We start from the raw sequence: 72089 nt of genomic DNA, 5'->3' as shown, positions 1-72089 counted from the left end.
AGGGGATGCATTTTGGAAGATCCAATTCAAGAGTGAACTATACAGTAAATGGAAAAGTCCTGGGTAAAATTGTTGGACAGAGAGATTTGGGTGTTCAGGTCCATTGTTCCCTGAAGGTGGCAACGCAGGTCAATAGAGTGGTCAAGAAGGCATACTGCATGCTTTCCTTCATCGGACGGGGTATTGAGTACAAGAGTTGGCAGGTCATGTTACAGTTGTATAGGATTTTGGTTCGGCCACATTTGGAATGCTGCATGCAGTTCTGGTCGCCACATTACCAAAAGGATGTAGATGCTTTGGAGAGGGTGCAGAGGAGGTTCACCAGGATGTTGCCTGGAATGGAGAGCGCTAGCTATGAAGAGAGGTTGAGTTGATTAGGATTATTTTCATTCGAAAGACGGAGGTTGAGGGGGGACCTGATTGAGGTGTACAAAATCATGAGAGGTATAGACAGGTTGGCTAGCAAGAAGCTTTTTCCCAGAGTGGGGGATTCAATTACTAGGGGTCACGAGTTCAAAGTGAAAGGGGAAAAGTTTAGGGGAGATATGCGTGGAAAGTTCTTAACGCAGACGGTGGTGGGTGCCTGGAACGCGTTGCCAGCGGAGCTGGTAGACGCGGGCACGACAGCATACACAGATAAGTGAATGGGCAGGAAGTAAAGAGATACAGACCCTTAGAAAATAGTCGTCATGTTTAGATAGAGGCTCTGGATCGGCACAGGCTTGGAGGGCCGAAGGGCCTGTTCCTGTGCTGTAATTGTCTTTGTTCGTTTTGTTATTATTAAATTAGCTTTCCATTTCAACTTTATTCTGTGAAATCAAATTCCACTTCCTGCTGAGGGGAGATTTGAACCTACGTTCCCAAAGCAGCATCCTGGGTGCATAGGTTACTAGTTTATCGACAATAGCACTATACCATCACCTGCCCTACGCTGTGGTGCTGTCTCTATATTGGGTGACCGAATGGAGATTGGTTGATTGCTTTGTGGAACACTTCCACTCAGTCCAAAAGCATGATCCCGAGGTTCTTTTCGCTTGCCATTTCAGCACCCCACACCGGCTCCCATGCCCACTTTCGGTCCTTGGCCTGCTGCAGTGTTCCAGTGCACATCAATGCAAGCTCGATGGAGCAGCGCCTCATCTTTTAATTAGGCACTCTCCAGCCTTGCTGGCTGAACACTGAGTTCAATAATTTCAGAGCATGACTGGCCTCTTTTGTCTTTATATTTTTAAATATTTTGATTGTATTGTATTTTTAACCATGTGCCTGTTCTTCGTGCAGATAGAGTTGCTCATAACTTTGCTATTAACACTCTCTCTGGACTAATACTTTGTCTTTCAATGGAAGCATTAATACCCTCTTTGCTGTTGCCTCAGGACAGCTTTTTATTTTATCTCTCCTGACCACTGCTCTATCACACACATTCCCTTTTTATCTCTTCCGCACCAAGCCACCCCTGCTCCTTCACTTGCTTAAAACTTTATTCCTTTCCAAGGCTTGCCAATTCTCTTGAAGGGTAACAGACGTGAAACGTTAACTCTGTTTCTCTCTCTACAGATGCTGCCTGACCTGTTGAGTATTTCCCAACACTTTCTGATTTTATTTCACATTAATTGAAATTCTGTCTGTTGTAACTTTGAAGTTCAGGGTTAGTCTGTGGGCTTGGTCAATAAAAAAAAACGCAACAACGCTGCGTTTTATAATCTGCAAATAACGAGAGGGGCTCTGGCTTCCAACAAATACAATGCACAACAGAAAATGAACATTTAACGATTAAATTGAAGTCAAATGAAGTACATAAATTCATCCGCAGTGAATCAGAGAATGAGATACCAAGGTGTCAGCAGCAAACTCAGTTCAGCTGCCAGAACTTTAAGCATTAAGTTGACACAAGGAAATAATACAACAGCAATGATGACCAATAGAAATACTGAAATCCGAGTGAAACTGAGACATGATGTTGGGGAAGGAAAAAAACTACTTCCTCCTTGTAACACTGAGACTGCGAACTGTGTTATTATAAATCACCAAAATTATGTTCATGAAGTAATATTCCAAGACAGGTTTGTTCTGCAAAGTGAAACTTTTAGCAACTCCTGATGGTCTGGTAATTGTTCTTAAAAGTTGCCTGGACCACATCTAGATTATTGTGTATAGTTTTGGTCTCCTTAAGGAGAGTATGCATGCATTGAGGGCAATTCAGAGAAGGATCACGATTCGACTCCTGAGGTCAAGGGGCTGTCTTGTGGGGAAAGGTTGAACAGGTTGGGCCGATGCTCCTTTGAGTTCAGAAGTATGAGAGAAGTATTTAAACATGCTAAAGTGTGAGGGAGCTTGACCGGGGGATGATGAGAGGAAGTTTTCCCTCGAGGGGGAATCCAGAACTAGGCGGCATCAGTTGAGCATTTCAGAAGGAGATTAGGAGGAATTTGTTTTCTAAAAGGGTGATGAATTGTTGGAATTCTCGAGCCCAGAGAGCTGTGGAGGCTGAGCCATTGATTATATTCAGTCTATGATGGAGAGAATTTTGAACTCTCGTGGATTCTGTGGTGATGACGAAGAAGCAGGAAAGGGAATTTGAGGCCAAGATCAGATCAGGAATGATCATATAGAATGGCGAAGAAACTCGAGGGGCCGAATGGCGTACGCCTTCTCCTATTGCTTATATTCCTGCATGCATAATCCTTGCACCTGATTCCAGTATGATTAGTTCTGACTTTAACCAAATAAAACTATTGGGCTTGATTAACAAAATCATGACAGACATAAAGAAACTCATACAAGCCCGAACATCTAAAATATGAGGATATTCCATCATCCAACAACACATCCAGTAAAGAGAATAAACCAGTAATAATGCAAGGAATTGACTAACAGTGATCAAAGTTATTATGCAGCTGCTACAGGTCCAAATGAGCAGTGACTTATGACAATCCGTCATTCAAATGATCAAAGTGAACAGACGGCTGTGTAAAACATCCAGTGAGTAAAGCACTTTCAGGTACAGCAGTCAAATAATGCTAATTTCCGCCATTAACAACTGGAGAAAAAGTGGCTTACCGGAAACTCCAAAGGCTGAAAAAATTGGATAGTAAATACGTCCCATCATATGGATTACTGGATATTTAGCTTCTTTGTGAAACATTGACCTGTGTTGGTCTGAGAATCAGAGCTCTGGCAGTCACTATGAACTGATCCATTATAACAGATAGTAATTTATTCAGTGGATAAGTCTGCAATGACATGGACTATACCCCTGATCATTGCTATTAGAGGCAGTCAATTGAACAAACATATTACATCAGCAACTTTGACTACATTGCAAATAAAATGGTGCATACAAAACAAACATCTCAAAATCCAGCAAATTATCTTCATCAGACCTCTGCCGGGGATAAGACTGAAAACGGTAATCATACAAGATTGATTCCACAATAATGCACAGCAGAGTTTACTGGTTTAAAATAATTGCAATGATAATATTCATTCGAAGCGATTCATTTATAAATGTCACCGATTTCTCCTCAGTATACACTGAATCCAAGGACATAAGCAGTTAAAATGAGAAACTTTACAAGAAAACAGTGTAATCCATGTGTGAGATTGCAGCTGATAACTTAGTGCACGTATCATTGGGAGAATTATACTCCTCTCTCTGTTATTTTTATTGCACATGTTTAGCGGTTTATTCTACTGTGGCTTCTGTAAAAATAGACCTGTGGCACTGACGGACAATATCCCTCTGGTTCACTCCTGACTGGCAACAGGATCTCAACCGTCCTTCCATCCAACACTGTGCTGTACAAAGCCATCCCTCAACAAGTCCAGCTCACCCAACACTGCCGCATTCACTCACCCTGATTAGATCTCAATCCGCCCAACAACTTACATTTAAAATTATCATTCCGAGGTGAGATCCGGTCATAACCTAAGCTATCATCATCTCTACACTCCTGTAAAACTGCATCAAAACTCACCCGTGATCGCTCCATACCTCCAACATTGGCCGCTTATGGAAGGAATGCCCTTGCTTGGTTCTTAACTCACTGATCTGACCATAGCTAAAGAATCTCCAGCAATGGCTATTCCTCCCACTACCAAAACTGTTCAATCACCAGCCCCTGAACTTACGATTTTTGCATCCTCCTCTTCCACTTCTGCATTCTTCCCAACGGCAACAACAACGACAGACATGGGGTCATGTTGTACATGTGTGTTGACAACACACAGCTCCAGCTCTCCACCATCATTCTCGACTCTCCACTGCCCTTGTGTGATCAGACAACAACTGTCAGTTTTGTGTGAGCTGCAGTTTTCTCCAGTTCAACGTACAGAACACCAAAGCAATCATATTTTGCCCTACCACAAACACCCCCGACCTCATTCCCCTTCGTAGTTGTTGTATCAGGCAGAACACTATGTTTTGTAACCTTTACCCTATTCGTCCTTCCGATCTGAGCTTCCAACCTCACATCCTTTCCAAAATAAAGGATGACTACATCTGCCTCCCTAAATTGACGGTCTGGAGCCCTGTCTCAGCCCATCAGCCACTGATAAAACATATATTCGTCAACTCGACTTCCTCTCGGACAATCTGCCACCTCCTCATGCCTCTGACGCTTGCTTCTCGGTGAGACTTCCTTCCTTGTTTTCACAGTTATCCATCTGATCAGATACAGAATCTCCAGGAATGGAATCTCCCCTCACCCCACATCAGCATTACCTTTGATGTTTCTCTTCATCCTCAATGGTAAATTTCCATTGGACCTTTCACCGGCCGGTGTGGGCCATAATTTTACTTGTACACCGATGACATCCATATTCCCTCTGCCTGTCAAAGCTGCCCCTACTGTCTCTGTGTTATCAGACTATTTATGCAACATTCTGTTTTGGATGGTCACAATTTTCTCCTATCAAACAGCGACAGGACTAAATCCACCACCTTTCGTTCCCACAAACTGTCTATCCCATCCACCAATTCCAACACACATGATGGCTTCTGGCTCCGAGTTCCACTCGAATTGTCGCCAAATTATGCTCCATACACATGTGTTACTCCGTAAAAGAGATGACCTCCTTCCACCTCAGCAGCACCTGCGACTCCACTCTTGCTCAGCCCAGCAGATATTGAAACACTCCTCTATGTCTTTGTCACATTCAGACTCGACTTTGCGAATGAACGCCAGACTGACCTCCCATGCTCCACCTTTCATCCACGTATTGATCCAAAACATTGTTGCCTTTATCCTATGCCATACTAGGTTTCAGATCACTGCGAGACAACAATAGTAATATCCTGACAATTTCAGCACATTGCCTTTGACACGAATCTGTCGCCTTGCTGCTGGCCAATTCCCCAGCCCAGCCGACAGGCTGCCTCACCAATCATTGCTCTCTTTACTGATCTACATTGAATGGAGGACCCAGAAGCCTTGAGTTTATTTTTCTTTACCATGCATTTCAAAACCCTCACGACCTCCTCTATCCCTACAAATACAATTGACTGTCGTGTTACTGCAATGCTTAATACACTTGTCTCACAAATATCTGTCGAACAGTTATGAGATTTCAATATTATCCTTCGTGATTTATGTACTTGGACATGCAAATCTCTCTGCTCCTCCACAGCTCCCAGCTTCTCACAATGAGGATAGCACTCTGATCTATCTTTCTTTGGTACAAAATTGAAGACCTTGCACCTCCCCGTATTGCACTCAATCTCCCCCAGTTTTACCAATGACTTAAACAATCAAGTCTCTTTGCACCTTTGTTTCTATCATTTCCACCATTTACTGTGGCAATTAAGTTGCACTCTTCAGCAAACTTAGATAAATGAGCCTCCATTCCCTCATCCTATTCATTTGGACATTTAGTAAAAAGGTACCACCCGAGTCGAGATCACTGGGAGACAGCTTTTTCGGGAGCAGCGTGTGAGCGAGTGAGCAGCTGGGAAAGTCCGTTTGAAAGTAAATTTAATTTCCTTTTGTTTTTCGGCGGAGGCCAGGGGGCTGCTGGGGGGCTGCTGGGTAAGTAAAACACTATATATTTGGGCGGTTTCTGAACCCGAGACACCACACTTGTAGTGTCTCCCACCCGCCCTCCTCCTCTAACCAAAAAAAAGGACTCGGTGGGGTGTTTATAAGGTAAGGCTTTTTCGATTTCTCTGGTTTTATTGTGATTGGTAAAAACTTTTCGTTCCTTTTTCATTTAGCTAAGTTTAAACTTAAGATTAAAAATGGCAGGAGATCTCAGACCCATATCTTGCTCCTCTTGCTCAATGTGGGAGCTCAGGGACATGGCTGATGACCCTGACTCCTTCACGTGCAGGAAGTGTGTCCAGCTGCAGCTCTTGTTAGACCGCATGATGGCTCTCGAGCTGCGGATAGACTCACTTTGGAGCATGCGCGATGCTGAGGAGGTCGTGGATAGCACGTTTAGTGAACTGGTCACACCGCAGATTAGGATTGCTGAGGGAGAAAGGGAATGGGTGACCAAAAGGCAGAGAAAGAGCAGGAAGGCAGCGCAGGAGTCCCGTGCGGTCATCTCCCTCCAAAACAAGTATACCGTTTTGGATACTGTTGAGGGAGATGGCTCACCAGGGGAAGGCAGCAGTAGCCAGGTCCATGGCACCGTGGCTGGCTCTGCTGTTCCGAAGGGCGGGAAAAAGAGTGGAAGGGCTATAGTCGTAGGGGATTCGATTGTAAGGGGAGTAGATAGGCGGTTCTGTGGTCGAAAACGAGGCTCCCGAATGGTATGTTGCCTCCCAGGTGCACGGGTCAGGGACGTCTCAGATCGGCTGCAGTACATTCTAAAGGGGGAGGGTGAACAGCCAGTTGTCATTGTGCACATAGGCACTAATGATATAGGTAAAAAACGGGATGAGGTCCTACATGCAGAGTTTAGGGAGTTAGGAGCCAAGTTAAAAAGTAGGACCTCAAAGGTAGTAATCTCAGGATTACTACCAGTGCCACGTGATAGTCAGAGTAAAAATGAAAGAATAGTCAGGATGAATGCGTGGCTTGAGAGATGGTGCAGGAAGGAGGGGTTCAGATTTTTGGGACATTGGGACCGGTTCTGGGGGAGGTGGAACTATTACAAATTGGACGGTCTACACCTGGGCCGGACTGGAACCAATGTCCTTGGAGGTGCTTTTGCTAACGCTGTTGGGGAGGGTTTAAACTAATGTGGCAGGGGGATGGGAACCAATTGAGGTCAGTTGACAGTAAGGAGGTAGTAACAAAAGCCTGTAAGGAACTAGATAATGAAGTCAGTGTGACTAAGGGGAAGAGCAGGCAGGGAGCAGATGATGAATATAAAGGGACTGGTGGTCTGAGGTGTATTTGTTTTAATGCAAGAAGTGTAGTCGGTAAGGCAGATGAACTTAGGGCTTGGATTAGTACCTGGGAGTATGATGTTATTGCTATTACTGAGACTTGGTTGAGGGAAGGGCATGATTGGCAACTAAATATCCCAGGATATCGATGCTTCAGGCGGGATAGAGAGGGAGGTAAAAGGGGTGGAGGAGTTGCATTACTGGTCAAAGAGGATATCACAGCTGTGCTGAAGGAGGGCACTATGGAGGACTCGAGCAGTGAGGCAATATGGACAGAACTCAGAAATAGGAAGGGTGCGGTAACAATGTTGGGGCTGTACTACAGGCCTCCCAACAGCGAGCGTGAGATAGAGGTACAAATATGTAAACAGATTATGGAAAGATGTAGGAGCAACAGGGTGGTGGTGATAGGAGATTTTAATTTTCCCAACATTGACTGGGATTCGCTTCGTGTTAGAGGTCCAGATGGAGCAGAATTTGTAAGGAGCATCCAGGAGGGTTTTCTAGAGCAGTATGTAAATAGTCCAACTCGGGAAGGGGCCATACTAGAACTGGTGTTGGGGAATGAGCCCGGCCAGGTTGTTGAAGTTTCAGTAGGGGACTACTTTGGGAATAGTGATCACAATTCCGTAAGCTTTAAAATACTCATGGACAAAGACGAGAGTGGTCCAAAAGGGAGAGTGCTAAATTGGGGGAAGGCCAACTACACCAAAATTCGGCAGGAGCTGGGAAATGTAGATTGGGAGCAGCTGTTTGAAGGTAAATCCACATGTGATATGTGGGAGGCTTTTAAAGAGAGGTTGATTAGCGTGCAGGAGAGACATGTTCCTGTGAAAATGAGGGATAGAAATGGCAAGATTAGGGAACCATGGATGACAGGTGAAATTGTGAGACTAGCTAAGAGGAAAAAGGAAGCATACATAAGGTCTTGGCGGCTGATGAAAGACGAAGCTTTGAAAGAATATCGGGAATGTAGGACCAATCTGAAACGAGGAATTAAGAGGGCTAAAAGGGGTCATGAAATATCTTTAGCAAACAGGGTTAAGGAAAATCCCAAAGCCTTTTATTCATATATAAGGAGAAAGAGGGTAACTAGAGAAAGGATTGGCCCACTAAAGGACAAAGGAGGAATGTTATGCTTGGACTCAGAGAAAATGGGTGAGATTCTAAACGAGTACTTTGCATCGGTATTCACCGAGGAGAGGGACATGACGGATGTTGAGGTTAGGAACAGATGTTTGATTACTCTAGGTCAAGTCGGCATAAGGAGGGAGGAAGTGTTGGGTATTCTAAAGGGCATTAAGGTGGACAAGTCCCCAGGTCCGGATGGGATCTATCCCAGGTTACTGAGGGAAGCGAGAGAGGAAATAGCTGGGGCCTTAACAGATATCTTTGCAGCATCCTTAAACACGGGTGAGGTCCCGGAGGACTGGAGAATTGCTAATGTTGTCCCCTTGTTTAAGAAGGGTAGCAGGGATAATCCAGGTAATTATAGACCGGTGAGCCTGACGTCAGTGGTAAAAAAGCTGCTGGAGAAGATACTGAGGGATAGGATCTATTCCCATTTGGAAGAAAATGGGCTCATCAGTGATAGGCAACATGGTTTTGTGCAGGGAAGGTCATGTCTTACCAACTTAATAGAATTCTTTGAGGAAGTGACAAAGTTGATTGATGAGGGAAGGGCTGTCGATGTCATATACATGGACTTCAGTAAGGCGTTTGATAAGGTTCCCCATGGCAGGCTGATGGAGAAAGTGAAGGCGCTTGGGGTCCAAGGTGTACTAGCTGGATGGATAAAGAACTGGCTGGGCAACAGGAGACAGAGAGTAGCAGTAGAAGGGAGTTTCTCAAAATGGAGACGTGTGACCAGTGGTGTTCCACAGGGATCCGTGCTGGGACCACTGTTGTTTGTGATATACATTAATGATTTGGAGGAAAGTATAGATGGACTGATTAGCAAATTTGCAGACGACACTAAGATTGGTGGAGTAGCAGATAGTGAAGGGGACTGTCAGAGAATACAGCAGAATATAGATAGATTGGAGAGTTGGGCAGAGAAATGGCAGATGGAGTTCAATCAGGGCAAATGCGAGGTGATGCATTTTGGAAGATCCAATTCAAGAGTGAACTATACAGTAAATGGAAAAGTCCTGGGGAAAATTGATGTCCAGAGAGATTTGGGTGTTCAGGTCCACTGTTCCCTGAAGGTGGCAACGCAGGTAAATAGAGTGGTCAAGAAGGCATACGGCATTGAGTACAAGAGTTGGCAGGTCATGTTACAGTTGTATAGGACTTTGGTTCGGCCACATTTGGAATACTGCGTGCAGTTCTGGTCGCCACATTATCAAAAGGATGTGGATGCTTTGGAGAGGGTGCAGAGGAGGTTCACCAAGATGTTGCCTGGTATGGAGGGCGCTAGCTATGAAGAGAGGTTGAGCAGATTAGGATTATTTTCATTAGAAAGACGGAGGTTGAGGGGGGACCTGATTGAGGTGTACAAAATCATGAGAGGTATAGACAGGGTGGATAGCAAGAGGCTTTTTCCCAGAGTGGGGGTTTCAATTACTAGAGGACACGAGTTCAAAGTGAAAGGGGAAAAGTTTAGGGGGGATACTCGTGGAAAGTTCTTTACGCAGAGGGTGGTGGGCACCTGGAACGCATTGCCAGCGGAGGTGGTAGATGCGGGCACGATGGAGTCTTTTAAGATGTATCTAGACAGATACATGAATGGGCAGGAAGAAAAGAGATACAGAACCTTAGAAAATAGGCGACATGTTTAGAGAGAGGATCTGGATCGGCGCAGGCTTGGAGGGCCGAAGGGCCTGTTCCTGTGCTGTAATTATCTTTGTTCTTTTGTTCTAACAATAAGAATAACCTGACAATTTCAGCACATAGCCTTTGACGCTAACCTGTCGCCACCCGTTTGTCCAATTCCCCAGCCCAGCCAATAGGTTGCCTCCAAGTAGAAGCGCGTTATTTTTAGGCGGTTCTGATGTGGCTTCTTGTCGGATGCCTTCTGGAAGGTCCTATAAATAAAACACACCACATTTACCACATTCAGCTTTTAGTTTTTTACCGGCCACATTCTTGCTGTTATCAGACCTATGCTGCAGAATTCGCTACTGAATCCTCTCTACCGTCATATAAGTGCTAACAATAATGCACTCGTCTGGTTATGGTTACCTCCCTAATACCTTTATTGGGCAGGGTCGAAATGCCCATGAATAAATTTATGTGACTTATCCTTCAACGTTTTTCCAGTTTAAATGCGCAAAATAAATTCAAGATGTTATTGTTTGGTTGTATTATCCTCCAGTCTTGCCCTCTCACAATCCATGCCCATGTTTAGAGATACAGCACTGAAACAGGCCCTTCGGCCCACCGAGTCTGTCCCGACCATCAACCACCCATTTATACTAATCCTACACTAATCCCATATTCCTACCACATCCCCACCTGTCCCTATATATTCCACTACCACCTGACTATACTAGGGGCAATTTATAATGGCCAATTAGCCTATCAACCTGCAAGTCTTTGGCATGTGGGAGGAAACCGGAGCACCCGGAGGAAAACCACACAGACGCAGGGAGAACTTGCAAACTCCGCTCAGGCAGTACCCAGAATCGAACCCGGGTCTCTGGAGCTGTGAGGCTGCGGTGCTAACCACTTCGTCACTGTGCCGCCCTGTGTTTTAGTTTATTAAATATAAATCTTGGAACACTTGCCTGGTCCTACCATCTCTTCAGCTCCCACACTTCCTTTGATATCCTCATTGAAATTCGTTACCAAACTTTTGGTCATTTCTTATGTTTCCTTATTTAATTGTGTCTGTCTTTCCTCGGAGCACTCTGAATAACCTTGTGAAAGATTAGAGATATAGAGATATTGATTCTTGCACAGCAAAGACGGAGGCCATTCGGCCCATGCTGACTCACTTTAGAGCAATCAAGTCAACCCTACTCTTCCGCTCGCCTTAGACTGGCAAGATATTTTTTTTCAGTGCTCATCCAATTTTCTGTTGAAATTATTGATTGCCTTTCTTTCCAGCACCCTCATGGGCATCTATTTCCAGATCAGTGCCATTCGCTCATTCCCCCTGTATCTTTTGCACCTTCAATCTCACCATCAGTTGATAGGAACAGTTTTGCTTGTCTAACCAATGTAAGCCTGTCATAATCATGTACAACTTCATGAATTCTCCCCGAATCTCCTTTGCTCCAGTGAGAATACCACTAGCTTTTCTAACCTTACATCGTGACCAAAACCCCTAAAACCTGGAAGCATTCTGGTAAATGTCCTGTGAACCCTCTCAAGGGCATTGAATCCTTCCTGGACTGTGATATCAGAGCTAGTTGCAGTAACTTATTTGGGGTCGAACCAGAGCTTTATGAAGGTCCAGCAAATCTTCCTTGCTTTTGTACTTGTGCTTCTATTTGTGATGCCCAAGATCCCATATGCATTTCTAATCGCTTGCTCAAAATGCCCTGTCACATTCAATGATCGATTCAGATGACCACCAAGTCCCTCTGCTCCTGCATACTCTTTAGAAGTGCGCCATTGCCTGACCTATACCTTCTGTCAAAATGTATTATCACAAATTTGTCTGTATTTAATACCATTTCGCCCGTGTCTTCCTAAACTTCTCACCAATCTATGGCCCTTTGAAGGCAGTTAGTATCATCCTCACCGTTTGGTACTGTCCTCAATTTTTTAAATTTTACTCTATTCCAAGATTCAACTGATTTAAATATAAGGAACAAGAAAAAAAAATTCCAAGCACTGACCGTTGGGAACACCACTGTCGAACATGCTGCAGTTTGAAAAAACAACTGTTTAACTAATTAATTTTTGCAGTTGAGCCATTGTTGCATTAAATTGGACACTGAGCCTCCCATTATGTGAGTCTCAACTTTGTCAACCAGAATTTTCAGAGAACAACAAAGAACAATGAACAGTACAGCACAGCAACAGGCCATTCGGCCTCCTAAGCCTGCGCCGATCTTGATGCCTGCCTAAACGAAAACCTTCTGAAATTCCAGGGACCTTATCCCTCTATTCCCATCCTATTCATGTATTTTTCGAGATGCCTCTTAAACGTCGCTATCGTACCTGCTTCCATCACCTCCCTGGCAGCAAGTTCCAGGCACTCACCACCCTCTGTGTAAAGAACTTGCCTCGCACATCCCCTCTAAACTTTGCCCTTCTCACCTTAAACCTATGTCCTCTAATAACTGACTCTTCCACCCTGGGACAAAGCTTCTGACTATCCACTCTGTCCAATGCGGCTCATAACTTTGTAAACCTCTGTCATGTCGCCCCTCCACCTCCGTCGTTCCAGTGAAAACAATCCGAGTTTATCCAATAATAATAAAAGCAAGAAATGATGGAACCACTCAGCAGGTCTGGCAGCATCTGTGGAAAGAGAAGCAGAGTTAACGTTTCGGGTCAGTGACCCTTCATCGGAACTGACAAATATTAGAAAAGTCACAGGTGATAAGCAAGTGAGGTGGGAATGGGCAAGAGATAACAAAGGAGGTCTAGATTGGACCAGGCCACATAGCTGACCAAAAGATCACGGAGCAAAGGCAAACAATATGTTAATGGTGTGTTGAAAGACAAAGCATTAGTACAGATTAGGTGTAAATACATTGAATAATGAACAGCAGCACGTGCAAACCTTCCGGTCACTGGCCCGAAACGTTAACTCTGCTTCTCTTTCCACAGATGCTGCCAGACCTGCTGAGTGGTTCCAGCATTTCGTGTTTTTATTTCAGATTTCCAGCATCCACAGTATTTTGCTTTTTTTCCGAGTTTATCCAACCTCTCCTCATAGCTAATGCCCTCCAGAACAGGCTACATCATGGAAAACCTTTTCTGTACCCTCTCCAAAGCCTCCACGTCCTTCTGGCAGTGTGGCGACCAGAATTGCACTCAATATTCTAAGTGTGGCCTAACGAAAGTTCCGTACAGCCAATTTTTATATTCTATGCCCCTACCGATGAAGGCAAGCATGCTGTATGCCTTCTTGACTACCTTATCCACCTGCGTTGTCATTTTCAATAACCGGTGGACCTGTACACCCAGATCTCTCTGCTTGTCAATACTCCTAAGGATTCTGCCATTTACTGTATCCTTCCCACCTGCATTGGACCTTCCAAAATGCGTAACCTCACATTTGTCCGGATTAAGCTCCATTTGCCAGTTCTCCACCCACGTCTCCAACTGATCTATATCCTGCGGTATCCTCTGACAATCCTCATCACTATCTGCAACTCCACCAACCTTTGTGTCATCCGCAAACTTACTTATCAGACCACCTACATTTTCCTCCAAATCATTTATATATACTACAAAGAGCAAAGGTCCCAGCACTGATCCCTGCTGAACACCACTAGTCACATCCCTCCATTCAGAAGAGCACACTTCCACTGCTACCCTCTGTCTTCTATGACCGAGCCAGCCTGTATCCATCTTGCCAGCTCACCTCTGATCCGGTGTGACTTCAGCTTTTGTACCAGTCTGCCATGCGGGACTTTGTCAAAGGCTTTACTGAAGTCCATACAGGTAACATCCACTACCCTTCCTTCATCAATCATTTTCGTCACTTCCTCAAAATCTCAATCAAATTAGTGAGGCACGACCTCCCCTTCACAAAACCATGCTGCCTCTCGCTAATAAGTTCGTTTGTTTCCAAATGGGAGTAAATCCTGACCCGAAGAATCCTCTCTAATAATTTCCCTACCACTGACGTAAGGCTCACCAGCCTATAATTTCCTGGATTATCCATGCTACCCTTCTGAAACAAAGGAACAACATTGGCTATTCTCCAGCCCTCTGGGACCTCACCAGTAGCCAATAAGGATGTAAAGATTTCTGTCAAGGCCCCAGAAATTTCTTCCCTTGCCTCCCTCAGTATTCTGGTGTAGATCCCATCAGGCTTTGGGGACTTATCTACCTTAATGCTTTGCAATACAACCAACACCTCCTCCTTTTCGATAATGAGATGACTGAGACTGTCTACACTCCATTCTCCACGCTCATCATCCACCAAGTCCTTCTCTTTGGTGAATGCTGATGCAAAGTGCTCATTTGGTACTTCGCCCATTTCCTCTTGCTCCACACTTAGATTCCCTTCTCTGTCCTTGAGTGGGCCAACCCTTTCCCTCGCTACCCTCTTGCTCTTTATATACGTATAAAAATACTTGGGATTTTCCTTAATCATGTTTGTCAATGACTTTTCATGACTCCTTTTAGCCCTCCTGATTCTTTGCTTACGTTCCTTCCTACTGTCTTTATATTCCTCAAGGGATTCGTCTGTTTCTAGCCTTCCAGCCCTTATGAATGCCTCCTTTTTCTTTTAGACTAGACTCACAATATCCCGCGTTATCCAAGGTTCCCGAAACTTGCCAAACTTATCCTTCTTCCTCACTGGAACATGCTGGTCCTGAGTTCTAATCAATTGACATTTGAAAGTCTCCCACATGTCAGATGTTGATTTACCCTCAAACAGCCGTTGGCACCCTGTTAAACTAGAGTTGCTGTGACAAGGGCTCCCTCGGATCCATGGTGCGCAGCAGACATCTCAAAACCCTGGAGATGCAGGCTGCGTTTGCAGAAAACGTAACCACTAGGTGGCGCAGCACTTGCACATGGGCAAATTCAGGCTCTTGAGCTGGAACATATGTATCTGAGACGTTCAGGCAGCTGCCCGGATTAAAGATGGTGCTGCTCAATTTTTCACAGAAAATGCTGATAGCGAGGTAGTTCTAACAAACTAACCTTACATTAAGTTGGATGGAAGCTCAGTAATATGTTACTACGTAGTTATAGGATACTCAGTGTAAACCTCAGATCCATATAATATTCCAGTAACCCTATTAAGCTAAAAAAATCATGATTGAATTTCCATGTTCCGATACTTTTGACAGATAATGAATTGGCACCCCGATCGATGGAGAAGAAAATCGGGCAGAGTATAAACTCTGCTGCCAATTCGTTATTGTGATTCGTTTATATGACTGACCAGGATTTGATTTCACCTGATTGCAGCGAATAAGTAGCCGCTTTCCTCCTCTGCAAATCGCTTTCTCCTCTCCTGCATAGAGGCCGCTTCCATCCCCCATGCCCTCAGCCGTACGCTACTGACCTCGCTGCTCCACTTCACTCCCCTGCCCGATTTCTCCTCGCTTCTCGCCACCCCGCTTCCCATGTCCCCCGTTGCTGCCGCTAGCTGTAGGCCACACAATTTCTTTCTTCTCGGCCACTAGGCCTCAGGTTTGCTGGTTCACCACACGCCGCTCGAAGAAGAAATGCAGGCCACGAGGTGTGACGGGGTAAATTAGGAGCGAGCGGCCGAGAGGAGGGAAATGGCGTGGCCGGGACCTAAAGCCTGAATCGCCGGGGGGTTTGAGGGAGAGGTAACGGGGAGCAATCAGCCTGAGAGCGGGGTGGCGCGAAGCCAGGAGTGTGAACAATCGGCCAGGGATGTGTGTGTGTGTGTTGGGGGGTGGGGAAGGTCGTCGGTACGTAGCGAGTCTGGACCGAGCGGCTGTGAGGAGGAAGCGTTCAGGCCAGAAACGAGTTGCCGGGGAGGGAGGACAGCGGCTCGTGGGGTTGGAACGAGTGACGGGGATCGACGTCCAGCATCAAAGTCTCCCATTCAGCCGCTCCCTCCAGCCGAATTGGGGATGCTGGAGAACAATGACGCTTTACTACGCATGCGCGAAGGCCAGGCACATGCTCAAGAATAGCCCAGGTGCCGATATCTGATGATAATACATTAAATAAACGAAAAATACTTCAGATACTTGAAATCTGATATAAACCAATAAATGATGGAAGTACCCAACAGGTCTGGCAGCATCTGTGGTGGGAGCAGCACAGTTAACGTCTCAGATCAGTGACCCTTCATCAGTGGATCCGAAATGACGTCATACGCATGCACCACTTGGTCCTGGCCCTGGTCAGACGTTTGTTGCGCATTTGCGCAGCTTGGAGCATCTGATGACCTTTGCAGATTCCTGCGTTGGCAGGAGTCAGCTTGGGAGAGATATCACCAGTGTGCTGGCACAAGCTCCTGCAAATTCAGTGGCAGGACAGCCGCTCCAATATCAGTGCCCTCTCTCAGGCCAACGTCCCCAGTGTCCAGACACTGTTCATAGTCACTCAGTTATGTTGGGCGGGCCACAAATATAACAGGCTTGACACAGGACTCCCAAAACAAGCTTTCTACTCTGCGCTTTGGCACGGCAAGAGGCTATCAGGAGAGCAGAGGAAATGCAACAATGACTTTAAAGCCTCCGTGACAAAATATTAACTCTGCACTGTTACGTGGAAATATCTTGCCCCAGCCTGCCCTAAATGGAGAGGAAGCATCCGTGAAGGTGCCAGCCAGTTCGAAAAACGTTGACATACTCAGACAGTGACCTGGTGCAAACAGCGGAAGGAACATTTGGAAATTCGAGCATCTCATTCACTCACCTCACCAAACAAAACCTGTCCCAGCTGGAGTGGGGGAAAGTCATCCTCATTCCCGAGAGACTGCCTAAGACTTTGTTAAACACTTTCTTGAAATCCATAGCAGCAACCTCCATTGCATTCTCATCATCAACATTCTCTTTTACCTCATCTAACAATTTAATTAAATACTTAATTGAGGTGGGCATGTTTGAATGAGTTTAAAGTTGGGTATTTAAAGCCGAGATTATTCTTTCATGGGATTTGGGCATCACTGGCAGGGCCAGCATTTGTTACCCAAGCATAATTTCCCTCAACAACCAAGGGTTTGCTAGGCCGTTCCACAGGGAAGTTAAGAGTCAACCACGTTTCTGTGGGTCTGGAGTGACATGTATGCCAGACCTTGTAAGGACGGCAGATTTCCTTCCCTAATGGATATTAGATGGGTTATTACTACAATTAATGATAGTTTCATGGCACCATTACTGACACCAGCATTCAATTCCAGATTTTACTTTTAGCTTGGATTTTTGTATTGATTAATTGAATTTAAATTCCACCAGCTGCCCTCGCGGATTTTGAACTTGTTTCCCCAAGGCATTATCCTCGGCATCTGGATTACTAGCTCAGTGCCATCACCACTCCGCCACCATCTCCCCAAGCAATGAGAAAAATTAGCTATACAAGAACTGGTCAAAAACGATGGGAGGGACTCAAAGAAGTATTGAGTGCAATACGTATTGAATACTTGGATCCTGTTCCGACTCTTTGGAAAATGAACTCAATTAATATCCCTGCTCCGTTCTTTACTGTTACCCTGAATTTTATTTCCCTTACGGTATTTATGCAATTCTCTTTTGAATGTTAATATTCAATCTGAAATTAACAGCCTTTATCAGGTGCCAAAAACCCACAACAACAAGCTGATAAAAATTGTTTCCTCATGTAGCTCCTCAATGCGCATTTTGGATTCGGAAAGGAACATGTGTGACTTTAAAAGAGAGAACTTCTGAGAAGAATGGGTAGCCTTAACGTTTCAGGCAGCGTACACTGTCCATCGTCAGGAGAAATGACTCGCCCAGATAGAAGAAATAGCTTTATATCTGGTGGAGCATGGAAATGTGCGCAGGACGATATTGCTAATCGGATATTACGTGTTCTCGTTCTTGCTGCTATTGGTAGGCGTATTGTGTTTCATGGTATGTCGGTTTTGCTCTTCCTTCCACAATCAATGATCACCTTTTGCTTTCCTCATTCAATTTCTTGCCTGCAACATAGCTTTATAGAATATTCATTTGCAATACATACTCCATTAAATTTACTCTGCTTGCCCGCTGTTCCTGGGGGTGATGGAGCACACCTCCCATTCACACCAATACACATTTTTGCTGTGAGTTCAGTTGAGAAATTTAGATGTGCCAGACGGTTTACATAAGAACATAAGAAATAGGAGCAGGATTCGGCCATTCAGCACCTCAAGCCTGCCCCGCCATTCAATAAGATCATGGATGTGCTTCCCCAGGTCCCAACTCATCTTTTCGGTCAGCTCCGCATACCCCTCGACTCCACGAGATTTCAAAAATCTATCTACGTCCTCCTTAAATATATTTAGTGGCCTAGCCTCCACAACTCTCTGAGGTGCAGAATCCCAGAAAATCATCACCCTTGAAGAGAAGAAATTCCTTTGCATATCAGTTTTAAATTTGTGCCCACTTATTCTGTAATTATGACCCCGAGTTCGAGATTCCCTCACAAGTGGAGACATAGTATTAACATCTATCCTGTAAAGCCCCCTTAAAATCTTATATGTTTCAAAAAGGTCACCTCTTATTCTTCTAAACTCCAATAAATGAAGCCCTAACCTGTTTAGCCGTTCATGATAAGACAACCCCTTCATCCCAGGAATCAGCCTGGTGGATCTTTTCTGAACAGTCTCCAATGCTAGTATTTCCTTCATTAAATATGGGGACCAAAATAGTACACAGTACTCCAGATGTGGCCACACCAATACCCTGTAACAAGACTTCCCTATTTTAAACTCTAAGCCCCTGGCAATAAAGGCCAACATTCCATTTGCCTTCCTAATTACTTGCTGCACCTGCATGCTAACATTTTGTGTTTAATGTACAAGAGCACCAGATCCCTCTGTACTGCAGTATTTTGTAGCCTTCTTCATCTAAATAATAATCTGTCTTTTTATTCTTCCCACCAAAGTGGATGACCTCACACTTTCCCACATTGAACTCCATCTGCCAAGTTTTCTTTTCTCCCCCCACTCACTTGACCTATCTTTATCCCTTTGCAGATTCTGTGTCCTCATCACAACATGCCTTCCCACCTATTTTTGAATCATCAGCAAATTTAGATACACAACACTCTGTCCCTTCCTCCAAGTCATTGATTTAGATAGTAAATAGTTGATGTCCTCGGACCGATCCTTGTGGCACCCGATTAGTTACGGCTTTCCAATCTGAAAAAGACCCATTGATCACGATGTGAATCACAAGCAAAGCTAGGCCTACGTGCGAAATGACAGCGAATGGATTGTTCACGAAATGTTGCTGAGGAACCTTCTGCCACAGGTGATGCTAAGGTCAAGAAATGAATTGCTGATAATTGGCGCTTCTGTATAATATTTTGATGTGTATGAGTGACGGACGACAGAGTTGCGAATGACGATTGAAATGTGCCGTTTTGGCAAGTTGGTTCAGCGCAACAAGATCCAAACTGTTCCTCCTTTATCATAAAAACTCATTTATAACGTGGCCTTGAATCAATTGGAAGGCAAATGAACAGAATCCTGGAGGTGAAGAATTATTCTAATTCCAATGAAAAAAGGGCTAATCTGTTTAGCTGTTCTTGATAAAGACAAGGCTTCATCCCAGGAAACAGCCTAATAATTATTTTATGAGCTGCCTCTAATGCTGGCATATCATTCCTTAAATATGAGGACCAACACTGTGTGCAGTACTCCAGGTGTGGCATTACCAACCTCCTGCACAGTTGTAACAAGACTTCCATACTTTTAAACTCTAACCCCCTAGCACTAAAGGCCAAAATTCCACTTACCTTCCTAATTACTCGCTGTAAACCTGCATGATAACTGTTTTGTGTTTAATGTACAAGAACACCCAGATCCCTCTGTACTGCAGTATTTTGTAGTCTTTCTCCATCTAAATAATAATCTGCCTTTTTACTCTTCCTACCAAATTGGATGACCTCACACTTTCCCACAATGAACACCATCTGCCAATTTCTTGTCCACTAACTGAACATATCTATATCCCTTTGCAGCTTATTTCTGTCATCATCACAGCATGCCTTCTCACCTAAATTTGTATCGTCAGCAAATTTGGCTACACTACACTCTGTCCCTTCCTCCAAGTTATTAAGATAGATAGTAAATAGTTGAGGCCCCAGGACCGATGCTTGGGGCATCCCACTAGTTATGGCTTTCCAACCAGAAGAAGACACATTAATCCTGACTCTCTGCATTCCATTTGCTGGACAATCCTCGATCCATGCTAACACATAACCCCCATACCCTCAGCAATAACCTTTTATGCGGCACCTTATTGAAAGCCTTCTGAAAATCCAAATACACAACATCTACCAGTTCCCCTTTATCCACTCTGCTGGTTATATCCTCAAAGAACTTTAACAAATTAGTCGAACATGATTTGCCTTTCATAAAACTATTTTGACTGTGTGTGTTTGCATTATGTTTTTCTAAATGACCTGCTATTTCTTCCTTAATAATGGACTCGAACATTTTCCCATGTTAAGCTAACTGGTCTATATATTTGTGCTTTCTGTATCCCTCCTTTATTGAATCGGGCGTCACATTAGCGGTTTTCCAAACCGCTGGTACCCTACGCAATCCAGTGAGTTTTGGTATATTACGACCAATGCCTTCACTATCTCTGCAGCCACTTCTTTAAAAACCTTTGGAAACAGGCCATCAAGTGCTGGCGACGTGACTGCCTTTTTTCCCATAAGTTTGTCAAGAACCTTTTCCCTCGTGATAGAGATTGTTATAAGTTCCTCCCTCCCATTTACACGTTGCTCATCTATTATTGGTCGGATGTTTATCGTGTCCTCCACCATAAAGGCCAATACAAAATATTGATTTAAATTAGCTGCCATTTCCCTGTTCCCTGTTATTAATTCCCCAGTTTCATCCACTAAGGGTCCCACACTTACTTTAGCTACTTTCTTCCTTTTTAGATAACCGTAGAAGCTCTTTGTGCTTGTTTTTATATTTCTTGCCAACTTACTCTTAATCAATTTTCCCCCTCTTCATTAGTCTTTAAGTCATCCGCTGATTTATAAAAAAAAAACCAATCCTCTGGCCTGCCACTAACTTTCGCCACTTTGTCCGCCTTTGTTTTTGAATTGATACTCTCCTTAACGTCCTTTTTGTTATCCACGGGTGGTCCATCGTTTTCATTGGGTCCTTCCTTCTGACCAGAATAAATGTTTGCTGAGTGTTATGAAATATCTGCTTAAAAGTCTGCCACTGCTCATCTGCTGTCTTTCCTTTTAGTCTATTTTACCAGCCCACATTAGACAACTCTTTCTTCATACCTCTGTAAATGTCCTTGTTTAAGTTGAAGACACTGGTTTGAGAACCGAGTTGCTCACCCTCCAACTGCATTTGAAATTGTACCATGTTATGAAAACATCCCCCGAGACGATTCTTTGCTACTAACTTACCTACCTCATTGCACATTACTAAATCTAAAATAGTCTGTTCCGGGGTATATTCTACAATGTATAGTTCGAAGAAACAATCCCTGATGCATTCTACAAATTCGTCTTCCTTGCCAATTTGATTTGTCCAGTCGAAATGCAGATTCAAATCACCCATGATAATTGTAGTGCTTTTCTCACACGCCTCCATCGTTTGCTGATTAATACTTTGTCCTACAGAGAGGCAACTCCTTGGAGACCTATAGACTACTGCCACCCGTGATTTCTTTCGCTTGCTATTCCTTATTTCTACCCAAACTGCTTCTACATCACGATCTATTGCACCAACATCCTTACTCAAAACTGCACTGATCACTTCCTTTAATAGCAAAGCTACTCCACCTACTTTTACTTTCTGCGTATTCTTCCAGAACGCCGAATATCCTTGAACATTGAGGTTCCGGTCTTGGTTATCCTGCCACCACATCTCTGTGATAGCTATCAAATCATATTCATTTATTTCTATTTGTGCCATCAGCTCATCCGTCTTGTTACAAATGTTACGCGCATTAAGATAAAGAGCCTTAAGCTTTGACTTTTTTTTCGAAACCATTTTTACGTACTCTGGTTCTAATTTCTGCTGTACTCTTATGCTTGTATTTTGTGTCCCTTCCTGTCACATTCCGATTAATGTATGCCCTTTCACTACCCTGCACCTCTGCTGTCTCGTTACTTTTCGACTTTTTAAATTTCCCTTCTGTTGGACCCTCCCCCCACTATTTACTTTAAAGTCTTATCTAGAAACCTACTTAGTCGATTCTCCAGGACACTGGTCCCAGCATGGTTCAAGTGAAGCCCATCCCAATGGAACAGCTCTCTCTTTCCCCAGTAATGGTGCCAGTGTCCCATAATCGGGGCTCATTTCTCCCACACCAGTCTTTGAGACATGCATCTACCTCTCTAATCTTATTTCCCCAATGCCAACTTGCACGTGGCTCAAGTAGTAATCTGGAACCTTTGTGGTTCTGCTTTCTAATTTAGCGCTGAGCTGCTCATAGTCCCTCAGGAGAACCTCCTTCCTATGTTGTTGATAGCTATGTGGACCATGACACCTGGATCTTTCACTTGCACTCCAAGTTCTTCTCTAGCCCAGAAGAGATGTCCTTAACCTTGGCACCAGGCAGGTAACACAGCCTTTGGAATCTTCTATTTTGCTGCAGAGAATTGCATCTATTCCCCTAACTATGCTATCCCCTATTACAACTACATTTCTCTGTTCTCCTCCCACGTGAATGGCGCACTGAACCAGAGGTGGCGGGACAGTGGTATACAGTAGGGAGGGTGTTTCCCTGGGAGTCCTCAACATCGACTGCGGACCCCATGAATTCTCATGGCATCAGATCAAACATGGGCAAGGTAACCTCCTACTGATTACCACCTACCGCCCTCCCTCAGCTGATGGCTCAGCACTCCACCATGTTGGACACCAATTGGAGGCAGCACTGAAGGTGGCAAGGGCAGCAAATGTACTCTGGGTGGGGGATTTCAATGTCCATCACCAAGCGTGTTTCGGTAGCACCACTACTGACAGATCTGGACGAGTCGTAAAGGACATAACTGCTAGACTGGATCTGCGGCAGGTGGTGGAGGAACCAACACGAGGGAGACAAATGCTTGACCTTGTCCTCACCAATCTGCCTGCCGCACATGCTTCTGTCCATGTTTATATTGGTCGAAGTGACCACAGCACAGTCCTTATGGAGACGAAGTCATGCCTTCACATTGAGGAGACTGTCCATCGTGTTGTGTGGCACTATCACCGTGCTAAATGGGATAGATTTCCAACAGATCTAGCGATGCAAAACTGGGCATCAATGAGGCGCTGTCGGCCATCAGCAGCAGCTCAATCTGTAACCTCATGGCCCGGCATAGCCCCCACTCTACCATTACCATCAAGCCAGGAGACCAACCTTGGATCAATGAAGAGTGCAGGAGGGCAAGCCAGGAGCAACACCAGGCATACATCAAAATGAGGTGTCAATCTGATGAAGTTACAAAACAGGACTATCTGCATGCCAAACTGTGTACGCAGCATGTGATAGACAGAGCTAAGCGATCCCATAACCAACGGATCAGATCGAAGCTCTGCAGTCCTGTCACATCCAGCCGTGAATGGAGTTGGACAATCAAACAACTAAGTGGAGGAGGTGGCTCCACAAATATCCCCATGCTCAGTGATGGGGGAGCCCAGTACATCAGTTGCGAAAGATAAGGCTGAAGCATTTGCAACAATCTTCAGCCAGAAGTGCCGAGCTGATGATCGATATCGGCCTCCGCCTGAAGTCCCCAACATCACAGATTCCATACTTCAGCCTATTCGATTCACTCCACGTGATATCAAGAAATGACTGAAGGCACTGGATATTACCAGCTCTCCTGTGGCGTCACACTTCGATTTTGTTGGTCAAGCAGGTCCACAGTACAGAGCCACTGTTTCTTTTTTTTTATCCCCGTCTCCTTGCCCCTGTTGCCGCTCTCGCCGACGCCACTCTGGTCTTGCTTATCGGGTCTCTGAATTTAAACATTAGCCTGTAATCATTGGAAAAGAAAAAACTTCCTTCTCATTTACCACTTTAATGTGACAAGGGTTTATCAAGCTGGAAAATGGACATTTAACACAAATTTTATTAACAACCGTCCACTTTTCTCCTCACTTTTTAATCGCAGCGATAACGACCTCCACATTCTGACAAAGAGTTTTTACTGCTGCAATAAAGTGTCACCTGTTTCCATTTGCTTCCTGACTGTTTCTTTCCTCAGTTTTCCTGGGGGATTCAGAGGGATTTTTGTTCATCGCTTGTCCAAATTCAGGAGGTTCCAGCTCCTCTGCAGCTGCTGTCCTGGAGAAATCAACTGCATTTAAAATGTTTCCCTCTGTTTGGAGAGATGAGGAAAAACTGTTTACATAACAGAGGGGAGAAACTAATAGGCAGGGAGTTGTTATGTTCTGGAATTCACTATCTGATGGGTTTCTCAAAGCAGATTCAATGTTAACTTTCAAAAGACAACAGGATCAAAACTTCAATTACTCTTAGATATAGTAGAAAAGATAACAGCATGGAAAGATAGGTGAGAGAGACCGATGGCATAACTTTAGTGATGAAGAACACAACACAACCTATTTAGAGAGTTTTTATATGTGAATGATTGCATGAGTTTTATTTAATTATGTTGCTTTATTTCTACATTACCTTTAATAAATCAAATTAATTTTACAAACATCAGCCAGTTTAATGTTACAAGTGTTTACATAGTGGTAAAATAGCCATTTAACGCAAATTGTATTGCAATTCTTTTATTCAGCATCTCAGGTTTAAATAATCTAAATACCTCAAACTAGTGGAAACTTGCAAACTCATGAAGACAGAATTTCCCATCAGCAATTGCTCAGCATCTCCATCCGCTGGTGGCCCTGCCTCAGTGCACTTACTGTCTTTCTCACCATCCACGTCTGCTGGAGGACCTGCCTCACTGCAGTTTCTGCCCCACTCTCACCATCTCCATCTACTGGTGTCCCTGTCTCACTGCAACTTATGTTCCTTTCATCATCTCACAATCACTGTCGCTGTGTCCATTTTGCTCTGCGTCCAGGCTGGGTTTGGTTGAATCCAGCTGAGATTTTCAGTGATGCCTTTGTGTGAAGTCCCACCTCAATAGGTCAGTTTATTAATAAAATATAATCTCAGAATCATATTTAAATAATTTCAGGGCTAGGTGCTGAGAATATAAAATATACTTTTGGTCATGTGTGGAGTGCAGGGAATGGAATATGAATGGGATTTAGTTCCAATCTTCGAAACCTTCAGCTCTTTCTATGATTTCACTAATTTAACAATGAGATTGAGAAAGTAATTCACTGCGTTCTTCAGCCCCTGTCTGAATTTAGTCTGGGTCACTGCGTAAATGCATGTGTTGGTGCAGGAACTGAGAATCTGCAGCATCATTGATGTTTTATTTGTGATAAAGTGAGGGTCAGTGTTGGAGGAAAAGTACTGAATATCTGCAATTCGGCTGCAAATGATAAACACAACCAGTGTGACTCACAACATTATAAAACTGCCGGGTGTACTGAAGAGTAAAATAATTGTTTTTCTGCGATTCTCCATCTCTGGGTCCTTGTGATTCTTTCTTCCCATTAGCTCCTTGTTTATCCGATACATGTGAGATGCTTATAGTGTCCTCCAACGTGAAAACCGATTCAAAATATTGATTCAAATTATCTGCCATTTCCCTGTTCTCTGTTATCACCTCTCCAGTCGCATCCTCCAACGGTCCCACACACACTTTAGCTACTCTCTTTCTTTTTATCTCACCATGGAAGCTCTTGCTGTTTGTTTTTATATTTCCTGCCAATTTGCTTTCATAATCTATTTTCTGCTTTTTTATCAGCTTCTTAGTCATCCACTGCTTGTTGCTAAAATATTCCAAATCCTCCGGCCTATCATTAGTTTTTGCTGCTTTGTATGCCTTCGTTTTTGATTGGCTGCTCTCCTTCACCACCTTTGTTGACCACCGGCCGTTCATCCTTCTCATCAAGTCCTTCTTTTTTACCTGGATAATTTTTTTTTGCAGAGCATTATGAAATATCTGTTTAAATGTCTGCCACTGCACATCCACTGACCTTCCCCTCAGTCTTTTTTTCCAGCCCTCTTTAGACAACTCTTTCTTCATACCTCCATAATTGTCTTTGTTTAAGTTGAGGTCACTAGTTTGAGACCCGAGTTGCTCGCCTTCAAACTGATTTTGAAATTCTTCCATGTTGTGCTCATTACCCCCGGATGATCCTTAACTATGATATCTCTTATTAATCCTACCTCATTACACATTATTAGATTTAAATAGCCTATTCCCAGGTAAGTTCTGCAACGTATTGCTCTCAGTAGCAATCCCTGATGCACTCTATAAATTCGTCCTCCATCTTACCTCTGCCAATCTGATTTGTCCAGTCAGTCTGCAGATTAAAATCACCCATGACAATTGTAGCGCCCTTCTTACACGCCTCCATTGTGTCCGATTTAAAATTTGTCCTCCAGTGAGGCATCTCTTCAGGGGCCGATAGACGACCCCCACGCATGACGTCTTACCCTTGCTATTCCTTATTTCCAACCAAAATTGCATCTATATCACTGCTCGCCACCGTACTATTAGCTTCTTTTTTTAACAAAGCAACTCCACCTCCTTTTACATTTTGCCGATTTTTCCAGAACGTCAAATACTCGTGAATATCGAGCTCCTAGTCTTGGTCACCCTACAACCACGTCTCTATAATAGCTATCAAGTCATATTCATTTATTTCTCTATGTGCCATCAAATCATCTATCTTTATATAAATGCTGGTTGCATTCAGATAAAAAGCCTTAAGCTTTGACTTTTTACCATTATTATTCATCCTGGTTCTAATTTCCGCTTAACGCTTCAGCTTATATTTTCTGCCCCTTCCTCTCACACTTTGATTACTTATCGCTTCCTCATGACCCTGCAGCTCTTCTCTCTCGCTTCTTCCTTGACTTATTTAAACTTCCCTTCAATTGAACCCTACCACTACCCTCCCCGCCCTCCACCTGACCTCCCCCCCGCCCCCCAACTAATAATTTTAAAGTCGGATCTACAATCCGAGTTATACGATTCGCCAGGACACTGGTCCCAGCTTGGTTCAAATTAAGCCTATCCTAACGGAACACCTCTCACCTTACCCAGTACTGGTGCCATTGTCACATGAATCAGAACCTATTTCTCCCACAGCAATCTTGGAGCCACGTGTTTACCTCTCTAATCTTATTTTCATAATACCAATATGCATGTGGCTCAGTTAGTAATCCGGGTATTATTACCTTTGTGGTTCTGTTTCTTAATTTAGCCCCGAGATGCACATAGTCCATTAGCAGAACCTCTTTCCTAGGCCTACCTATGTCGTCGGTACCTAACTGGATTACAACAACTGGATCCTTCCCCTCCCACTCCAAGTTCCTCTCTAGCCCAGAAGAGATGTCCTTAACATTGGAACCAGGTAGACAACGCCGCCTTCAGGACTCATTGTCTTTGCTGCAGAGAGCCATATCTATTAACCTAACAATGCTATCCCCTATTACTACTATATTTCTCTTCTCACGCCTCACTTGAATGGCGCTCTGAACAACTGTGATGTGCTCAGCTCATTCATCCTCCCTGCAGTCTGTGCCCTCGTCCACACTGGGAACAAGAACCTCTTACCTGTTGAAACAGGAGACTGGCTAAGTCTCCTCCAAAGCTAAACTCGGGATCACCATACCTACCTCAATTGCAGTCACACCCTCATGTCCCTGACCACGGTCCAAGTTTGATTAAATTAATCTAAGAGTCTGACTGTCTCCTGAAATACTTTGTCCAGGTAACTCTGCCCCTCCCTGATGGGTCGCACAGTCCGCAGCTCGGACTCCAGCTCATCAAATCTGAGTCGGAAGTACCTCGAGCAGCTAACACTTGCTGCAGATGTGGTCACCGTGGATCGCACCAGCGTCCACCAACTCCCACATGCTACAGCTGCAACAGCAACACATTGCCTTCCCAGCCATTTCTATTCTATTTAATGAATTAATTTGGATGTTAAATATTATAAAAGTGAATTTCTTACCTGTACTCTTCAGCTGTAATAATTTCTTGATTTAAACCACTTGACTAATCAAAAGAGACACCGTCAAGATACCCACCAATCACCTACCTGTTTTCCTGAGATGTCACACCTCGGCTCTGACAAGTGGAGAGAGGTAGAAGGGATTCTCTGCCGCCGCTTTTTATCTCCCACCGCCGCTGCCCTTCTCACGCAGGTCCGCTCTCCATGTCGTTCTCCCGACTGAGTAACGATTATGCTCTGCTGATGAATAACTGAAATATTTAGAATTAAAGTGCAAAAACACTTTAATTTCTGATCAGATTCTCCTGCTCTCCCAACATACTCCGGAATCCACAGGGATAGTGTGGCACAGTAAAACAACAATATATTGTATCGAGGAATTGGTGCATATTTAGTACTTGAAATACAATATAGGCATTAATATTGACAAAGGCACAAATTCCAGCTCAAACATTGAATAAATGTGTTATTATTATTTTACGTTATTTCCATTGTACAACAACACATACATTATATACTGCAGCAATTTGTCCACATTAACTATATGGCAGTTTTGGAAGTAGTTCCAAGAAATGCAGATTAAAGAGACAGATTTGTTATTGGTCACCCGATGTATTCTAAACCTTCTTTAATAGGAGATGAAAATGTGAGGCGGTTACAAAAGGACCTTTGCATAAACTCTTCATTAATAAACAATTGTTTTAATCTCTGTAACAGTGTTGGTAATTGCATGTGGAGTAATATATCTCAGTATATGTATCGACAGAGAAATGGTCCGAAATCAATTCTGTTTGGAATTTTAATTAAACAGAAAACACACACTGTCAGACAAAATATAGAGAAAAAACAAATCTAGTTATTTCAACGCAAAGTAAAATGACGGTTGATTAAAACAAAGTGATGTTTATATAGTAAATCAAAGCACATTCATCATGTTCACACTGTTGGGAAAGTTCATGCCATTCCCACAGGTTTAACACGGAATATTTTCCACCAGTCTGTGATCCATCACCTGCAAACATCATGTGCAGGATTTGAGACTGAATTTTACCTTAAAAGAAAAAGAAAATTACTTGAAAGTTTTACAGCAATGCTAACCATCAAACAAACACATCAAATGCAGTGTATGATTTCCTCAGAATATTCCTGCTTCAATAAGCCTCCTATTTCCTCAGTAAATACAGCAAATGTTCTCTCTGATATTTTGGAATCAATGACCGTTGAAAACACCATTAATTATCATACTAATATCGGAAACAGCCGGGACTGCACATTGTCAGCACAAATACATGTAACAAATAATGAAGCATTGGTCTTACCTGGGTGATGGAGATGTAAGATATTGACCGACACAGTCACTGTCCATCGTTGGTGGAATGTCTGCTGTTGTGAACTTCCTCATTGTTTTCAGGAATGGAGGGAACCAGTGTTTTCCGGGATCAGTGCGGGTCTGAGAGCTGTATACTGTGAAAAGAAAGATTATGCATTAATGATTGGACTGAAAGCGAGTTCAGTGCGGGTCTGAAAGCTGTATACTGTGGAGAGAAAGATTATGGATTAATGAATGGTCTGAAAGCGGGTTCAGTGTGGTTCTGAGAGCTGTATACTGTGGAGAGAAAGATTATGGATTAATCAATGGACTGAAAGCGGGTTCAGTGTAGGTCTGAGAGCTGTATTCTGTGGTGAGAAAGTTTATGGATCAATGATTGGACTGAAAGTGGGTTCAGTGCTGGTCTGAGAGCTGTATACGGTGGAGAGAAAAAAGTACGGATTAATGATTGGACTGAAAGCGGATTAGTTGCGGGTCTGAGAGCTGTGTATTGTGGAGAGAGAAAAAATAAGAATTAATGATTGGACTGAAAGCGGATTCGTTGCGTGTCTGAGAGCTGTGCACTGTGGAGAGAAAAAAATACGGATTAATCATTGGACTGAAAGCGGGTTCAGCGCGAGTCATCGATATATGTGTCAGTAACATAAAGGGGACTGGAATTTGTTGGCCTTTGAATGTTTTCAAGCTTCATTCACCGTGTTGTTATATTTCCACTGGGTGATAGCAGATGAAGTGGATCTGCTTTGATTGAATCAGGGTGTTCAGTGTGAGCACTTGAAGGATTTGCAGTGGGAGTGTTAATAAGAGAGATATCACACACAGAATAGCATCAGGATGTCTTTTCTAAAATAAGTCAAGCTTTGTTTATTCTAATTTCCTTCAATCACAACATGAATTTAAATCAAGCAGCAGTCAGTGAGATCGCCGATTGGAATGAAATTCAAAGTAGTGACAGAGAGCTGGTGACAGTGGGAGTTTAACTCACCGAGAGTGGAGAGACCACCGCCGGCACTTGTCAGTGTGAAGAGATCATCAGGACCACTGTCCAGCAACAAGTGACCATCCAGAGTGTCAATGGCTCCAGTCTCAATATCATCATAATCACCCGGAACCAGACCTGAGAGGAAATAATGATTTTCACAGAAATCAAATGGTAACACTGAATACTTAGAATGATATTATTAAATGTTAATCTATTTGGGCCGGCCAGGGTAGATTGTGATCTTCAGCTGTAGCAAGATTAGAGGAGAGCGAATGGGAGGATCATGTCATGTGGCGGTAGTTGAGTCTTCCTAGGCCAGTGACGTGTTTAAAAGGCAGCCAGCAATCGATTGAACGGCAGGAGCTCTGAAGGACATTGGGTGGGAGGACTGACAACTGGTGTGCTTGGAAGATGGCAGCAGCCAGATCAAGGGTGGCGCCCAGGTTTTCTCCTGCCACGCTGCAACTGCTCATCCAGGCAGCAAAGGCAAGGAGGGAAGCGCTTTGCGCTTGGGACAGGTGGAGGAGACCAGCTAGGCAGGCAGGGAGGGCATGGCAGGAGATGGAGCAGGAGGTGAGCAGCCGTGAGGTGGTCCCATGTAAGAGGCTGCAGTGCAGGAACAGGATCAATGCCATGATGTACTTAGGCAAGGTGAGTGAGATACTGCACATTAGCTGGCAGCCTTAAATGCCAGAGAAAAATGAAAATGAAACTGGGGAAGGGGTCTCCCCACTGAGTCTGCAACAATGACCAGGCAGCAGCATTGGCTGCCAGAGGTATATTAACCTCTCTGTGCAGGACACTGGACAGTCACAGCTGAGCCCTGCACCTCCAACACTGAATGGCTGCATGCAGCAGTCATCGTTGAGGTGCCATGATGGACAGTGAGGCTTCCACTAACAAAGGTAGGGTGCGTGTCTATGACGAGTAAATGCCAATGTTAATCTGTGTGCTTGTAGGGGAACTGAGTTCGTAATGTGCACGAAAGAAGTAGGACTGGAGGTGGCGTTCCATACCTCATAGTCCTGATGCCAATGGACGAAGAGGCTGTGGAGCGAGGAGGCCTGGAGGCAGAGCAGCCTATGGCACAGATGGTGAGCTGTATGCGGAAGCACCAGGTAGTGTGTGTCCTAATGGATGAGGGAAAAACAAATGCTGGTGAGCAATAAGCATAGCGTTGATGTGGTCATCATTGGCCTCCAGCAGCTCCAGAGAATGAGTAGTCAAAGAATGTATGCAGCACCCTTTCACCATTTCTCTCGCCTTCTCTCTCTCACAGATCATATCGAAGCAGAGGCATCCTTATGGACTGCTCAAATATCATTGGAATTGTTGCATGACAGCTGTTGCAACTCTCCTTTGCATTTGCGCTGGGACTTTGCGCAGGCATATGAGGCATATCTTCAGTGGGTAGCCCTTCACACCCATTATCCAACCTTGAATTCTCATGGGAGGGCTGAAATTCTCGTGCACCTCAGACTGCCTTAGAATGAATGCATCGTGATAGCTTCCAGGGAACTTTACACAGACACATAAGAAGAACTTACAATGTTCCCAAACCATGCGCACAGAGAGGAGAAGCCCATCCTATTGCTGTCTGGACTATGGAAGTCTTGATGGCCACATGCATGAAGTCGATGGCACCCTGCATGTAACGATTTCCCCAAATACCACAACAATTTCACTCTGGCTGTCCAGATTAGTGTGAAAGTGCATGTATTGGCTCGCCTTCTTGAACATGGCATTTGTGGCCATCTTGATACACTGATGTGCCACAGACAGGAAAATCCCGCAAATGTTTCTCGAGGATCTCTGTGATGATCCTGAGGTGTAATAATTCAGTGCCACTGTGAGTATCAGTGTCGCAGGAAATGGGTGCCTACCACTTCTCATTGGGTTCAGATCCTCGTCCAGCATAGGACACACCTCAGTGGCCGCCTCTCTGGAGAGGCACAACATTCACTGACACTGCTGCTCTGACTTGTGCAGGAAGCAGAACCTCTAATGGTAAACCCTCTCTGGTCGGTAGCATCTTCGTCACTCAAGACACTGGCTGTGTGCTATATGCGCCCTGGTGATCCACACACTCTTGCAGCCACAAGATCCTTTTCCCTCTCTGGTTGCTGCAGCCGAATTCCTGGGGACTGCAGCTCTCTCCATCTCGGGTCTTCCTCCACAATGGAAGGCCTCAAAACTGGAGTCGATGAGACCTATTGTAAATTGTTGTCCTCATTTCGCAAGTCCTCCATTCTTTTTACTCTTTATACTTAAGTTGCAAGCCGGAGTGGAAACTCAACCTGAATATCTCCGATGTGCCCGCCAAGATTGGTCAGCCTCCAGATAGTCCATACCGCGATTCAGTATCTCTCACCCTCCCTATACTGCCACGATGATTCTTACATCGAAAACTGACCTTCCACTGAGCTTCCTCCTCCTTACAGATGACCAGGCTCTGAAACGCCATTTTCTTCGCGCTAATTTCACTAAATTGTGAATAGCTTGGAAAATTACCTTGCATTTCCTGTTCTATAGGCTCAGTTACCAGCCTGTCGTCTTAAAGTGCGGCCTTGACCCACCAGCTCGGGCGACTCTGGGAATATCACCCAGCAGCAAAAAACGTTGGGATTCCTTCACACTGCTATCCACCAGCATTTTGCCTCCCAGACTGTCGCCACGGTGTGACAACATTCTGCCCTCCGTTTTAAAGTCACATGCATCCCATTGAATCACCCATCCAACATGCACACAAATTTCACATTTCTCCGCCCAGACAAGTGTCAGAAAACATAATAATTGAATGTTTCATTCCGTTATAGTACTGGGTGCAATCAGGATGATGTTTTAGAAATCCTAATTATTTCTCCATTTTTAAAAGCAAAAATCACTCTGAAAATCTCCATGTTTTCAGGAGCATCATTTTAAGTTCTGATATATTTAGTTGCTGATTTTAGATAGCAGACAGTGTGACAGATTAAAAAAGTGATGGTATTAAGTAAAGATGTACCCACCCTGAATACTGGAAGAGTTCCCTTCAGGATTTTCTGATCCAGGATCCGTGTAACTCAAACTGTGACTGGTGTAATATTCAATCTGACTGAGGGACTCAATGGAATCAGTAACTGTTAAACACATACATGGATGGTTATTGGAGAGATTGAAAAGGACGCTCGAGCAAATTGCATAATACCGACATCATAGAAACATAGATACATAGAAAATAGGAGCAGGAGGAGGACATTCGGCCCTGTTCCGCCATTCATTCTGAACATGGCTGATCATCCAACTCAGTAGCCTGTTCCCGCTATTGCCCCATATCCTTTGAACCCTTTCGCTATATCAATCTGCTTCTTGAAAACATGCAATGCTTTGGCCTCAACTGCTTTCTACGGTAACGAATTCCACAGACTCATAAATCTGTGGGTGAAGTAATTTCTCCTCCTCTCAGTCCTGAAAAGTTTACCCCGTATCCTTAGACTATGACCCCTGGTTCTAGACTCCCCCACCATCGGGAACATCCTTCCTGCATCTACCCTGGCAAGTCCTGTTAGAATTGTATGAGATCCCCCCTCACTCTTCTGAACTCCAGCGAACATAATCCTAACCGACCCAATCTCTCTTCATACGCCCGTCTCGCCATTCCAGGAATCAGTCTGGTAAATTTTCGCTGCACCCCCTATATAGCAAGAACACCCTTCCTCTGGTAAAGAGACCAAAACTGCGCATAATATTCCAGGTGTGGTCTCACCAAGGCCCTGTATACTTGCAGAAAGACATCCCTGCTCCTGTACTCGAACCCTCTCACTATGAAGGCCAACATGCCATTTGCCTTTTACCTCCTGTTTCACCTGCATACTTATTTTCAGTGACTTGTATAGGTCCCGTTGCATATTCCCCTCTCTCAGTTTATAGCCATTCAGTTAATAATCTGCCTTCCCGTTTTTAACACCAAAGTGAATATCCTCACATTTATCCTCCCCCTTGTCCATGAATATGCTCCCCAACGTACGCTTTCACCTTATCTCGTGCCTGGTATCGTCTGTAAACTTCTACTAGGCACTTGTCCAGTGAGGATACTAGGATCCATCTTATAATCTTTAAGAATGTATTATTTCAGAGCCTGTGCTGGTTCTATCGTTGGCAGAGATAAAAGGCCTATGTTCGTTTGTGTTACAGCGCTGAAACAGGCCTGCGACCCACCGAGTCTGTGCTGACCATCAACCACCCATTTGTACTAATCCCATATTCCTACCACATCCCCACCTGTCCCGATATTTCACTACCACCTACACTAGGGGCAATTTTATATTGGGCAATTTACCTATCAACCTGCAAGACTTGGGCATGTGGGAGGAAACCGCATCACCTAGAGGAAACCCACGCAGACACAGGGAGAACTTGCAAACTCCACACAGGCAGCACCCAGAATTCAACCCGGGTTGCTAGAGCTGTGAGGCTGCGGTGCTAACCACAGTGCCACTGTGCTGCCACTAGTCCTAGCTATATATATATTATTAGAGGTGTCAATTATTAAGAGTCCCATTTCTTGTAATAATTCGGGAGTGAGTTGGATGGGTGAAATATGAGCAGAAGCTTTGTTTTGGAATGTGGAAACCGATTAGACAGTTCGAGAATGGATGGCCATACATAGAATCTGAATGGCTCGAATTATAACCAATGGATGAAGGAAGATAATATTTTAAATGTCGGAATTTACGAATTCCAGAGCACATTAAATAGAGCAAATCAGCAAAAACGATTACGATTTATTTCTAATAAGGCCACTTGACATTCCTTGCTAAGCTGCAGTGAACTAGAGTCTTACAAGGATATGCCACAATATCTGGGATCCTGTGTTGGTTCTGCGGTAAGGTATAAGGCTCACCTCTTCTGAATGACTTTTCCTGTATAACCACCATCAGTGAGATCAACTCACAGACTAGCAGGACTCCGAAGCAGACCGCAACTAGGATGGAAGTAGTTTTATATCCCTGTTCTTAATGCAAACAATACAGAAAGGTTTAACAGAGACACAATCCGTCTTGCATGATAACATATTTGCCATAAGTATTTAATAATTATATACACTGCTTCAGAACAATGAGTCAAGCTGAACAGTCCCTACTATGTGTGGTGCACATTGCACCAGAGGAACCTGTGAGCCAGTCAATATTACAGAGACAGTGGCCCCATGCTTCTGCTGAGTACAGGACAGTTCAGGTGCAGCCAGAAACTGGGGTTAATGGAACTCCAAACAGACGCTTGGAAATATGCAGTGAGGAAAATATGCTCCAGTCAGTCAGTGAGAACGTGTATCATATTATCTTCCGAAAATGGCAAATATACTAAATAAACTAATACAAACCTTAACGCTAGCTGGAATACTAATAATGGTAAGTACCTGCAGATGTGGACGGGAAAGCAATTGGAGGCACATCGAACCTTGTGGACGATATTGTACAAAAAGTTCAGGAAGATGAAATTTCAGCACTTTACATTAAAAGGATAAATACTGTTCTTAATGTCCCGAACGAGTCAATTTAACAAAACAAAGAACCCTAACCCCGCTCTCCAAATCCTGCCACCCTCACCGGAACAAATCACACTGGCATCTTCCTTGCGATCGCAGTCAGATTGACCGGGCGAGGAGGAAGGACAGTCGGCCAGAGAAGATTCGCTTCCGGTGCACTTCACCTGATACAGCCATATAACCCTGGAAAAAGTAACACCTCCTGGGGCTAGCAGAGCGTGGACACAACCCAGCTGTCTGCAGACAACATTGGCATCAGCCATATCCCAGGAGTAATCACACACCGCGCCTCAGCTGTTATTGCACGATATCTCCACTCTCCCAGAGCAGTTGTTGTTACCTCCAAACAGGCGCAACCATTGTTCCGAATCTGTCAAAGGGAATTAATGATTATTATTGATGTAGTATAAGACAGGAGTCCATGTCAGATAGTTCCTGAAAGCACTGTGGGTGTACCTATATCACCTGGACTGCAGCCGTTCAAGAAGGCATCTCACCACCACCTTCTCAAGCGCAATTCGGGATGGGAAATAAATGCTGGACTAGCCAGCAACGTCCACATGTCAGGAATGAATAGAAAAAATGTTTGTACAATAAAGAGGATGTAGTACCTGTTGAAAGTGCACCTTTACAACCATATTCTCGAATGTGGTCCTTTGATCTGTGGGTCTGCTCCACAGTTACTTTTGCTTGTGTGGAGAAAAGAAACATGCTGACTGTATCAGACATCAATGTATGGAATGACACTCGCACATTGACAGATTTATTGTGATACCTGCACAAACCTGGAAAATAAGAGTGAGAATGATATATAGGAGCAAAGAGATCTGGGGATACGGAGAAACTAATTGCTTATAACGTGTCAGAGACCAGCGCCAGAGGTCATAACTAGAAGAGAGTCATCAAAAAACTAAATCTGAAATTTTGCAGAATCGTTTTATACAGAGGGTGTGAATCGAATGTGGAACTTGGACGGCATGCAATAGTTGAGGCGAATAGCACAGATGTGTTTAAAGTGAAGGTTGAGAAGGACATGAGGGACAAAGAAATTGGAGGACATGCAAAGAGGGTTGGATGTAGTAATTTGGGGTGATACTCGTGTGCAGCATAAATACCACATCGGCCAGTTGTGCCGAATGTCCTGATTCTGTGCTGTACATTTATTGTGGCCACGACCGGAACAACACACTTTAATTCAGTCCCCTCAGTCCACAGGTTGCAACATATTATTATGCTTTAACACCCAATTGGATAACAGCGAAATTAAACAAACTGGTAACCCCAGAAATGCAACAGGCCAAACCAGGTATCTTTAGACAACAACAAATTAACTATTTATGAAGAAATAAATTTTAAACACCATGAAGACAAACCTGTGTCTAAAGACAGTATAACTCCAAATTTCATTCTAACTCCCCATGCACACGCATACATTCAAAAATAACTGTAGTTAATTGGTTTTAATAGTCATGTTGTTAAAAATTAGTTGCTTCTTAAGAATAAATGAAATAAGCAAGTCTTTGTGGATTACGTTCCTGATGGATGAGGTATTCGAATGGGGAATTAGTCAAAGACTACTACAAGTCTTCACAAGGAATTGATGCAGTAGTCCATTCTTAATAGGCAACAACAGTTCTGTCAGCAATACAAACGGTTTATTGGGGAAAAAAGGAGGCTTTTCTTCTTTAGGCCCGTAGTTCCCTCTTGAATCTTTGCTGAGAGAGAATAAACAGCTTCTTTCTCGTCAGAGTGCCTCGCTGGAGAGTTTGGTTTCAAGCCAGATTTGCCAACTTTACACAATTAACTAGAAGCATCATACCATGTAAACTTTATCTCCTGCTGTTGCCTTTGTAACGAAAATGCAATTGCTGGCACACAATTCCTGAACTTTCTATCCCTTTGGCACTATTTTCTACAGAGACATAAAGGCACACACTGTTGTTAATCCGACGTAAAAACAACACCTTCCCGTATGGTGAAATGAAATGTCATTCCTGCAATGCATTCATTACAATGCAAAAACTAAAAGATATTCGAAACTGGGATAAAAGTAACATTTTCTGCCGTATTGAAACACAATTAATTCTACTGATAACTTACAGAATTCTCTTTTTACCATCGCAATCCATATAATTTAACATGGCCAAATTGGGGACAAGGTGTCAATGATAGCATTATTTTTCCTCGATATATGTAAAATGTTTAGATGATTAGGCTGTAATAACAAACTCCATCTAAATATTCTAACATTTTGTTTTTGTTTACACGAATGTTAATGTGTTATGGACATTAGAATTAGAATTAGAACATTACAGCGCAGTACAGGCCCTTCGGCCCTCGATGTTGCGCTGACCTGTGAAACCATCTGACCTACACTATTCCATTTTCATCCATATGTCTATCCAATGACCACTTAATTGCCCTTAAAGTTGGCGGGTCTACTACTGCTGCAGGCAGGGCGTTCCACGCCCCTACTACTCTCTGAGTAAAGAAACTATCTCTGACATCTGTCCTATATCTATCACCCCTCAACTTAAAGCTATGTCCCCTCGTGTTTGCCATCACCATCCGAGGAAAAAGACTCTCACTATCCACCCTATCTAACCCTCTGATTTTCTTAAATATCTCTATTAAGTCACCTCTCATCCTCCTTCTCTCCAACGAAAACAACCTCAAGTCCCTCAGCCTTTCCTCGTAAGACCTTCCCTCCATACCAGGCAACATCCTAGTAAATCTCCTCTGCACCCTTTCCATAACTTCCACATCCTTCCTATAATGCGGTGACCAGAACTGCATGCAATACTCCAGGTGCAGTCTCACCAGAGTTTTGTACAGCTGCAGCATTACCTCGTGGCTCCGAAACTCGATCCCCCTACTAATAAAAGCTAACACACCATATGCCTTCTTAACAGCCCTATTAACCTGGGTAGCAACCTTCAGGGATTTATGCACCTGGACACCAAGATCTCTCTGTTCATCTACACTACCAAGAATCTTCCCATTAGCCCAGTACTCTGCATTCCTGTTACTCCTTCCAAAGTGAATCACCTCGCACTTTTCCACATTAAACTCCGTTTGCCATCTCTCAGCCCAGCTCTGCAGCCTATCTATGTCCCTCTGTACCCTACAACATCCTTCGGCACTATCCACAGCTCCACCGACCTTAGTGTCATCCGCAAATTTACTAACCCACCCTTCTACACCCCCTTCCAGGTCATATATAAAGATATTACATATTAGTATTTATTTATAGTCTTAGCAGACAGATATTTCAAAATGTTTGAGAGCCAGAAAAAGTCTTAATGTTTCTTCTTCCACAGTGGAATACATTCTTTGATGACAATTTAGTTTTCTTGAAAAGTACCCGACTGGCTTCTCTATGCCTGATTCGTCATCCTGTAATAGTACTGCAGCAGCCCCCATGTCGCTAGCAACAATTACTATTTTAAAGGGATAAGCAGAATTCGGAGCAGCTAACACTGGCTCTATGTCAAGATTTCCTTCAGCTTTTCAAAAGCTGTCTGGCATTCATTTGAGCATACTACATTGTTTTACCTTTTTTGCAGTAAATTTGTTAATGGAGCAGCCACAGTACTAAGAGACTGGATATTTTCTGTAAAAACGGCACATCCCTAAAAACCTCATTATTTCCCGCCGAGATTTCGCGATAGACAGCTCGAATAAGGCTTGTACCTTTGCCGTATCGGCAATAACTGTCCTTGCCCCGCTATGTGTCTGAGCTAAGTTACTCTTATTTTTCCCAGTTCGATTTTTACCAGATTTATCACTTGGTCCATGGCTTGTAACTTTTGAAACATAATTTCTGGATGGTTTAAGTGCTGTTGCCAAGTGTTGCTGTATATTCGTACATCATTGAGATACACTACATAGTCGGGAACACCTGAATCATTAAATATTGAAAAGTGGCTGAGGAGTTCTTTTCGCCTGAATGACATCAAGTGGCCTGATAAAGACCGTCAGGTGTCAGAAAAGCTGATAGCTCTGTCTCGAGGAGAGAAATAAACTTGATCGTATTCTTTTAACATGTCGATCTTGGGAGTACATCTAGTACTGCCGACCCTTTCAATCCAGTCTTCTGAACGCGGAATTGGGTAGGAGTCTGCCATCATTACCTCATTGATTTTTCTGCAGTCCATACAAAATTGGGTTCACCCTTCAGGTATAGATACTCGCCCAAAATAAAACCAAAATACTGCTAAATGCTAGAAACCTGAAATAAAAACAAAAAGTGCTGGAAATAATCAGCAGGTCTGGCAGCACTATCAGTTTAGTCCGGTCACTCCACAGGTTGCAGCCCATTATTAAGCTTTCACACCCAATTGGAAAACAGCCAAAATAAACACCCTGGTAACCCCTGAATAAAAGAGACCAAGCCAAATACCTTTAGACACCAACAAATTAACTATTTATTTTTTAAAAATCTTAAGCACTATTAAGATAAACCTATGACTAAAGACCTTTTTATTTTAAACTCACTCCCCACATTCGCACAAAAGCATTCTAAACGAGCAGGAGTTAACTAGTTTTAAAATTAGTGCGTTTGAAATTCAGCTGCTTCTCAAGTAGGAATGAAATAAGGAAGCCTGTGGATTACATTCCTGGTGGATGAGGCATTATTATGTGGAAATAGTTTAAGGCCATTCGAAGCCTTCATGAGGATTGGATGCAGTGGTTTATTCTTAACAGGCGTTAAACTTTTCGGCTGCGGTCGGCAACAACAGTTCCTTCAGCAATACAATTTCTTGAAAAAAGAAGGCATTTCTTCTTCAGGCAATTAATTCGGCTGGAGCTCTCTATTGAATTTTTGCCGAGACAGAATAAACTGCTCTTTTCTCTTCAGTACGTTTCGCTGGTGAGTCTGCTTTCAGCCGCTTTTTTTTCAGTTTTACACACAGTTAAGTAGCAACATTATACCATGTGACCTTTCTCTCCTGTTGCCGCCCAGGTAACAAGAATGCAATATAAGCTGGGGATGTTGGCCGCCTCGAGGACTTCTGTGTTGGAGATATGGTCCTGCCACCTGATGCCAAGTATTCTCCGGAGGCAGCGAAGATGGAATGAATTGAGACGTCGCTCTTGGCTGTCCCTATACCCTCTTTAAAATGGTACCTTTTAGTTTCTATTTCCTCCCCTCATTCTTCCTCTGAAATGTATCCCTCAAACTTCACCAATTTAAATTTCAGCTGCCACGTGCCTGCTCATGACATCATCTCTCTATGTCTCCCTGAAGTTTGCTGCTATTCTCCTCACTGTTATATTTCGACTTGTGTGTCATCTGAAAACTTTGAAATGAAGCCCTTTATAACTTGACATTCAACGGCATGATGATCGATTAATCCTCCACTATCAACATCCTGGAGGTTGCCGTTGACCAGAAACAGAACTGGAGTCGCCATATAAATATCATCGCTACAAAAGCAGCTCAGAGGCTAGGAATCCTGTGGTGAGTGACTCACCTCCTGACTCCTCATAACCTGTACACTATCTAAAGGTACGTTTCAGGAGTGTGGTGGAATCCTCTCCACTTGCCTGGATGGGTCCAACTCCAACAACACTCAAGAAGCTCGGCACCATCCAGGACAAAGCAGCCCGCTTGATTGGCACCCTATATACAAACTTACACGCTCTCGACCATCGACGCACAGTGGCAGCAGCGTTTGCCATCTACAAGACACATTGCAGCAACTCACCAAAGCTCCTTTGACAGCATCTGTCAAACTGGCGACCTCCGCCACATAGAAGGACAAAGGCAGCAGATGCATGGGAAGATCACAACTTGCAAGCTTCCCTCCAAGTCACACAACATCCTGGCTTGGAGTTTATTCGCCGTTCCTTCACTGTCGCTGGGTCAAAATCCTGGAACTGCTTTCCTAACAGCACTGAGGGTACACCTACCCCACATAGACAGCAGCTGTTCAAGAAGATGGCTCACCATCACCTTCTCGACGGCAATTAAGGATGATCAACAAATGCTGTCAAACCAGCGATGCCCACATCTCATGAACTAATAAAAGAAAACTGTATTTCAAAAGATCAGTGGCCCTAATACTGAAGCCTGTGGAACAAGACTTCATACTTTCAATCTAAAGAACAATTGCCCCCACTTCTCTTTGCACTCTCTTCCTTAGCAAACATCATAACCAAAATGTCATTGACCCTTTACTCCATCGGTTTCATTTTACCAGACACGTTTCGTAAATGTTACTTTATCAAACACCTTTAGAAAGTCCATCCACATGACATCAACCTTGGGTTGTTCCTCAACCCTACCTGCTACTTCATCAAAGAACTTGATGAATCAGTTTATCATCGAATCATACAACAGCTCCAGCAGAGGGGCAGGCATTTATACCATTTTGTCCATGCCAGCTCTTTGCAAGTACCACTCACCTAGTCCCACTCCTCTAGCTTTTCTCCGCAGCCCTGTTTATTTTTCTGCATAATTGCCCAATTCTCTTTTGAAAGCCACGATTGAATCAGCCTGCAGCAGCCTCTCAGACGTTTATTACAGAACCTAATCACTCGCTATGCAAAGGTTTGCTCTCATGTTGCAGTCATTTCTTTTGTCAATCACCTTAAAACGGTGCCCTCTCGTTCTCGATCCTTCCAAGAATGAGAACAGTCTCTCCCTATCTACTCTGCCCAGACAACTCTTAATTTTGAACACCTCTATAAAATCATCTCTCAAATTTCACTTCTCTAAGGAGAGCAGAACCAACTTTTCCAATCAATTCACATAACGGCATTCCCTCATTCCTATAACTATTCTATTGAATCTTCTCTGCACCCGCTCTAATGCCTTCAAATGCTTCTTAAAGTGCGTTGCCCAGAACTGGGCACAATACTTCAATTGAGGGGAACCAGTTTCTCATGCAGGTTTATCATCACTTCCTTGCTTTTCTACTTTATGCCCCAATTTATAAAGCTCGGGAGCTCGTATGCTTCCTTGAACATTTTCTCAGCCTGCCCTTTGAACTTCACTGACTTGTGCACATATAACCCCAGGTCCCTCTGCTCCTGCAGCCCCTTTAGAATTGTACCCTTCATTTTATATTACATGTTCTCGTTCTTCCTACCAAAATAAACCACTTCACATTTCTCTGCATTAAGTCCATCCATTTTATATATATACATATATATATAAAAGAAGGGCTGCTATCACTGACTCCTGAAGATCTCCACGGTATACTTTCCTACAGTCTGCACTGCTTTACGTTTCCTGTCACTCATCCAATTTCATATCCATTCCGCTGCTGCAATTTTTACAAATGTGTTCTAACTCCACCAACAAGCCTGTTATATGGCTCATTATCAAATGTTTTTTGGAAGTCCATGTATACCACATAACCCCCATCAGACCTCTCTGTTACCCCATCAAAAGACTCAAGCATTTATTATGCCATGATTTCCCAACCAGCCAATATGTCTTCCTGGAATATGGTCTCTGAAATTTCCCCCATCACTGACATTCTGCAGACTGACCTGTAGTTACAGGGTTTATCCCCCTCCTTTTTATTCTACAGTTTTTCATTTACAACCCTCCAGTCCACTGGCAATACTCCCATATCCAAGGAGGATCGAAGGATTCAGGCCAATGCTGCTGCTTTTTCCACATTTCCTTCCCTCAGCAACGCTCAAACATCTCCTCCAGACTGGGTAAATAGTCTACTTTATCGTTGTACAAACAGTGTTGAATTGAAAAGAGTTAACTGAACCTGCTTTTTCAGTCTATAATTAACATCAGTCTCCATTGGACCCTAATTTTTCCATTGGAGGGTTTCCCTTTTCTATTAATAAGGCACTCTAATCGATGTGTTATCCCACAGTGTCAGCGGAGACATCACACCTGGCAGTAACAGGGATCAGCGGCCCTGGAGACAGGGAGAGGACAGAACAGAATCTGAGAACAATAGATTGAAGTGTTAGAAAAATGGGTCCAAATCTGAGAACAAGAGATTGGAATGTTACAACAATGGTCAGGAGTTTCTCCTGGGACTTTGACTTTCTTTCTGCGTTTTCTGATTGGCTATCATTGGATCGCCGAATCTATTTCGTCCTTTTAACGATGCAAGCGATTTATTATCCCGCCCTTGCTATTGTTGGTGTCCCTGGTAAGTGCCTTTCACAAGTAATTGATTCTATAAATTAAGCTTAACTTCAGTACTGTTCTTGTCATTTACTCCATCTTGCTTGTTGATATAATTGTTCCTGGCAACTCTCAGTATCCAGCTGTTAGATCTTTATATTTGGTTTAACTGTATTGGTTTCTTGGCACTTACATTTTGGGAAGACTACATCTATTGTCATCGATTTCCATCACAAATTCTGTTCCCGATCCATCCACTCCATCTCGCGCCCTGACCAAAGTCTGAGAATGAACTAGACTGTTAAAAACCTCAATGACCCTTTGTTCGAATCGCATAGCCTCTGTATCAGCAAACCTGCCAACTGCCGCCTTCTTAATATTGCACGTCTCCACCTTTCCGTCAGCCCATCTGCTGCATAAAACCTCATACTTGCCTTTGTCAAATCCAGTCGAATATTCCTCTGTTTTCTGACCACCATCACAATTAAAAGCCTCCTTAAATGTCAGCTCATCCAGAACAATGCTGCCTAAATCACACCAGGTACAGTTCACCCATCACCCCCATGCTCACTAACCTATCCTGGCTCCAGGTCGGGCAATGTTACAATCTTAATATACTCATTCTTGGGTGAAAATCTCTCAATGGCCTCCACCCTCCGATTAGGCCCATTCCCCTGCACATTTCCCATATTCCAGCAACTTCTTGTATTTTGATTATTTATCATTCCCTTTTTAAAGTGAATTTCCTTCCCTGTGGATCTCTCTCTGGCCATGATTTTGGCCTCAGTAGAGTCACTGGTATCGGTGCTGTGGAATCCACGCTGGTGGTCATTTCCGTTGTGGCCTGCACGCTACCCATGATGGAGAGGGTGCTCGTCCCTGAGTAACCTGCATGGACCTGCAGCAGGAACATGGTCTGAATTTGGCATCAATCAGGCGTTCTGGCAGCTTTCTAACTTGGTCTGCACTGACCACCTGTGTTCGTCACTCTCAGCTCAACAGACTATAGTTACAGTGTATCTCTGTCTGCAACATGACAAACAAATGGTGCACAGGCTGCAGTGAGGGGCTGATAAAAGTGGGAGGAGGGTGGGGGGGTGCTCTGCCCTCCCCAGCCGGGTTTTCCGAGAGTACTTTTCCTACCTACATATAACCCAGGAGCAGTGTGTGAGGTGACTCTGATTCAATAAGGAGGTGGTTACAGAGCTGTGTCGCCTGCTACATCACGACCTGAAGCCTCACACCAGGGTGAGGACAGAGCTGCCAGTGGCCATTACGTTCACATTTTCATTGAACTTCTGTGAATCTGGATCATTCCAGGGAGGAGCAGGCGGCATATTCAACATCACCTAATATGTCATCCCTCGATGTACCCGGAAGGTGATGGAGGCATCCCATATGGTTTTTCAACTCAGTTGGGAGAAGCAGGATGAGAAGACCTGTAGTTTTAACAGGACGCCAGCATTCCCGCTGGGGTATGTGGCTCTGTGCAGCCTCCAAGTCAACAGGGAGAGGTACATAAACTGACATACTCTCAGTGCATGAATGTGCTGTTGGTGTGTGAACATGCCCAGTGCATCATGTTTGTGAATATCCACTAGCCTGGCAGCAGCCACAATTCCTTCATTGTGAAGTAGTCAGCCCTTCCCAGCGTCTTCAGCTCTCCTTGTAAAAGGAGAAATTGTCTGCTCGGAGACAAATCCCTCTATAAACGGTTCATTTTCCTCCCACCCACCATTGCCCCCACCCCATCACTCAAAATGCAAGGACATCAAGTATATAACGAGAGCAAAGCAGTCACTAAAAACATCATGGAGAAGACCATCGGCTTCCAATGCCTGAACCGTTCAGGGGAAGCCCTCCAGTACAGATTGAAGCAGGTGCCCAAGTTCATTATTTTCATAAATGATTTGGAGGAAAGTGTAGGTGGTCTGATTAGCAAGTTTGCAGATGACACTAAGATTGGTGGAGTAGCAGATAGTGAAGGGGACTGTCAGAGAATACAGCAGAAGATAGATAGATTGGAGAGTTGGGCAGAGAAATGGCAGATGGAGTTCAATCAGGGCAAATGCGAGGTGATGCATTTTGGAAGATCCAATTCAAGAGTGAACTAGACAGTAAATGGAAAAGAACGGGGGAAAACTGATGTACAGAGAGATTTGGGTGTTCAGGTCCATTGTTCCCTGAAGGTGGCAACGCAGGTCAATAGAGTGGTCAAAAAGGCATACGGCATGCTTTCCTTCATCGGACGGGGTATTGAGTAGAAGGGTTGGCAGGTCATGTTCCATTTGTATAAGACTTTGGTTCAGCCATATTTGGAATACTGCGTGCAGTTCTGGTCACCACATGACCAAAAGGATGTAGATGCTTTGGAGAGGGTGCAGAGGAGGTTCACCAGGATGTTGTCTGGTATGGAGGGCGCTAGCTATGAAGAGAGGTTGAGTAGATTAGGATTATTTTCATTAGAAAGACGGAGGTTGAGGGGGGACCTGATTGAGGTGTACAAAATCATGAAAGGTATAGACAGGGTGGATAGCAAGAAGCTTTTTTTCCAGAGTGGGGGATTCAATTACTAGGGGTCACGAGTTCAAAGTGAGAGGGGAAATGTTTAGGTGCGATATGCGTGGAAAGTTCTTTCCGCAGAGGGTGGCGGGTGCCTGGAACGCGTTGCCAGCGGAGGTGGTAGACGCGGGCAATATAACGTCTTTTAAGATGTATCTAGACAGATACATGAATGGGCAGGAAGCAAAGAGATACAGACCCTTAGAAAATAGGCGACATGTTTAGATAGAGGATATGGATCTGCGCAGGCTTGGCGGGCCGAAGGGCCTGTTCCTTTGCTGTAATTTTCTTTGTTCTTTGTTCTTTGTTCATGGTGTTCTGCTGCACCATTCATATCATTGCCATCATGAGAATACAAGTATTGCCACCAGGAATTCAGAGGGCACCTCAGAAAGAGGAGGCAGAGAGGATTTTTTTTCTGGAGACCTTCCACCCGAACTGTCTATCAGAGAATTCCTGATAAGATTCTGGTTCCAAAAGGATCATGCGCCCGTATAACCATACAAATTAGGAGCAGAAGTCGGCTATTCAGCCCATTTAGCTTGCTCTGCCATTTAATGCTATCATATCTGATCTGTTTTCTGTCTTAAATTCCACATTCCCATTTATCCCCGATAATCTTTCGTTCCCTTTCCAAACAAGAATCTATCTTCCTCAGCTTTAAACATATTCAATTATCCCACCCCCACCACCTTCTGAGGAAGAACATTCCAAAGTCACACGACCCTCTGAGAGAAAAAACATTCTCCTCATCTCTGTCCTAAATGGGCGGCACTTAATTTTCATCATTGCATGCTAGTTCTGGACTCACCCACAAGAGGAAACATCCCCTCCACATTCACCCTGTCAAAACCGTTCAGGAGCTTATATACTTCAGTCAAGTCTCCCCTCACTCTTCTAAGTTCCAATGAAAACATGCCCGACCTGTCCAACATTTCCACATCAAACAACCCACTCATTCCAGGTATGAATCTAGTAAATATCCTCTGAACAGCCTCCAATGCATATGCATCCTTCCTTAAATAAGGAGACAAAAACTGTACGCAGTATTCTAACTGTTGTCTCACCAACGCCCTGCATAACGGAAGCATAATATTCTTACTTTTATTTCCTCCCGTAATAAAAGGTCGCAAATATTAGCGTTCTTTATTAATTGCTAAAACTGCATACTAACCTTTTGTGACTCATGCACTAGAACACCTGGATCCCTCTGCACCTCGGAATTCTGCAATCACTCCCTCTTTAAGAAATACTCTGTTTTTTTTTATTCTTCCTGCCAAAGTGAACAACTTCGCATTTTCCCACATTATAATTCATCTGCCAGATTTCTACCCACTCACTCAACCGATCTCTAACAGTCTGCAACCTCCTTATGTCGCTTCCCACCATGGATCCCCCAATTCACCACCATTACACCCATCTGAGATGCACCATCACAGCGTCTCCTTGGTCATAATCGCGCAATAATAAACCCCCACAAAACCCTTTATATTGAAATATTTATCCAACAACATTTTCAATTATACAAACAAAACTGAACTATTTACTCTTGTGTATTCCCTCAGTGCCTGTTTTGCGGGTTCCCTCGACTTGCCTAGTGCTGCTACACAGTGCTTACCTAGTGGCTGCAGCATGGCTGCTGGAAGACAGACGACTTGCACTGGGGTAGACAGCAGATGGACTTGCAGGACGCTCTCGAGCAACTCTGGGCTTTGAGGGCTCGAATTCAGACTGCACCACCTCGGCATGTGAAGCAGCAGCCTGGACTGGCTGATGGGAAACAGCAAGAACACTGGTGGAATAGCAGTGAAGGGAGAACAAATACTGACATCCTCAGAGAGGACAGCAGGTCTATGCTCCACGAAGCCACTGCCAGTAACATGGGGCAACACACCAGCAAACCTAGTAATCTACTTGGTAACAGATTGCTCGACTGCTGTGAGAGCCTGCAAAAACCTTTGAGCACTGAGATCCACAGCCATGATGGCAGCAGTCTGATCCTGCATGGCAGCAAGCATGGATCTCATGACCTCAGTCTGAGCTTCCACTGTCGCACTGAAACGTTGGGTGTCTGCCGCCTGTGCTGCAGTGGAAGCTGAGACGATGGTTACCAGACGCTGTATCATGGCTGGGTTCGTGAGTGCTGTCATCGAGTTAGTGACCAATTCCACAGCAGAAAGAATGGGCTTCATGAGCCACATCCTCAGCGACATTGGAATTGGAATCCTCCATATTCCTTGATGGTGACAACAGACAGTTTGACAGGCCTGTCAATGGATAAAGTGTCTCAGTGCACAAGTCCATCAGCATTCTCCTGTATGATGCTCCAACAATATTCTCAGCTGAGTCCTGTGTATTATAACTCGTTCGCAACCTTGCCCTCCTGTGAGTTGACACACGAGCTATCATTTAACCTGGCCTGGCTGCAGCCCACGCGTGTTTTGGTGACACACCAGGTGCAGATTCCGACTCAAGACCAGCCTCTAAGATAAACGCAGTGTCAGCATTTGAATTGGTAGCTGTGAGCAACAGTCCAAGTGATGGGGTGTCACCATCAGTGCTGTGCTGATTCTCTCTCTCGGTCTCCCGGAGCTGATGTGACTGGGAAGCTGGCAGTTTTGGGTTATCATTGGGAAGTATAAAATCAGAAGGGGATGGTTGGGGTGAGGAATTGGGGTGGGATGGAATGCTGAACGTCCATGGGCCCACTATCTGCGACCTGTTCATCATCTCAGAGGGCAGGATGAGGGAGAGGTTGTGAGACCAAAGCATCATCCTGAATGCTCTCATGAATGTCGGATGCTGGATGCTCTATCACAGCTGGTCACATGATGTGGAGAACCATCTCCTCCATCAGGCTCCGGGGATGAAGATAAGCCGAGATAGTGTTGCACTGTGTTTGCGATGATTTGCCTGCCATAGCTGAATAGCTAGAAGTATTTGGGTGCAGTGAAAGGTGTGTGCCCTTTAGTTAAGCAAATCTGCTGTCCGAACCTGGTCTGGCCTTCATGTGACTCCAGATGCACAGCAATGTGCTTGACTCTTAACTGTCCTGCGAAATGGCCGAGCAAGGCATTGAATTGTCAAGTGAAAGCAGGGATTGGCAACAAATGCTGGCTTCGACAACGACACCCATATCCTATGAATTTCATTTACAAAGGTCTGGGAATGGTGTTTCAGAGTTTTTCACAAGAGTCGTTGTCTCGAAGACATTCCTGGTCATGATAATGTGCAGCTGCATGTTCACATATTTAAAGAACTGTTACTTATAAATTGTAATCTTCTACCCTTGACTGGTTTACTCTATGGTTCGAACATAAGAATGGTGAGAAATAAGGAGACAACACTCAAAGGTCAAATTCAATGCCAATGACTTTACTAGATTTGGCAGGTATACAAATGTTAAAAACAAAACAAAACATTAGTCAGCAATACACCTGTTGACAAGACACCCATTAGTCACAAATAGGTTGCAGGGAGTCATACATAAATAAGCAACCAGTAGGCAGTCACTTCCCTGCTGATTGTTCAGTAGCTGACCAAACTATGTCCATGTTTGGAACAAGGTTGTAACGAGTTCAGGAGCTGAGTGGCCCTGACGGAAGCTAAACTGAGCGTCAGCGAGCAGATAATTGCTAAGCAAGTGCTGCTTGATAGCACTGTTGACGACCCCTTCCATCACTTACTGATGACTGAGAGTCGACAGATAGAACATTAACCTGGGCCTCTAGGTTACTAGTCTAGTGACATTACCGCTATGCCACTGCCTGCTCTGCATTTTCCAGTGCACGTGAAGTTTGTCCAAAGTTCTAACTTGACATCAAAGTGAAACATAACTTTAAAGTCAGTCTTTATTGGTCATTACTAATTTTTAAGACTTTTTTGCCTTTTTGTTAAACATTCCATTGATAACGTGTTTTTTTTTCACGAGTAATTCTGTTAATCTGTAATAAAAACAGCTTACATCTGTTAACAGGTAACCTAACCTCTGATAAGGCTTTCTGGCCATTGCGATGCATGCTGGTCAGATTCAGTTGATTCTCTGCACACCTGTACAAAGTGACACAAGGGCAATTGGGGATAAGGAACAAATGCTCGCCTTCTCGGCGATACCTACATCCCATGAGCAGGATCAAGATAACGATAGCGCCCTCTATTTCATTTAAATTTATTGATTCTCCTAGGTTGAATATCCCCACAAATCTCAAACAGGAATCGATCAGTATGACAGACTGCAGAAACCAGACCATTCCATCCATCCGATCCGGGATGGAAATGCATTCTCTCCTGTCACAGGTCAGACAGCAGAAACCAGGCCATTGCATCCATTCCATTCGGAATAGAAAACCATTCTCATCTGTCACAGGTCAGACCCCCGAGACCAGGCAATTCCATCCATCAGATCCAGGAGAGTAAACATACTCAACTGTCAAAGGTCATACAGCAGAGACCAGGCCATTCCATACATCCGATTCGGGATAGAAAATCATTCTCACCTGTCACAGCTCAGACATCAGAGACCAGGTGATTGCATCCATCCAAACCAGGATATACGAACATTCAAATTAGGATCAGCAGTAGTCCAATGACCCCTCGAGCCTGCTGCACCATTCAATAAGTTCATGGCTGAACTGTTTGCTCCACAGTGTCACCTGCCACTGATAATCGTGCACTCCCGTGCTTAACGAGAATCCATTTGTCTCTGCCTTAAAAATATTCAAACACTCTGCTTCCACTGCCTTTTGAGTGAAATCCAAAGACTCAACGATCCTCTGAGAGAAAAAGAAAAATCTCCTCAACGTTGTCTTAAATGGAGATCCCTTATTTTTAAACTGTGACTCCTAGTTTGAGATTCTCCCACAAGCAAAAACACCGTTTCCACATCCACCCTGTCAATCCCTCTCAGGATCTTATATGTTTCAGCCATGTCGCCTCTTACTATTCCAAATTCCAGCGGATACAAGCCTAGCCTGTCCAATCTTTTCCCGTAAGACTGGCCACCAATTCCAGGTATTAGTCGAGTAAACCTTATCTGTACTGCCTCCAACGCATTTACATCCTTCCTTAAATGAGGAGACCAGTGTTGTACACAGTAATCCAGATGTGGTCTCACCAATGCCCTGTGTAGCCGAAGCATAACCTCCCTCCTTATGCATTCAATTCACCTCACGATAAACAATAACATTTTATTAGCTTTCCTAATTATGTGCTGTACCTGCACACTAATTATTTGCGATTCCTGCACTAGAACACCAAGATCCCTGTCCATCTCAGAGCTCTGCAATCTTTCAGCATTTAGATAATATGGTTCTTTGACATTCTTCCTACCAAAGTGGACATTTTTGCACTTTCCCATATTATACTCCATTTACCAGTTCTGTGCCCACTCATTAACCTATCTATGTCCCTTTGCAGCCACCTTGTGCCTTTTCCACAATGTACTTTACTCCCTATCTTTGTGTCATCTGCAAATTTAACAACCATACCTTTGGCCCCTTCATCTAAGTAATTTATATAAATCGTAAAAATTGATGCCCCAGCACAGACCCCCATGGCACACCACTCGTTACATTTTTCCAACCAGAAAATGACCTATTTATGCCTACTCTCTTTTAACTGTTAGCTACCCAAAATTCTATCCATGGCAATATGTTACCCCCTGCAACATGACCTTTACCCCCCAAGCAGTAGCATTTGATGTGGCACCTTTTCAAATGCGTTCTGGAAAGCTGAGGACAATACATCACAGGTTCCACTTTATCCACAGCACATGTAACACTCAGCTTTCACAAAACCATGTTGAGTCTGCTTGATAAGCTTGAATTTTCCTAAATACCCTTCGCTAACATATTTAATAATACCTTCTGACATTTTCCCGAAGGAAGATGTTAAGCTACCTGGCCTTTAGGTTCCTGCTTTCTGCCTCCATCCCTTTTTGAATAAAGGAGCTACATTCACTATTTTCCAATCTAAAGGAACCTTCCCCGAATATAAGTAATTTTGGAAAATTAAAACCAACGCATAAATCATTCTCCCCTGACACACACCAGGCAGCAGAGTCCAGGTCATTCCATCCATTCAATCCGGGGACAGAAAACGCATTCTCACCTGTTACAGTTCAGACAGCAGATACCAGGCCATTCCATCCATCAGATCCTGTATAGAAGACCATTCTCACCTGTCACAGGTCAGAAAGCAGAGACCAGACCACTGACTCCTGACTTGTGCCTTGCTGATGGTGGACACGATTTGGGGAGTCAGGAGGTGAGTTACTCGCCACAGTATTCCTTGCGTCTGACTTGCTCGTGTAGCCAAAGTATTTAATGGCTACTCCAGTTCAGTTTCTGGTTAAGGGTAACCCCCAGGATCTTGATAGTGGGGGATTCAGCGATAGTAATGCCTTTGAATGTCAAGGGGACATGGTTAGATTCTCTCTTGCTGGAGTTGCTCATTGACTGGTACTTTTGTGGTGCGAATATTACTGGACAGTTATCAAACAAACCTGCATATTGTACAGGTCTTGTTGCATTTCGACACGGACTGATGAAGCAGCAGAGGATGGTTGAGCCCAGGGTACTACCCTGAGGAACTCCTGCAGCGATGTCCTGGAGCTGAGATGATTGAACTCCAACAACCACAAACATCTTTCTTTGTGCTCGGACCGACACAAACCGTTGCAGAGTTTTCCCCTTGATTCCCATTGACTCCAGTTTCGCTCGGGCTCCTTCATGCCGTACTCGGTCCCAACAGTAACCCCTAGGGAACTCCAATAAAAACCTTCCTATAGGTCGGAAAAGATCCATTAACCAATACTTTTTGTTTCCTGTCAGTTTTCCAATCCCTTTTATTCCATGAGCGATATCTTTGTTCACATGTCTGTTGTGTGGCACTGTATCAAATGCCTTTTGGAAGTCCAGGTACACCACATCAACTGCATTGCCTTCATAAACCCACTCTCTTTCCTCCTAAAAAAAAAACTCTTGCAAGTTACTTAAAATGGTTTTCCCTAAAGAATTCCATACTGTCTTTCCTTAGGTATCCCTCATTTGTCCATGCGACTATTCATTTTTTCACAAATTATTGTTTCAATAAATTTCCCCTCTACCAATGTTAAACTGACTGACTGCAGTTCCTGGGCTTATCTTGTTACGACTGACCGCTCAAGTATATATATATCCAATCAAATTAGACTGTTCTCATTGCGTGAGCAATACACTGTTAAATCATTCCCGGCGTTCTGCAGATCGCCTAACATATCACTTTAAACTTTCTAAATTAAAGACATCTAAAGCCGAATTGAACTATCTGGCAAACTCCGAATGAGGTAAACCAAACCAGATATCTTTAGACCAACAAATTAACTGTTTATCAGAAAAACTAAACTCTTAAACACTACTAACATATAAACAGCATTAGAAAACAGCTTTCTCTGTGATTTGCACTTCCCGATTATTAATTCTCTGATTAAAGTCCACTTGCAGTATTCCAGGTTCCAATGAGGAAAGAAAAATGACCAACATCCAAAACTTCAACTCCTCCTTCATCCAGCGAGGACATCTACAGATTAACAAATTGCAAATACTTTGATGAATTAATTTTGCTTTCGAATATTGAGGGGTGTAAAAGTGATCAGTCTAAAATTCACCTTCCTTCAGTTTAAATTATCAGTGATCTCTGTTCCTTTCATGCTCATGCTGTCTGTCTCTGTGTCTCTCAAAAGCTGGTTTTTCAGCCAGTTTCAAAAATTAATCGTCATATTTTAGCTCGATTCTGCAGTCTCTGAATGGCTGTTGCAAAACCTACTCGGAAACAGGCTATTTTAGATCTAGTAATATGCAATGTGGCAGGATTAATAAGAAATATCATAATTATCGTCCTCCAGGGGGTAGCAGTCACAACATGGTAGAAATTCTAATGCAGTTTGAGGACGAGCAATTTGGGTTTCAGACCAGTGTCCCCAACTTCAACAAGAGCAATTACAGAGGTATGAAGAAAGAGTTGTCTAAAACAGGCTGGGAAAATAGACTAAGGGGAAGATAAGTGGATGAGAAGTGGCAGACATTTTACCAGATATGTCATAACGCTCAGCAAAAAATAATCAAGGTCAAAAAGAAGACTCGATGAGAAGGATGAACCACCCGTGGTTAACAAAGGCGGTCAAGGAGAGTATCCCATCAAAAACTAAGGCATACAAAGTGGCAACAACTAGTGGTACGCAAGAGGATTGGGAATCTTTTAAGGAACCAGCAGCGGATGCCTAAAAAGCTAATTAAGACGGAGAAAATTGATTATGAAAGCAAATTGGCAATAAATATATAAAAACAAACAACAAGAGCTTCTATCTCAGAAGAAAGGGAGTCGCTAAAGTGAGCGTGGGACCCTTGGAGGATGTGACTGGTGAATTGATAATGGGGAACAGGGAAATGGCAGAATATTTAAACCAATATTTTGCATTGGAATTGACGATGGGGGACACTACAAACACCCCACAGATATCAGATAAGCAAAGAGCTAATGGGAGTAAAGATCTTGTAACAGTCTCTTTCACGACGGCAAAGTATTTGACTAACTAATTGGAATAAAGGCAAACAAGTCGCCAGGACCTGATGTGCTTCATCCAAGGGTTTTAAAGGAAGGAACTGCAATGAAAGAGGAGGCAGTAGTCGAAATATTCCAGAACTCACTGGATTCCAGAAGGGTCCCAGCGGATTGGAAAACCGCTAATGTGACGCGCCTGTTCAAGAAGGGAGGGAGACAAAAAGCAGGAAACTATAGGCCAGTCAGCCTAACATCGGTCATTGGGAAAATGCTAGAGTTCATTATTAAGGAAGAAATTGCAGACATTTAGAAAAGCTTAAAGCAATCAAACAGAGTCAACATGGTTTGAGAAAGGGAAATCATGTTTGACACTTTTGTTAGAGTGGTTTGAGGATATAACAAGCAGAATTTATAAAGGGAACCAGGAGATGTAGTGTATTTGGATTTGCAGAAGGCATCCGATAAGGTGCCACAGAAAAGATTATTGCACAAGAGAGGAACTCACGGTATTGGGCGTCATATATTAGCATGAACTGAGGATTTGTTAACGCACAGTAGACAGAGAGTGGGGATTAATGGGTCTTTTTCAAGGTGGAAAGACGTAAGTAGTGCAGGGCAGCAAGGATCAGTCCTAAGGTCTCAATTATTCACTATTTGTATTAATGACTTGGAGGAGGGGTCAGAGTGTAATACATCCAAATTTGCTGATGATACAAAAACAGGTGGGAGGGCATCTTGTGATGCGGACATAAGGAATTTGCAAGGGGATATAGTTAGGTAGAGTGAGTGTTCAAAAACTTGGCAGATGCTTTAGAAAGCTTTCCAGAACATACTCGAGGAACTCCTTCCCCTTTCTGACCTCTACACTACTGCTCCTCCAGTCTACATTCGGATAATTAAAGTCTTCCTTGATAACTACTCCATAATTCCTGCATCTCTCTGTAAAACAGAAACAACAAATATCTTTTCATGAACACTTTTATTCAACGACACGTTGAATTCACACTTGTGTATTCCATAGTGCCTGTATTAAGGGTTCCCTCAAATTGCCTAGTGCTCCTGCACGGTGCTACCCCAGTGGCTGCAGAATGGTTGGTGTAAGGCTGCTGACTTTCACTGAGGGAGGTTGTAGATGGTCTTGCATGACTCCCTCGAGCAGCTCTGGGTCTTGACGTCTCGCATTCGGACGACATTAGTTCCCCATGGTCAGCAGCAGCCTGAGCTGGTTTATGGGTATCAGCAAAAACACTGGTGGAGTATCAGTGAAGGAAGACAAATTCTGCCAGCCTAAGAGCGGACAGCAGGTTCGTGCTCCAAGGAGCCACTGCCTGTCCCACGGAGCGATACCTCAGAAATCCGATTAATCCTCTGGATCTCTGAGTGCTGGACTGCGGTGAGAGCCTTAAAACCCCTTTGACAACTGAGATCCACTGCCATAATGGAAGCAGTAAGATCCTGCATGGCAGCAAGCATGGATCTTATGACTTCGGTCTGACATTCCACTGCAACACCGAGACGTTGAGTGTCTGCCACCTGTGCTGCAGTGGAAACTGCGACAATAATCACCAGACGCTGTATCAAGGCTGGGTCCGCTAGTGCTGTCAAGGACTTAGTGACCACTTCCACTAGGGAAAGAATGGGCTTCAAGCTCTGTGCAATGTCCTGTGCCCTGTTGGAGTCGGACTCCTCTAAGTTCCTAGACAGTGACAACAGACTGTCTGACAGGACTGTCAATGGACAAAGTATCTCAGTGGACATGTCTATCAGCATTTTCCTGGTTGTTGCCCCATTAAAGTTCTCATCTTAAGTGAGCTGGCACATGCAATCAACAAGTGCAGGTCCCGACTCTATTCCAGCCTCGACGGTACACGCAGTGTAAATATTTTAGCAGGTGGTTGTGAGTCCCGGACCTGCTAATGGATATTCACCATCAGTGCTGTACTGCTGCTCTCTCTCTTTCTCTCTCTCTCTCTGTCCCTGAGAGCTGCTGTGACTGGGAAGCTGACAGTTTTAGGTTATTATTGGGAAGTATATCATCAGAAGGGGAGGATTGGGGTGATGTTTTGGGGATTGGATGGAAAGCAGGAGATCCAGGTACCGCCAACTGCAGCTTGTACATCATATCAGACAGCAAGATGAGGGGGAGCTAGGAGTTAAGAGACGTCATAAGGAAAGAACGTTGCATCACCCTTGAAGCTACCAGCCAGCTTCACACACAGTTAGGATCCTGTTAAGCTTACAGTCACCCAGCTTACAGTGCGGGTCACCCTGGGTGGCATGTATAATTCATGGCAATGAGGAGGCAGCAGGAAGTTTTGTGTGTCACCAGGAACAGGCACGGGCAGATCATGAATCACAAACCCTAGGCCTGAAAAGAAGGACAAATCTGATTTTTCCTGTTTCTCACCTTTTTCATTGTTTTCCATTTTCTCTTTCACCCTGTCTCACACTCTCACTTTTTCAGTTTCGGTCTGGCTCATAGAATCAGAGACAATGCAGCATAGAAGGAGGCTATTCGGCCCATTGTGTCAGTGTTGTCGCTTTGAAATATTATCGAAACAATTCTGCTCCCCTACTCTTTCCCCAGACTCCTGCATTTTTATCCTTTTCAAGTTTTTGCCAAATTCACTTTTGCAAGATATTTTTGAATCTGTTTCCACCATATAGCCTGACAATGAATTCTAAACCCAATAACTCACAGCGTAAGAAAATTTTCCGCATTTCCCCTCAGTGTCTTTGCCAATTAACATCAAACTGTGTCTTAATATTGCACTTTCTGACACTGGAAACCTCTTCACCTTAATTACACAATCAAGACTCTTCGTGATTTTGAATTTCTATATTTAATCTCCCTTTATCCTTCACTGCTCCACAGAGGACAAAGAATAAAACAACAGAAAATGTCGGAAATAGTACTGATGATAGGTCACATATCTGAAACAATAACTCTGTTTAAGTCACCACAGATGCTGCCAGAACTGCTGAGTATTTCCAGCACTTTCTGTTTTACCTTATGTATTTTCTATGCGAATTAAAATTTTAGAAGATTGAAGCCATTGTTTTCAGTCCCCATTGCACACACCATGAACAGCTACCGACTTTATCCCTCTCCCTGACAACTGTGTGAGACTAAAGCAGACTGTTTACAAACTTGGTGTCATATTTGACCCCAAGATGATCTTCCGACCACGTATATGCACTTTCACTAAAATGGCCTATCCCCACCTCAGTTACATCGCCTGACTTTGTTTCTCTCGCAGCTCCTCTGCTTAAAACCCTCATTCAAGTATTCGTTACCACCAAGACGTCTGCAGTACTGAAAGTGACCACCTCTCCTGGTGCTCGTGCCGATACTGATGAGCTGCCAGTTCTCTGATTGGCCAGCAGCTGTTGGAGGTGGGATCCTCATATTGAAAGGGACTTGGATCCCAGCATAAGACATTTAGACAAAAAAAACGCACGATCGCTTTGGGGCGAGGTGGGGGTGGGTGGCACGAAAAGGCCGAGGTTCTGTTAACCCCGCCTTTCTGGCCCGCTGCTAAGAGCCACGCCTGCTACACATGTCCAGCCCCATATCGCGGTAATACCCTCCTGTCCCACAACACACTAACATATCTATGTTAATCTTATATTGGCCTCTTGTGCATCCCTGATTTTAATCTCGTCACTACTGGTGGTAGTACCTTCAGTTGTATGGGCCCTAAGCTCTGTAATACCATCTCCGCAACTCTCCAGCTAACTTTATGTCTTTAAAACACTCCTTGAAGCATATTTCTTTGATCCAGCTTTTGGTCATCTTGTCTACAATCTCCTTATGTAACGTGGTACCTTATTTTGTTATATAATGCGCCTATGAAACATCTTGGGACATTTTACGACATTAAAGGTGCTGTAGAAATACAATTTGTGGTTATTGTTTCTGCCCAGTCCATCACCCTGTTTGTGCCCTCATGAATTCTATTACTATCTTGCTCGCTCATCACTAGACTTCCACACTTCATGAGTTCTGAAAATTGCAACATTGTGAACTGCAGCCTGCTCCCTCGGTAACCTGTGGCCCATAGATGGGCCCTGGCAGCAAAGATGATTCTCCCTGAAACACCCCCAAACTAAGCGAGTACCATCACCCATTTTCCAGGGGTTACCACACTGGCACTGGCAATACCAGCCAACTCACCTGGGGTATGGGACTCCAAGGCTGCTCCTGTCCCAGGTCTGGTGTAATAGCAACAGTAGTCCCTGCTCCCTGGCTATCCCCTGCTGCAACACTTGATTTACGTCGGGTCCGGGACTCTAACAATGGGCCTGGTCCCAGACCTGTTGTGTTACCGGCACTGGCTCCGATCAGCTGACTGTGCGTGGTGTCATCGCCAGACTTACCTATGTGTCTAGGGCACTATGGGTCAAGGGTGTAATACTGGCAGTTCCACTGCTCTCAGTGGCGTTGCCGATACTAGTGAGCAGCTGGCCATGATTGTTCAGCAGCTTTGGCAGATGGGATTCCCATCCTTTAAGGGATGTGGACCACGATACCAGGCAGTTAATTGATGAAGAGCCACACGGAGTGTAGGCTCTGAATTTCTATGACAGGGTACGCTCATATTTTCTGCCCGCCGTCAGGAACCCCACTGGCTCCACTAAATTCAGCTCCCTCTCTCCAGCAGCAATTCCTGTCACTGGGAAGATAATTCACTGCATACTGAATACAACAACAAATTTGCAATTGTCATCCTAAACTCCTTGAAACTGCTGTTTTCACTCCCAACCTGGAGTAAAATATGCTGACAAATTCCCTTGTTTAGCTTTATCTTCGTGACGATTGAGATTATTTGTTTCATTGATTTTTCAGTGGACTCATTCCCAATTATTGCTTTGAAATAATTGAATTCCGTGCTGCCCACCACAGTTGAGGGAATCTCTCAGGCAGTCCAACATTTAATTTCCTGCTCAAGAGCGATGTGCAACAGACGTTGCAAATCTGAAATAAAAACTGAAAATGCGGGATATATTCATCAGGTCTGGCAGCACCTGTGGAGAGAGAAACACAGTTAATGTTTCAGGTCAATGACCCTTCATCAGAACTGGGAGAGATTAGAAATGGATCAGATTTTAAACCAGACAGGGACGTGAGGGAAGGGAAGGATTATGATTAACATAGATTTTAACATTTCAGTCTCATCCGGAACAGTTTCAGTTCCTGTATTCCATCCCCGTGTGTAATTTTCATTTAATCTCTCCTGCCTTCCACCCTATTACAACACTTCTCTTGTTCTTTCAGCTTCGATCTTTTCAGTACATCACTGGATACAGGAACATACTTTAAATCTCAATAAGGCCTCAAGCAAACTGGTAACTTTGCTCCTAGACTGATGTATAATTTCTCTATTTATTCCCTTTCCTTACAGTTAACTTGCTGACGATTGGGATCTTATCTCGGGGAAAATGCGGGCTCTCCAAATGTATCACTCGCTACCTGGTAGCCTTGGCAGCGGCGGATCTACTGGTCATTTTCCTGGATGTGATATTGAGACACATTCCCATTGTTTATCCGGAACAGTTTCAGTTCCTGTATTCCATCCCCGTGTGTAATATTCACGCCATCCTGCTTTACGCAGCCACAGACTGTTCTGTCTGGTTCACCGTCAATTTCACTTTCGATCGATTTGTGGCGATTTGTTGCCAGAAGCTGACAAGGAAATATTGCAGCGAGAAAACGGCGGCTGTGGTTCTGGGAACAGTGATTGTGCTGAGCTGTTTAAAGAACATCTTCTGGTATTTTATGTTCACAGGTCGGTATTTGCTGTGGAACATCCCATGGTTTTGTGATGCAGCAGAGCATGCTCGGAATTCTAGTGTCTGGGGAACAATCGAGTTCCTCCATTACATTCTAACACCGTTTGTCCCATTTATGGTGATTCTACTGCTCAATGCTGTCACCGTCAGACACATTTTAGTGAGCAGTAGAGGACGCAGGAGACTCCGGGATCATACCAGTGGGGAGAGACGCAAAGACCCAGAGATGGATAGCCGAAGAAAATCCATTATTTTACTGTTAATTATCTCGACAAATTTCATTCTGTTATGGGCAGTGTTAATGGTGTTTTCGATATGGAGCCGTATGTGGTATTTAGGTTACCAGTCTATATTTCTACCGGCGTTTCTGCGGGAATTGGGGTTCATGCTACAGCTGCTGAGCTGCTGCACAAACACTGCGTTTTATGTCGTGACCCAGACTCAGTTCAGAGTGCAGTTGAAGAATGTGCTGAAATATCCCTTTACTCCAATTTTTAAATTCATTCAATGTTGTGATGAGTGCATGAGATAGAGACAGACCCGTTGTAGGTTCGAGAGAGAAATGCAGGGTGTGTGTGAGAGAGAATCGGGCAGGGAGTGGGTGAGAGAGAGACAGACAGGGAGCGTGTGCGAAAGAGACAGACAGAGAGTTTGTGAGAGAGACCGTTTGGGAATGTGTGTGAGAGAGAGAGACAGACAGGGATGCAGTGTGAGGGAGAAAGACAAGGTGTGTGTGTGAGAGAGACAGACAGGGAGTGTAGGTGAGCGAGACAGTCGGGGAGTGTGTGAGAAATAGACAGCCAGGAAGTGAGTTTGAAGGAGAAAGACAGGGTGTGTGTGAGAAAGAGATAGTCAGACAGGGAGTAGTGTGAGAGTGACAGAGAGGGAGTAACTGTGAATAAGAAAGACAGGGTGTGTCTGTGAGAGAGACAGACAGAGACACTAGGTGAGGGAGACAGACAGTGAGTGTTTGTGTGAGAGAGAGAGAGAGACAGGGTGTGTGTGTGAGAGGCAGAGACAGACAGGGAGAGTGTGAGAGAGACAGATAGGAAGTGTGTGAGAGAGGGAAACAGACAGGGAGTGCGTGAGAGACTGATAGTGAGAGTTGGGGAGAGACAGACAGGGACTGTGCGTGTGAGAGTGAGGTACACTGTGTGTGAGAGAGACTGACATGTTTTGTGTGTGAGAGAGAGGCTGTGAGGCAGTGTGCGTGAGAGACAGACAGGGTGTGTGTGTGACAGATGCAGACAGGCAGTAATTGAGACAGAGGCAGGCAGGCATTGTATGTGGGAGAGACAGAGGTTGTGTGTGTGTGTGATAGAGGCAGTCAGGCCGTGCGTGAGAGACAGACAGTACATGTGAGAGATTTAGGCAAGGAGTGTGTGTGACTGAGGCAGAGGTGTGTGTGAGAGAGAGACAGACAGGGTGTGTGTGTGACAGATGCAGACAGGCAGTAATTGAGACAGAGGCAGACAGGCATTGTATGTGGGAGAGACAGAGGTTGTGTGTGTGTGTGTGATAGAGGCAGTCAGGCCGTGCGTGAGAGACAGACAGTACATGTGAGAGATTTAGGCAAGGAGTGTGTGTGACTGAGGCAGAGGTGTGTGTGAGAGAGAGACAGACAGGCAGTGTGTTTAAGAAAACAGCCAGGTCGTGTTTATGAGCGCGACAGGCATGGAGTGTGGGACACACAGGGATTGTCTGTGAGAGAGAAAAGGAGGAAGTCTGCGCAAGTAAGGCAGACAAGGAGTGTATTTGAGATGCAGACAGGAAGGGTGCATGAGAGACAGTCAGCGATTTAGTATGAGAGATACGGACACACAGTACGTGTGCCAGAGAGAGCGACAGGGTGTGTGTGTGTGTGTGTGTGTGTGTGTGTGTGTGCGTGCGTGCGTGTGTGTGTGTGTGTGTGTGTGTGTGTGTGTGTGTGTGTGCGCGTATGTGCCAGACAAAGCATGAGATAGAGAGAAAAAGAGAGACAACAGGGACTGGGCTAGAGAGGGAGACAGAGAGGGACTGAGGGAGATGAGAACATGGAGTGAGAGAGTGACTGGGAATGGGAGAGAGAGAGACAGGGATTTTAAATGAGAGAGAGAGGGAGTGTAGAGAAATGTAGGTAAACAGGGAGTTAGATGGGGCGGAGTGTGAGAGAGACTGAGACAGAGAGAGAATGAAAGACAAAGAGAGTGACAGGAGTGAGGGAACGAGACAGAGCGGGACCAGTCGTGGGAAGGGGAGACACGGAGTAGAGAGAGTGAGTGTTTGAGACAGGCAAGGAGTGACAGAGAAAGAGATGGGATTGAGGGACTGATAAAAGGAGTGGCAGAAAGTGAGAGACAGACATGAAGTGTGAGATATAAAGGGAAACGGAGTGGTGGCACAGTGGTGCAGTGGCTGGCACCACAGCCTCATAGCTCCACGAACCCGCGTTCGATTTTCGGTACTGTCTGTGTGGAGTTTGCAAGTTCTGCCTGTGGCCCTGTGGGCTTTCGCCAGGTGCTCCGGTTCCCTCCCACAGCCAAAGACTTGCAAAGGTTGAAAGGAAAATTGGCCAACTGAAATTGCTCCTAGTGTAGGTAGGAAAGGTGAGATTACTGCAGGATCAGTATAAATGGGTGGTTGCTGGTCGGCACTGGCTCAGTGGACCAAAGTGCCTGTATCAGTGTTGCATCTCGAAACAAATAAAAATGAGAGTCAGAGGGAAATAAACAGTAATAGAGTGAGAGGGGAGTCGAATACTGAGAGATAGGGACAAAGAGATCGTGACAGGGATTGGGAGAAACAAACAGACAGATTGTGTGTGGGTCGGTCACACAGACAGTGTAAGAGAGAATTACAGGGAGTTGGCGACTAAAAGTGATGCTTAATATTCTCAGCCCTCACGATCCGCTGACCACTCGGAGGAGTGGACGCTGTTGAGGCTCCAGAGCTGCTGGCCTTCTGATCTAACAGCAGCGGGAACATGCTCTGTGCCCTTCATTGGACAGGGAGCTCAGAGCGGAAATTTAGGAAGCTATGTACCGGGAATGTTGTTCCACCAATCTCATTGCTGGGAAGAGCAGTCTCAGGTTCCCCCCATGTGGTCCTGACATCAGGTTTCTGAAACCGCAAGAAGATCCAATGCAGAAGTGCAGACATGGAGAAAGGGAATGACAGACGGAACATACTGCGTTTAATATTAAGTATGAGCTGTATGTGGAATTGACCAGTGTCACTGGTTCATTTCCCAGTCCCGGTGTGGGGTCTGTGAATGGAATCAGATATTTGAAAATTGCAGTAATATTTCCGACAAGGACTTGGAGTTAAAGATATCAAATCAATAAAACAGATCTCCTGATCATAATAATAAAAGCAAAATACTGCGGATGCTGGAAATCTGAAATAACAGCAAGAAATGCTGGAAATACTCAGCAGGTCTGGCAGCATCTGTGGAGAAAGAAGCAGAGATAACGTTTCAGGTCAGTGACCCTTCTTCAGAACGAGCAAATATTCGAAATGTAAAAGGTTATAAGCAAGTAAGGCGGGGGTGGACAAGAGATAACAAAGGGGAAGGTGTAAATAGGAAAAGGTCACAGAAAAGCTGACCAGAAGGTCGGTGAGCAGAGGCAAACAATATGTTAATGGTGTGTTGAAAGACAAAGCATTAGTACGGATCGGGTGTTGACAGACTGAAAATTGAACAGCCGCAAGTGCAAACATGAAAAAACAGTGGGCAAGCAAAATGAACAAACTAGGATGAAATAATAGAAACACGAAAAAACATTTGAAAAAGGAATAAGAAAATGTAACTGAAAATAAAAGTAAAATGGAGCCCGTCATCTTCTGAAATTGTTCAACTCAATGTTCAGTCCGGCAGGCTGTCGTGTGCTTAATCAATAAATGAGATGCTGTTCCTCGAGCTTGCGTTGATGTTCACTGGAACACTGCAGAAATCCCAGGACAGAGATGCGAGCATGAGAGCATGGGGGAGTGTTGAATTGGCAAGCAACCAGAAGCTCAGGGTCCAGCTTGTGGACTGAGCGGAGGTGTTCCGCAAAGCGGTCACCTAGTTTGCGTTTTTTAAAATTCATTCATGGGATGTGGGCGTCACTGGTTATGCCAGCATTTATTGCCCATCCCTAATTGCCCTTGAGAACGTGGTGGTGAGCTACCTTCTTGAACCGCTGCAGTCCATTTGGTGTAGGTAGACCCACATTGCTGTTACAAAGGGAGTACCTGGCTTTTGACCCAGTGATATTGAAGTTCCAAGTAAGGATGGTGTGTGTCTTGGAGGGGAACTTACAGGTGGGGATCTTACCATGTATTTGCTGCCCTTGTCCTTTCTAGCTGGTAGAGGTCGCGGGTTTGGAAGGTGCTGTCTAAGGAGCCTTTGTGCATTGCTGCAGTGCATCTTGTAGATGGTACACACTGCTGCCACTGTGCGTCGGTGGTGGAGGGAGTGAATGTTTGGAGATGGTGTGCCACTCAAGCGGGCTGCTTTGTCCTGGATGGTGTCGAGCTTCGATTGGGTTGTTGGAGCTGCACCCATCCAGGCATGTGGAGAGTATTCCATCACACTCCTGACTTGTGCTTTGCAGATGGTGGACAGGCTTTGGCGAGTCAGGAGGTGAGTTACTCGCCTCGGGATTCCTGCCCTCTAAACTGTTGTTGTAGTCACGGTATTTATATGGCTACACCAGTTCAGTTTCTGGTCAATGGTAGCCCCTAGGATGTTGATAGTGCGGGATTCAGCGATGGTAATGCCGTTGAATGTCACGTTGAGATGGTTTGATTCTCTCTTGTTGGAGATGGTCATTGCCTGGCACTTGTGTGGCGCGAATGTTACTTGCCACTTAACAGCCCAAGTCTGAATATTGTCCAGGCCTTGCTGCATTTCTACACGGACTGATTCAGTATCTGAGGAGTCACTAATGGTGCTGAACATTGTGCAATCATCAGCGAACATCTCCACTTCTGACCTTATGATTGAAGGAAGGTAATTGATGAAGCAGCTGAAGATGGTCGGGCCGAGGACACTACCCTGAGGAACTCCTGCATTGATGTCGTGGAGCTCAGATGATTGACCTCCAACAACCACAACCATCTTCCTTTGTGCCAGGTATGACTCCAGCCAGCGGAGGGTTATCCTCCTGATTCTAATTTTCCTCAGGTTTGCGAGGGCTCCTTGATGCCATACTCGGTCAAATGCTCCCTCGATGTCAAGGGCAGTCACTCTCACCTCACATCATGAGTTCAGCTCTTTTGTCCATGTTTGAGCCAAGGCTGTAATGAGGTCAGGAGCTGAGTGGCCCTGGCGGAACCAAAACAGAGCGTCACTGAGCAGGTTATTCCTAAGCAAGTGTCGCTTGATGGCACTGTTGATGACACCTTCCATCATTTTACTGATGATTGAGAGTAGGCTGAAGGGGTGGTAATTTTCCACATTGCAGGGTAGATGCCAGTGTTGTATCTGTACTGGAAGAGCTTGTCTGGTGGTGCGGCAAGTTCTGGAGTACAGGTCTTCGGTACTATGGCCGGAATATTGTCAGGACCCATAGCTTTTGCAGTATCCAGTGCCTTCAGTCATTTCTTGATATCACGTGGAGTGAATCGAATTGGCTGCACTCTGGCATCTGTGATGCTGGGGACTTCAGGAGGAGGCCGAGATGGATCATCAACTCGGCACTTCAGGTTAAAGATTGTTGCAAATGCTTCAACCTTATGTTAATGCTTCAACCATTGGTCTTCCCAATGTAGAGGACACCACATTGTGAGCAGCGAACCCCATCTGCAAAATTGAAAGAAGTACAAGTAATTCGCTGCTTCACCTGAAAGTGGCGTTTGGGGCCAGGAATAGTGATGAGAGAAGAGGCAAATCGGCAGGTATTACACCTCCTGCGATTGCAGGGGAATGTGCCATGGGAAGGGGATGAGGTGTTGGGGGCAATGGAGGAGTGGACCAGGATGTCACGGAGAGAAAGATCCCTTCGGAATGCTGACATGGGAAGGGAGGGGAAGATGCATTTGGTACTGGCATCAAGCTGGAGGTGGCGAAAATGGTGGAGGATGATCCTTTGGATATGGAGGCTGATGGGATGTAAAATGAGGACAAGGGGACACCTGTCGCGGTTCTGGGAGGGAGGGTAGAGGTGCGGGAAATGGGCCAAACACGGTTGAGGGCCCTGTCAACCACAGTGGTGGGGCAGCGGTGGGGGGGCGACACTCGGTTAAGGAAAAAGGAAGACATATCAGAAGCGCTGTCATGGAAGTTAGCATCATCGGAGAATATGCGTCGGAGATGGATAAAGTGTGAGAATGGAACGGAGTCCTTACAGGAGGCAGCGTGTGAAGAAGTGCAGTCGAGGTAGTTGTGGGAGTCAGGGGGCTTATCATGGATATTAGTAGACAGCCTATCCCCAGAGATGGAGATAGAGAAGTCGAAGAAGGGAAGGGAAGTGTCAGAGATGGACCATGTGAAGGTGAGAGAAGGTTGGAAATTAGAAATAAAGTTGATAAAGTTTTCCAGTTCGGGCAGGAGCAAGCAACTGCACCGATACAGTCATCAGTGTACCAGAAAAAAGATTTGGGGGAGGGGGACTGAGGAGGACTGGAACAAGGAATGTTGGACATCTCCGAGAAAAAGACAGGCATAACTCGGACCCATGCGGGTACCCACAGCGGCACCTTTAACCTGAAGGAATTGCGTGGAGTTGAAGGAGCAGTTGTTCAATGTGAGAACAAGTTCAGCCAAGCGGTGGAGGATGGTGGTGGATGGGGACTGGTTGGGCCTCTGTTCAAGGAAGAAGCGAAGAGCCCTCAACCCGTCATGGTGGGGGATGGAGGTGTAGAGAGATTGGACGTCCATAGTGAAGAGGGGGCGGTTCGGGACAGGAAACTGGAAATTGTCAAAAGAGGTCGGGCGCCTGAAGTATCACAGATGTAGGTGGGAAGAGACTGGACCAGAGGAGAAAACATAGAGTCAGGATTGGACGAAATAAGTTCAGTGGGGCAGGAACAGGCTAACACAATGGGTCTGCCGGGAGAGTCCAGTTTGTGGATTTTGGGAAGGAGAAGATGTAATCAGTCAAGCAAGTTCTATCCTGTGTCAATGTACAGGACACAAAGGGAACAGATTGCGAGACATCGTAACGTGTTACACTCAGAGGGTGGACGCAAACTGCTTACCTGGTGTTTTTCTAGGTGGGAAGGGAGCCAGTCCCAATCCCAAACCCTCTCCCCTCCATCTCTGCCGGGGAATGGACCTCTCTCTCAGTCTGGTGTGTGTGGGTTGTGTGTTCTCAGTATCCCTCTGTTTCAATCTTGATCACTTTCAATCCTCTGTTTTCTAAGCGGCATTTGTTTGTCATGGGATGTTTCTGAGAATGTCGGTGTAACTGAGACAGGAAGCTCTGGAATCTTTCTATATCTCTTCTTAAGAAACTCTTGTTTTGATTCATCCAATTTTCGTTTACCCTTGCCCCTGGGAACATTTGTTCTTACTTCGAAAAATGTCATGACAAGATGTAAAGAGAGAGAGAGCTTTGGGATGAGGAATTTTGTTGGACAGTATCTTCCTCTTCCTTGGACAGAGGCCTTCATTCTGAAGCAGCATCGTATGGGTCTCTGTCCGTTTGTGTCTGTTTATTACACTGAGAGTGAATTTCGTCTCCAGGAGCTCAACTTTGGTGCCACGGTTAAACGTGTTCCTGTTGGATTTCGGCACTTGAGTTGTGAAACTGGTTTAACCCTTTGGTTAATTTCGAACTGGCCTTTCAATGTGACACAAACAGGTTAATTCACGATGCAGAATAGGGAGTGTCCACCCCTACAGAGAAAATGTTGAAGCCATCAAGTAGACCCTATGCGAAAATTTCTTATGAGTCCAGAATAATGCTTCTGTTTCCGGGCAGTGGAATTTAATCAATGGTTAGGTGATATGCACGACAGCCATTTTAAAATAAGAGCACATCGTGGTGGTCATTTGAAGTATTAACTTTCGGTGGCAGTGATTTTAACTGACATGCAGTGCTGCCATTTCAAGTGAAGTGCAGTGACCATTTAAGTGTTATGCACAGTGGCCATTTTAAGTTACAGGCAGTGTGGCATTCTTAATATGAATGTGTGTAACCATTTTATGTGACAGGCAGTGCGACCATTTTACGTGATATGACAGGTCAGAGGCTAGGAATTCTGCGGTGACTAACCCACATCCATTCTCCCCAATGTCTGTCCACCATCTACAAGGCAAATGTCAGGAGTGTGTTGGAATACTCCCTACTTGCCTGGATGGGTGCAGCTCCAACAACACAGAAGAAGCTCGACACCATGCAGGACAAAGCAGCCCACTTGATTGTCACCCCATAGACAAACATACACTCCCTCCATCACCGACCCACAGTTTCAACAAAGTATCCCACCTGCAAGAGGCACTGCAACCAAGGCTCCTTAGACAGCACCTTCCAAACGGTGAATTCTTCCACCGAGTAGAACAAGGGCAGCAGATGCATGGGAGCACCAGCACCTGTAAGTTCCCCTCCAAGTCACACAACATCCTGACATGGAACTATATCGCCGTTCCTTCACTGTCGCTGTGCCAACATCCTGGAACTCCCTTCCTCACAACATTCTGTGTGCCCCTGCACCCCACACGGACTGCAGCAGTTCAAGATGGCAGCTCACCGCCACCTTTTCAAGGGTAATTTGGGATGGGCAATAATTGCTGGTCTATCCAGCGATGACCACATCCCAAGAATAAATAACAAGAAGACAACTTAAGTGACACTCATTGTGGTCATTTTAACTGACATTTGTTATTGCCATTTTAAATGATGTGCACTATGGCATATTTAAGTGATGCGCATACGACCATTTTAAGTGACATGCACTGCGGCCGTATTAAGTGATATGTAATGCGACTATTTAAAGTGATATATAGTGCAACCATTTAAGTGAGGTGCAGTGTGGCCATTTTGAAGGATATTCAGTGCGACAGTTTTCATTGATATGCAGCGCGATCATTGTCTGCCATTTGCGATGCGACCACTTTAAAAGATCTGCAGTTTGACTATTGCAGGTGATATGTGGTGCAACCATTTTAAGTGATGTTTGTTGTAACAATTTTAAATGATGTGCACTGTGGCGCTTTTAAGTGGTATGCATGCAGCCATTCAAGTGAGATGCAGTGCGGCAATTTGAAATGACTTGCCCTGCAGCCATCTTAAATGATATGAATTGCGACCATTTTAGGTGACATGCTGTGCAGCAATTTTAAGTGACATGCACTGCAGCCATTTTAAGTGAAATGAAGTGCGACCATTTGAAGTGATATGCACTGCGGCCGTTTCAAAGGATATGCACCGCGATAATTTTAAGTGACATGCCATGTGGCCATTTCAATAGATATGCAGTGCAACCATTTTAAGCGAGCTGCAGAGTGACCATTTTAAATGGCATGTACTGCCGCCATTTTGCGTGATATGCACTACCGCCATTTTGAGTGATATGCACTGCGACCATTAATGTGGCATGCAGTGTGACTATTTTAACTGGCGTGCATTGCAGCCATTTTAAGTGACACGCATTGTGGCCATTTTAAGTGGAATGCAGTGAGACTATTTGAAGTGATATGCCCGCTGGCTCTTGTAAATGACATGCACGGGAGCCATTTTGAGTGACATGCTCTGCCAGCATTTGCAATGCCATGCGCTTCCGCCATTTTAAATGATTTGCACTATGGCCATTTTAAGTGATATGCTCTGTGGCTATTTCATTGTCATACACTGCGACCATTATAAAACGAGAGCATTCCACAGCGATCATTTTCAAGGTTTTCTGTCCACGGCAGTGAATAAATGAGATGTAGCTGGTTGTAAATTAGTATAATGGTTCATACAGGGTAATAAACGGTTAGCAGGGGTTATAAAGGATTATAAACAGTTACAAACGATTATACACGGTAATATACAACCGGAAACGATTATAAAGTGCTATAAATAATTAAAAAGGATTATGAACGGTTAAAAAGCTTGTGGAAGATTCTACAAGTTACAAGGGATTATATAGTGCTACAAAGGATTAAACTAAGTTACAAATCGTCATAGCGTATTATAAAGGGTTTAAATGGGTGTAACGGTTTAGAATGATTATAAATGGTAATTTAAAATTATAAAGGGTTCTGAGTAATATAAAGAGATTTTCAAGATTACAAATGATGATGCAAAATTCTGACTGTCGTTTCCCTGTCACCATGAGAACAGACCCGGCCCCCATACACTCTTCACCAAGGGAACAGGCTCCACCCCCATTCTCCCGTCGCAATGGGTAACGAGCTCCGCCTTCATTTCCCCGCCACCATGGGAGACAGGTATCGCTCCCACTCCCCCGTCATCATGGGGCAGAGAACCTGCCCCCACTCTTCCGTCACCTTGGCTTCAGGCCCCAGCCGTCGGCTGTCACCACAGCGACAGACCCTGCCCCCGTTCAGTGAACACAGCGACAGGCTGAGCCACACCCCCTCCATCCCCGCTCTTTCACTGTACCGAGATCCGTGCCCTCCACTTTGCCACCGTCACATAAGGCACCGCCACCCTGCCCTGTCACCATAGCGACAAGCCCCACCCCCGCTTTGTCACCATAGCTTCAGCTCCCTCCCCCGCTCAGTCAGCATAGTGACAGGCCCCACCCCGCTCTGTCTCCATATCGGCAGACCCGTCCCCGCTAAGTCACCATAGCGACAGGTCCGACATCCGCTCCGTCTCGACAGACAATCCCCGTCCCCCGCTCAGTCAGCAAAGTGTCAGGCCCCGCCCCTGATCTGTATCCATAGTGATAGGCCCCGCCCCCCCCCAGCTGCTGGAAATAGTGATTCAGTGCTTCTCATCTTTGAATGAGTTTACCAATTGCAGTAAGGGAATATTTCAGCATATTCTTCAACTGCTCTCTGAACTGAGTCTGGGTCACGGCGCAAATCGCAGTGTTTGTGCAGCAACTCAGGAGCTGCAACATGAAGCCCGATTCCTGCAGAAACACAGCTAGATTAGCAGACACAGACCCCAAATGCTCCATCCGGTTCCATATCGAGTTCACCATTAACAGGGTCCATATCAGAATGATTCCCC

General features: G+C 44.5%; 1 protein-coding gene across 1 annotated transcript; it reads left to right on the top strand.

Annotated features, from left to right (window-relative positions):
* Window positions 1-43944: 43944 nt before the first annotated feature.
* LOC137381156 (probable G-protein coupled receptor 139) lies at window positions 43945-61525 on the top strand. The gene is made up of 2 exons (XM_068053540.1): window positions 43945-44125; window positions 60606-61525. Exons 1-2 carry the CDS (start codon window positions 43945-43947, stop codon window positions 61523-61525), a joined length of 1101 nt encoding a protein of 366 aa, XP_067909641.1.
* The last annotated feature ends 10564 nt before the right edge of the window (window positions 61526-72089 follow it).

The sequence above is a fragment of the Heterodontus francisci genome, chromosome 21 (assembly GCF_036365525.1).
Source record: "Heterodontus francisci isolate sHetFra1 chromosome 21, sHetFra1.hap1, whole genome shotgun sequence".
Taxonomy (NCBI): Eukaryota; Metazoa; Chordata; class Chondrichthyes; order Heterodontiformes; family Heterodontidae; genus Heterodontus; species Heterodontus francisci.
This window is presented reverse-complemented; position numbering and strand designations above follow the sequence as displayed.

What these genes read in the sequence shown, in the direction of transcription:
- LOC137381156 (XM_068053540.1), top strand. Translation starts at nt 43,945, where the DNA reads ATGGGTCCAAATCTGAGAACAAGAGATTGGAATGTTACAACAATGGTC. An exon ending in TGCTATTGTTGGTGTCCCTG is followed by an intron (nt 44,126 to 60,605) that starts GTAAGTGCCTTT and finishes CTTTCCTTACAG; the next exon opens with TTAACTTGCTGACGATTGGG.